The 60,027-nt window shown below is 40.3% G+C and overlaps 1 protein-coding gene across 1 annotated transcript; it reads right to left on the bottom strand.

Moving 5' to 3' along the window:
* Nucleotides 1-17,226: 17,226 nt before the first annotated feature.
* LOC311614830 (nuclear RNA export factor 2-like) lies at nucleotides 17,227-45,435 on the bottom strand (the record flags this gene model as incomplete). Its single annotated transcript, XM_084869955.1, has 21 exons — nucleotides 17,227-17,304; nucleotides 17,679-17,739; nucleotides 21,013-21,195; nucleotides 21,726-21,798; nucleotides 22,339-22,381; nucleotides 22,476-22,591; nucleotides 22,695-22,750; nucleotides 22,873-22,980; nucleotides 23,060-23,115; nucleotides 23,192-23,263; nucleotides 23,744-23,780; nucleotides 25,605-25,714; nucleotides 25,888-25,995; nucleotides 26,114-26,202; nucleotides 26,348-26,417; nucleotides 26,533-26,613; nucleotides 26,728-26,832; nucleotides 26,942-27,025; nucleotides 27,353-27,503; nucleotides 27,726-27,909; nucleotides 45,399-45,435. The coding sequence occupies 21 exons, from the start codon at nucleotides 45,433-45,435 to the stop codon at nucleotides 17,227-17,229; spliced, it is 1,902 nt and encodes a 633-aa protein (XP_084726081.1).
* Nucleotides 45,436-60,027: the final 14,592 nt, after the last annotated feature.

A 60,027-nucleotide genomic window follows, 5' to 3' on the forward strand; every position in this document is an offset into this window, starting at 1 on the left:
AAACAATTCAGTTCCTCCTTGTATGTCTTTAGTGCCTTTCGAGCTCCTGTGCCCAGGCTGGAGCTCAGAGAGAATGTGTTCTAGTAAGTTGGTGTGTGGGCCTTTTAAGAGGAACTGTCTGGAACTCCAGCAGCCTAAGTCCCCCTTCTAAATCCACACTGGTTTTTATAGCCAGAAGTTTTGGACACTTCTCTTCCTGGCACTGAAACCCTTAGTTGAAGGGCCTGGTATGTGATAGGGACCCCTTTATCCTCAGTGCGGTATCCACAACCAAGATATCACTCCTGATTTTTATCCACCACACATGGGTGTGGGACCAACTCTTTCATAACTCCTCCCCTCTTACCAGTCTTTATGTGACTTCTTATTTAACTTTATAGCTGTAATACTTCCATTCAGCTTGATTTCAGGTAGTTCTGAAAGATGGTTGTACTGTAGTTCAGTTGAAATTTTAATGTTGCCTTTATTTTTATTTAAGGGACATTTGATAGAAAAGAAACAGTCTCACTATGAATACTCTTTACTAAATTCCCAAAATTAATGTGGTTGAATATAAAGCATTCTTGTTCTCCCATTGAGACAATCCATTTTCATAGACTGGGAACAGGCACGGTTTGTCATGAATACAGGGTTTTAGTTTTAAGTGAAGAGGTTAATGAAAAGACAACAGACTTTCTGCTTGAAAACATGAACTTACTAGTATACATTAAACATTAAACTGAGAATTCCAATTTGACCTTCTAGTACAGTGATGCCAGATTTGCTCACTATGCACTAAGATGAGCAGAACTATGTAGTTTCTTTTCTCTGTATAACTGGTCTGCTTGCCCTCATTGGCTCTGATTACACCAAGCTTTGCCTAACTCAGTACTTTGTTTCCTTGAGAAGAAATAGTCTTTCAGGTTGGCCTTGTCCTCCATTCGTTCATTCTCCATCATGAGATTTTAATTATGTGGATGATTTTGGGATGGAATGGGGAGGCAAGGGGCAGTGTTGGCTTACTGGACCCTGTGACACTAGGTTGATCCCTGCACTGGTGACTGAGGTGTGACCAAACTTGCCTTGGACCCAGCCCTTTCATCAATGCAGTGTTTTCATAGATAGTCATAGTCAGTTCATTGTATCCTTAATATATATACATATACATATGTAATGCATGTACATATAAATGGAAAATAACGATGAAGAAAATAGATATTATTAGTAGCAAAAATCCTGCCTAACAGTATTTTTATGAAGCATATCAGAAAAACTATAGAAAGTGTCAGACACATAATAGGTCTTTAAGAAATGTTAGAAATATTAGTTCAGAGTACTCTCTTCCATAAATGAAAGGATTTTTATGTACCATATTTTCCGGCGTATAAGACGACCCCCAATTTTACAGTTAAAACATAGGTTTAGGCCTATATTTGCTGTATAAGATTACCCCCTACTTCCGAGGCAACACCCGTTCTTTTTTTAATAGACCGCCTCTCTAACTCAGCCAATCCAAGCAGGCTTTTTATGCATGCAAATTATACATGTTCTGTACCCGAAGCTACACTGTGTTCTAGTAAAAAGCCTGCTCAGATTGGTCAGATCAGAGAGGCGGTCTATTAAAAAAAGAACTGGTGTTGCCTCGGAAGTGGGGGGTAGTCTTATACAGCGAATATAGGCCTAAACCTATGTTTTAACTGTAAAATTAGGGGGTCATCTTATATGCCGGAAAATACGGTAACATAAATAGCACAAATGTAATAAAGAGCATATGATAATATATATACAAGACATGAAATGTCTTCACATTTATGAGCTTTTGTGCTATATTTTGTTTTAGTATGTGTCTCCTGATGTAGTTGGGTAGAGGAAAGGATATTTGTGCTATTTATTTTTTATTTAAAAATTTTTAATACATATTTTATTGATTTCAGAGAAGAAAGAAGAGGGAGAGAGAGATAGAAACATCAATGATGTGAGAAAATCATTGATTGGCTGCCTCTTACAGGCCTCTACTGGGGATCAAGCCCACAACCTAGGCATGTGCCCCTGGCCAGAATCGAACCTGGGACCCCTCAATCCTCAGGCCAACACTCCAACCACTGAGCCAAACCAGCCAGGGCTGTGCTATTTATTTTTATTATTTGATGAGTTATCTTGTCTCATTTTTACTCTTCAGTTTAACACCAGAGAAACAGAGGAACATATGCACTTACACATACTCACTCCACACATGTAGAAAGGAATTGTATTGATAGTTGTCTTTCCCCAGTGAGTATGTTCTGAAGGTAGTTGGAAATGAGAATCTGGGAATGATCAGAGATAAGAGTGGGTGGACAAATGGACTCAGTCTAGCAGTACCCCTTATAATGGGGTTGAATAAATCAATGGTTGTGAGACTCAGCTTTGGGAATCATTATCAACAAATGAAACTGTATATACACTTTCAATCTTTATATACAGATGCATATATGTAATAGATAAAATTTTCATATACATTTAGAACTATTCATATATGTTAATATATTTAATTAATATATATATCAATATATACAATTTTCAAATATATTTAAGACTTCATTTTTTTCCTTTTTATTGAATTTATTGGGGTGACACTGGTTAACAAAATTATATAGGCTTTAGGTGCACATTCTACATTATCTATACACTTTATTGTGTGTTCACTACCCCAAGTCAAGTATCTGTCAGGACTATTCATTTCATATTACCTGTCACTACAAAAATTGATAGCTTTCTTTTGCAGTAAAATAACATACTGAGATAATCATCACCTGATGGTCAGATCCAGAACTACATCTCTCAACATTTCTTGGAGGTTATGCAAGGATTCAGGGAGGGTGGGTCCCTTGGTCTGACCGACTAGACAAGGCTTGCTGGAAATTTGAATGGGATAGGCAGGCCTTCCTGCAGAATCAGATGCTTTCTGATTCTCTCAGCTTCTGGCAGGAAGTTCCACATCTGTCTCATGAAGAGAAAGCTGTTAGCATGAGGGTGTGTGTCTCCATTTTTAGTCATATCCTTTTAGACATATTTGTTTTATACAAATATTTACACATATCCATAGGAATGGTATCAATAATAACTGAAATTATATTGTACACATATCATGTAACCAGTTTTTTTTGTTTGTTTTTTAAATACATTTTTATTGATTTCAGAGAGGAAGGGAGAGGGAGAAAGAGAAACATCAATGATGAGAGAGAATCATTGATTGGCTGTCTCTTGCATCCCTTATTAGGGATCAAGCCTGCAACCCGGTCATGTGCCCTGACCAGGAATTGAACAGTGACTTCCATAGGTTGATGCTCAACCACAACAACACCAGCTGGGCATAACCATTGTGGTGTATTTTTTCTTTACAATTAACTGGGAATTCATTTCTAGGTCAGTAGATTGATATGAAATCAGTTTCTGGGATTGGATCATAAGGTTGTTCTTTTTTTGTCCTGTTTTCACAAATTTATTTCATTTACTCCCTAAATTATAAAACTAATTTTGTTTACAAACAAAATTAGAAATGAGACAATAAAGATATGTATATGTGGAACTGAAATGATCCTGTATTCACCTTCTTTCTCTCTAGTGAGATAATCTCTGTTAATGGTGTGGAGCACATTCTGCAGATGGTTTTCTCAGATATTTATGTATAAAATACATGTACACTTTTTTGTATGTGTTAAAATGAAATGACAGGAAACTTTATTAAGCGATTTACCTTTTTAAGCTAAGGATAAAATTACCTGCAATTTATTTGTATGTTTATTGTTGGGACATCTTTCATAAGTTTAATTGCATTCCTATAGTTTCTATGAGGTTTTTTTATTTTCATTTATTTACATTTCTCTTGGTTCAAGAGAGTTTCTGAGATATATGTGAATAATTCCCTCTCAAAATTTTTCATACATCTTGGAATCTTTAAGTCTCATTGATTTTTATAATGAAATCAGTACAGTTCATTGTCAAAGTTTTGAAAATTGTTTATGCTGAGTTAAGGAATGAATCATGATTCTATTTTATATACTTTTTAATAATCTCCATTCAAAGTAGAATTTGTTCATTTTGCCAAATGAATATTTTTCTTTGGAAAATAAAATTAAAATTGGAGGTTGGTGCCATCTGGTGACCGAATCCAGAATTGCAGCTTGGTACCACCTCCAGCAAGATGTTTAGGAAGGAGTGCAACAGGGAAAGAAAGAGGGCTTCCCTTGGAAAGCCAAAGGAAACCTTCTGGGCCTCATCTAGCAAAAGAAGTATTAAGTGGTGATGCAGACAGAACCCATGGATATAAATCCTGTGACAGGAAGTTTCATTTTGGCCCTTCTCTCAAAACAAAGGCATGTGTGTAGTTATAAATACAAATGGTGTGCAACCTTTTTATTTTACAACTAGAGGCCCAAAGCACAAAATTCATGCAAGAGTAGGCCTTCACATCCCCAGCTGCCTCAGAGGGCCCTTGCAGCCCAGCTTCATCCAGAGTCCAGATGGTCGTTTCACTGTTTTGCCTTTCAGTCAATTTGCATATTATGCTTTTATTATTATCAATATAGTTATCATCTTTTAATATACAGAGTTATATTTTACATTATTAGTTTTGTAAACAGAAATATAACTAGGTTTATCTTATGTTGTCATAATTCTATCTTAGTTATTATGCAATTAAAAATTAGTGTAGCTGTGGCCCTGTTTCTGTTGGTTGGGCATCATCTGGTGCACCAGGAGGCTGCCAGGGTTCTTCTCCTGGTCAAAGGCATTTTCCTGAGTTGTGGGCTAGATCCCAGGTTGGGGACATGTAGAAGGCAGCAGATCGATGTTTCTCTCTCACATTGGTATTTTATCTTTCTCTTCATATCCCTTCCTTTCTAAAAATGAATAAGCTATTCTTAAAAAAAAAAAAATCAGTGTACATGTTCCCCCAAGCCCCTGGAAAAACTATGAGATATACATTTATAAGAGAAATTATTTTGTATATCTCCTCTTCAATTTCTATTTCCCACCTCAACATAACCACTGAATATATTTGTTAATATTCTCTAGGTAGGTTAATATTCTCCATAGCTCCTGTGTAGGTTTGTTTATATTTTAAATATTAATATATGTATTGAATATATTCTTATTAAAATATATATTCTTCAAAATTATATAATGTTGTATATAATGTTCTGTATCTTGTTTATATAGTTACTAGAGGCCTGGTGCATGAAATTCATGCACTGGGGGGAGGGTGTCCCTCAGTCCGGCCTACAACGTCTCCAATCTGTGACCCCTCAGGGGATGTCTTACTGCTAATTTAGGGATCGGGCCTAAACCAGCAGTTGGACATCCCTCTCACAATCTGGGACCACTGGCTCCTAACCACTTGCCTGCCTGATTGCCCCTAACTGCCTCTTACTGCCATCCTGATCACCCCCTAACTGCTTGCTCAACCACACCAGCATGATTGTGCCCATAACTGCTTGCTCCCCTGTGCCAGTCTGATCGTGCCCCTAACTGCTTGCTCCCCTGCTGGCCTGATCATCCCTAACCATCTCTGCCTTTACCCCTGCCACTGTGGCTTTGTCCAGAAGGAAGTCAGAGGAGAAACCAAGGTGGCAGCATAGGTGAACACCTGAACTTGCTGCTTCGCACAACCACTTCAAAACTACAACTAAAAGACAAAACGGATATCATCTACAACCACAGGAAGGCTGGCTGAGTGGAAATTCTGCAACTAGAAGAAAAGAGAAAAGCACATTGATACTCAGAGGAGATGCAAAAGTAAAGTGCAGAGGTATAGAGGTGTGCACATGGAAAGGGCTGGCAACTGAGGATGTGGTTGTCTTTTTCAATCTGTAGGGAGATACAAGCTCTCAAATGCTCTGAAATTTCAGTTCCTGGTGAGACTCTTGGAAGAAACTGGACTACAGTGGTGCCTCACACAACGAACTTAATTCGTTCCAGGAGCAAGCTTGTTATGCAAAAAGTTCGTTATGTGAAACGTGTTTTCCCATAACAATACATGTTAAAAAAAATAATTCGTTCTGTAGCATAAAATATGCTAAGATGACATAAAAAAAAATATGCTAAGATGACATATTTTTATTTAGATACATCTAAAAACATAATTTTTTTTAAAAAAAACACACATTTTTTTAATTTTAAGACAGACTAAGTAGAGTCTACTGAATCTTGCACATCTTCATCCATTTTCTGCTTTTTGGCCGATGGTTTCATGAAAAACCTGTCCAAAGTTCGCTGTGCGAGGCGTTCATTATGCGAGACACCACTGTATCTGGATCCAGGGAAGAACTCAAGGGTGGCTTTCTAGCAGAGATGCTTGCAGCAATTACTGAGGGACACTGAGACCCAGGGACACTGAAGCCAAGACGGTCTGCTTAGCCTGGAGACTCCACTCCATCCAAGCTGAGCACAGAGGCTTTTGCAATTTTGCAAGTCTTGTCTCATAAGGCTGTCTCCAGCACAGAAGTTCTCCCAGCATGGACACAGCTGATCCTCACAGCCAATTGGCCTGGACGTCAATTCCTCCCAGTGATACCAACAGCAATCAAGACTTAACAACAAGGCTATACATACAGTCCATAAAGGGGTGCTCCAAGAGTGTCCACCTCAGGTAATTAGGGAGGCTGAGCCACTGAGCCATATAGGACACATAGCACACAAAGCTACTCTACAAACTCAGGAAAGCAGCAAAAATGTGGAGACAAAGAAACAGACCACAAACAAAAGAAATGGAGGAAAGCAAATGACTGGTTATAGAGTTCAAAACAATGGTTATAAGGTTTTTCAAGAATTTCTTAGAAAAGGCTGACAAATTTAGTGAGTCCCTTGAGAATATGAAAAAGGAACAACTAGAAATTAAACATACACTGACTTAAATAAAAAATATTATACAGAGACCTAACAGCAGACTAGAGAAATACAAGAATCAAGTCAAAGATTTGAAATACAAAGAAGCAAAAAACACTCAACCAAAAAAGAAAAAAGAAAAAAGAATCCAAAAATTTAAAGATAGTGTAAGGAGCCTCTGGGACAAGTTCAAACATACCAACATCAGATTTATGGGGGTGCCAGAAGAAGAGAGAGAGCAAGATACTGAAAACCTATTTGAAGAAATAATGACTGCAAACTTCCTCCACCTCGTGAAAGAAATAGACTTACAAGTCCAGGAAGCACACAGAACCCCAAACAAAAGGAATCCAAAGAGGACCACACCAAGCCACATCATAATTAAAATGACAAGGGCAAAAGACAAAGAGAGAATATTAAAACCAGCAAGAGAAAAACAGTTACCTACAAGGGAGTACCTATACAACTGTCAGTTGATTTCTCAACAGAAACTATACAGGCCAGAAGGGAGTGGCAAGAAATATTCAAAGTGATGAACAGCAAGAACCTACAACCAAGATTACTCTATCCAGCAAAGCTATCATTTAGAATTGATGGTCAGAAAAGAGCTTCACAGATAAGAAAAAGCTAAAGGAGTTAATCACCACCAAACCAGTATTATATGAAATGCTGAAGGGTATTCTTTAAGAAGAGGAAGAAGAAGAAAAAGCTAAAGATAAAAATTATGAACAGCAAATACATATTAACCAACAAGTGAATCTAAAAATCAAGTGAAAAAAAATATGATGAACAGAATAAACTGGTGAATATAATAAAATAGGGGCATAGAAAGGGAGTGCGCTGACAATTCTCAGTGGGAAAGGGGTGTGGGGAGTGCAGGAAGAGACTGGACAAAAATTATATGCCTATGGGTAAGGGCAGAGGGTGGGGTGGGAACTGGGTGGAGGGAAGCTATGGGGGGGTGGGGCAAGAGGAACAACTATAATAATCTGAACAATAAATATTTATTAAACATAAAAAATAAAAAACAGAAGGAAGTTGGATGTCTGGAAGATGCCCAGTTCATCTGCTTTAATTAGCATATTACCCTTTTATTAGTATAGATATATCTCAAAACTTTTATTACATTTCTTTAATTTTAGGTGTGGTTGAACAATCCTATATAATAAAAGCTTAATATGCAAAGTGTCCAGTTGACAGGTTAGCCATTCAACCAATCAAAGTGCAATATGCTAATGATATGCTAAGGCCACTCAACTGCTCACTATGACATGCACTGACCACCAGGGGGCAAGCAGTCAACTGGTTGGACAGTTGCTATGATGTGCACTGACCACCAGGGGGCAGACGCTCTGATTTGTAGGTTAGCTTGCTGCTGGGGTCTATGAAATCAGGACTGAGAGAGATGGGCCAGACATGCGCTGGACCCTCCTGCAATCTCTCCCTTTCTGGCCAACCTCCAATATGGCTCCCCATCCCTGATTGTGCACTGGTGGGGTCTCTCAGACTGGCCTGTGCTCTCTCGTAATCCTGGACCCCTTGGGGGATATCGGAGAGCTGGTTTCGGCCCAATCCCAAAAGCCAGGCTGAGGGATCCCACTGGTGCACAAATTTGTGCAGTGGGCCTCTAGTTTTACATATGTTTCATTGCTATTCATTTTCCTTCTTTTAATTACCTTTGAATCACTGTGTATATGTGTACATGACTCTTTCCATTAGTCAAATTTACTTACATGGAAATTAATGGCATAATAATTATGTGTAAATTATGTTGTAAATGTGTTATGTGTAGTGCAGAACCCTCCCTCTACACTGATCCTGTATCTACTTTATTTCTTCCTGCACAGACACTTTATGGGTGCTCTACTGGGAAGAGAGTAGTCTGGCATCTATACTGGACTTACCACTACTGAGCTGTGATGGTTCCTTCTGTCTTCAGGGAGATGATATACACTGGGAACACACTGTCTACTTCTGAGATCCAGGCCACTGCTTGAGGAACATTACATGTATGTGCATTGTGGTCCTTTTGCTCTAACCTTAATCAGTTTTGTCCACTGGCTTTCTCAGCATAGAATTGTAGCCATTTAAAAAGGTAGCTCATAATATGAATTACATATATTAAAATAAGAAAGAAGTAAAAATAGTCATTTCAGAATAGGGGTAATCATTATTTTATTGAAAATAATGTTCCATAACTAGTATTTGAAAATAACAGTTTTTGTTATTTGACTTAATTAGTATGTTAGGATAATAATCATCTGGCCTGGACTCCCACCCCAAGCAGTGGATATTCCCCTTAAATACATTATCCTCCTTTCCCCCTCAGATGTAACTAATTATCAGAATGAGGTGTTTATACATGGTGGAGCAAAGGTATGTTTACAATTGTTAATGTGGAAAATAATGAACTAATTAATAAATAATAATATAAGAATAAACTCTGTGTTTCATGTACTCACAACTATATACCTACTTTTGTCCCACTCTGTACTCACCATAAATTGCTTTATACTTTTACTGTAAATGAAATTGCCCTTTAAGTGTTATATACATTTCATGCTATATATATATGTGTGTGTGTGTGTGTGTGTGTGTGTGTGTGTGTGTATGCATCATTGTTTATTTGTGCTTCACAGATACTGTTTTTGTCTTAATATTTAGGAAATACACTTTGTAAAACTCTATCCTAGATAATGATTCTTCTGATGGATATAGGCAAAGTAAATCTAAAACCTTTTGGAAAGGATTACCATTATAGATGCTATTAAGAACATTTGTGAGGAGTTCAAGATGGCTGCCAATAGGAAGGCAGACTGCAAGATCATGCGTGAGTGAGAGAACAAAAGAAGAGTGTGTGGTCACAAGGTGAATTTTATTTGTGAGTTGAGGGACAGCTATACTCCAAGGTACTGCAGGAGATTGCCAGATGGTGTTCCCCTGACCAGGCAGCCTCCACTGCTGCTGAAATCCCTCCCAGAGCATCCAGCTCTGATACAAAGACCACGCCATCTTGAAGGAGAGAGTGTATCTTATAGGAAGCCTAAAAATCCCAGGAATCTACAATAACATCACCCAGTGAACCCTGCGAACCCAGGAACATCAGACCCCAAGCAAAGCAAATAGGCAGACTCAGAGGAACTCTGCACCTTCTCACGGAAAGGTCAGATTTCGCCTAAGATAAGGTGAGGTTTGTTGTCCAGGAAGGAAAAAGAAATGCGCACAACAGAAACTAGAGGATCTGGGGAAGTCTGCACCCCCCCCCCCCAAAAAAAAAATCCGCGTTTGTTAGGGCTAGTGTGATCAGCGAATGTGGAAGGGATGCTAAACGAAGGGAACTCTAAAAAGCATTACATAGATAAACTGGACACAAAAGGACAGCCTAAAAATTCTAACAGTGTGCCTTCTGCTTAGACCCAAGGGGAAAAAAATACTGCATAGACTTGCAAGCAGCACCGGAGTTCACACACTTACTCTGGCTCTTTTTTCTTTCTTTCTTTCTTTCTTTCTTTCTTTCTTTCTTTCTTTCTTTCTTTCTTTCTTTCTTTCTTTCTTTCTTTCTTTCTTTTCTTTCCTTTCTTTCTTTCCTTTCTTACTTTCTTCCTTCCTTCCTTCCTTTCTTTCTTTCTTTCTTTCTTTCTTTCTTTCTTTCTTTCTTTCTTTCTTTCTTTCTTTCTTCTTTCTTTCCTTTCTTTCCTTTCCTTTCTTTCCTTTCCTTTCTTTCCTCCTTTCTTTCTTTCTTTCTTTCTTTCTTTCTTTCTTTCTTTCTTTCTTTCTTTCTTTCTTTCTTTCTTTCTTTCTTTCTTTCTTTCTTTTCCCTCTTTAAATCCTTGCTTTTGATTACTCAGCCCAATACATAGGATCACCCGATTGGGGACACTCTAAGAGACTGCAGGGAAAAGTTTTTTGTTTTGTTTTGTTTTGTGGAACCTGGGGATCAGAGTGGGGAATAATGATCAGAAAACCAACTCTGGGGCAGCCCATTCCCCCAAACTGGTATTAAGTGCCACAAGGAAAACAAAATCTAAACACTAGCTAGAGAGAATTTATAGAGCCGGAGGTCAATCCAGAAACACTGCCACCCAGGGGTTGAATCACAAATTGACTCTTGTGTAAACACAAATAAAAGAATAAAAGAAACAAAGAAGTACTGTCTGCTTGAAAATCAGGACTGTGGCTTGCAACACAAAGGAGCAGTGGAATGCAGGGAACTTCAATACTGTCCTGACTAGGAAACAGGCGTGCCACACAGAACAGTAGAGGAAGTGAATGACCTTCACAACAGGACTTTTTTTTTTTTTTTCATCATTTACTTAAGAAACTATTTTTTTTTCTTTTTTCCTCACTTGATTTTACCTTAGTAATTATTACATTTTTATTTATTTCTTATTATTTTTTTAGTGTTGTGAGGATTCCATTACTTTATTTTTTAAATAAATCTTTATTGTCAGATTATTACAATTGTTTCTTCTTTTCCCCCCATAGCTCCTTTCACTCACTCTCCCCCACCCTCTGCCCTTACCTCCCCCCCCCCCCGCACCATTGTCCTCATCCATAGGTGTATGATTTTAATCCAGTCTCTTCCTGCACACCCCACACCCCTTTCCCTCTGATAATTATCAATCCACTCCCTTTCTTTGCCCCTGATTATATTATATTCACAAGTTTATTCTGTTCCTCAGATTTTTAATTCACTTGATTTTTAGATTCACTTGTTGATATATATGTATTTGTTGATCATAATTTTTAACTTTTTTCTTCTTTTTCCTCTTCTTAAATAATACCTGTCAGCATTTCATATAATACTGGTTTGGTGGTGATGAACTCCTTTAGCTTTTTTTTATCTGTGAAGCTCTTTATCTTACCTTCAATTCTGGATGATAAATTTGCTAGGTAGAATAATCTTGGTTGTAGGTTCTTGCTATTCATCACTTTGAATATTTCTTGCCACTCCCTTCTGGCCTGCATAGTTTCTGTTGAGAAATCAGCTGATAGTCATATGGGTGCTCCCTTATAGGTAACCAAATGCTTTTCTCTTGCTGCTTGTAAGATTCTCTTTGTCTTTTGCCCTTGGCATTTTAATTATGATGTGTCTTGGTGTGATCCTCTTTGGATTCCTTTTGTTTGGGGTTCTGTGTGCTTCCTGGACTTGTAAGTCTATTTCTTTCACGAGGTGGGGGAAGTTTTCAGTCATTATTTCTTTTTATTTCTTTATTTATTTGTTTTTTAAATTTTATTGATTATGGTATCACATAATTGTCTTCATCCCCCCATTCCCATCCAAAACCCCTCCCCACATACACTCCCACCCCCTATTGTCCATGGCCACTGGCTAGGCCCATAAGTCATTACTTCTTCAAAGAGGTTTTCAGTATCTTGTTCTCTCTCTTCTCTGGCACCCCCATAATTCTGATGTTGGTTCGCTTGAAGTTGTCCCAGAGGCTCCTTACACTATCTTCAACTTTCTGGATTCTCTTTTCTTCTTGCTTCTCCAGAGGAGTGTCCTTTGGTTCTTCGTATGCTAAGTCTTTGACTTGATTCTTGTATTCCTCCAGTCTGCTATTGGGTCTCTATATAATATTTTTTATTTCAGTCAGTTTATGTTTAATTTATTGTTGGGTCTCATTAAATTTATTGGCCTTTTCTAAGAAATTCTTGAAAAACCTTATAACCATGGTTTTGAACTCTTTATCCAGTCTTTTGTTCGCCTCCATCTCTTTCCTTGTCTCGGCATTTTCGCTGCTTCCCAGAGTTGGCAGGATTGCTTTGTGTGTTTGGTGTCCCATATGGCCCAGTGGGTCAGCCTCCCCAGTTACCTGAGGTAGACACTCTTGGTGCTCCCCTTTGTGGACTGCGTGTACAGCCTTGTTGTAGTTCAGTCTTGATTGTTGTTGGTATCACTGGGAGGAATTGATCTCCAGGCCCATTGGATGTGAGTATCAGCTGTGTCTACTCTGGGATCCTTCTGTATTGGAGACAGCCTTATGAGTCAAGACTTGCAAAATTGCAAAAGGCTCTGTGCTCAGCTTGGGTGGGGTGGAGTCTTAGGGCTGAGCAGATAGTCTTGGCTTCCTGTCAGCCCTGCCCTTGTGCATGCCTGAGTTTCCACCTGACCTCTGCCTTCCATGGCTCCCCTGAGTTTTCGGCTGACCATCTAGATTCCCCATGCAAGTGCGTGGGTGCCCCAGGGGCTTGCCCGGAATTGGGTTGGGTCTCTGTAGTCTGAAGCTTCTGACTCCTTCCGCTATGGAGAGGCCGTGGCAACCTCCACAGTCAAACCTCTCAGTACGCACTCACTAGCATGCGTGACTGTAGACCTTGCCCGCTGTGGCTCCTGGCTCCCTCAGTCTCCCAGTCTCTGAGTCTCTGGGTGCCTTTCTCTACAGTCCAGACTCCACCCGTATGAGCCTGGGTCCACGGGGTTTTGGCCAGGGTTGGGGTTCAGTGCAGTCGGAAAGGGTTCAGTGCAATCGGAGACTTCCTTTCCCCTTCTGCCAGCCAGGCATTCAGCTGCCCTTCCTCTCTATGCACGAGCGTCTCCCTACATCAGCATTTTGCGGCTCCTAATCTGATCCATGAGCCTCTCTGCCTAGGTGCCCATCAGCAGATGACTGGATCAAAAACTATGGTACATCTACACAATGGAATACTATGCTGCCATAAAAAAGAAGGAATTCTCATCATTTGCAGCAACCTGGATGGAATTGGAGAACATCATGCTGAGTGAAATAAGCCAGTCAATGAAAGGAAACACCACATGACCTCACTCATTTATGGATAATAAAAAACATTATAAACTGATGAACAAAAAGATAGATACAGAGACAGTAAAGCAACAAGCAGACTGTCAAATTACAGTGGGGAGAATAGGGAGATATGGGGGAGATAACAGATCAACTGAAGGACTTGTATGCATGCATATAAGCAAAAACAATGGACGAAAAACTCTGGTGGGGAGGGCATGTATGGGCATGGGGGGGCAATGGAAAGATATGTACACATATAATACATTAATAAAAAAATAAACATCAACAAAACAACAAGAAAGCCCACTATATGAGTGAACATATTTGCAAATGTTATCAACGATAAGGGTTTAATCTCCAACATTTACAGGGAACACATACAACTTAACAAAAGGAAGATTAATGATCCAATAAAAAATGGGCACCAGACCTAAATGGAATCTTTTCAAAAGATGACAGAAGGAAGGCTAAGATATATATGAAAACATGCTCAAAATCACTAATTATCCAAGAGATGCAAATCAAAACGACAATGTGGTACCATCTTACACCTGTCAGAATGGCCATCATCAACAAATCAACTAATGCTGGCAAGGATGCGTAGAAAAAAGAACTCTCATGCACTGCTGGAAGGAATGTATACTGGTGCAGCCACTATGGAGAATAGTATGGAATGTTCTCAAAAAACTAGAAATGGAACTCCCATTTGACCCAGTAATCCCACTCCTAGGAATATATCCTGAGAAACTAGAAACACTAATCAGAATGGGTATATGCACCCCTATGTTTATAGTAGCACAATTTACAATAGCTAAGATTTGGAAACAGCCTAGATGCCTGTCAGCAGATGACTGGATCAGAAAACAATGGAATACTATGCTGCCATATAAAAGGAATTCTTACCATTTGCAACAACCTGGATGGAACTGGAGAGCATTATGCTAAGTTAAATAAGCCAGTCATTGAAAGAAAAATATCACATGATGTCACTCATTTATGGATAATAAAGAACATTATATTCTGATGAACAAAAAGATAGAATTACAATGGCAGCAAACCATCAAACAGACTGTCAAATTACAGCGGGAAGGTTAAGGAGAGATGGGGAAGATAAGAGGTCAACCGAAGGACTTGTATGCATGCATATAAGCATAACCAATGAATGCAATACACTGTTGGGTGAGGGCATGTATGGGAATGGGGGGGGGGCAATTGAAAGATATGTACACAAGTAATACCTTCATTAAAAATGGAAAAATAAAAGATAATAAAATAAAAAGAATAAAAGATACACACAGACTGAGAGGTCAAGAACAACACAGGTATGTCTGTTTCACCACTCTTATTCAACATAGTGCTGGAAGTCCTATCCATAGCAGTCAGATAAGAAAAAATAAATAAATAAAAGGCATCCAAATTGGAACAGAGGAAGGAAAACTGTCATTATTCGCAGATTACATGATATTGTACACAAAAAAACCTGAAGACTCCACCATAAAACTATTAGATATAATAAATGAATTCAGCACAGTAGTAGGATACAAAATTAATACCCAGAAATCAGTGGCATTTTATTTTATTTTATTTTTCGTTTTTCATGAACAGTGGCATTTTTATATACTACAATAATAATGAACTCTGAGAAAAACTAAGAAAACAGTCTCATTTACCATTGCAACAAAAACAAAAAAAGTACCTAGAAATAAACTTAACCAAGGAGATAAAATACCTGTACTCAAAAAACTAAAGGGCATTGAAAAAAGAAATAGAGAAAGATACAAAGAAGTGGAAGCATATACAATGTCCATGTATTGAAATAATTAACATAATTAATATGTCCAAACTACCCAAAGCAATTTGTAGGTCAACACAATTCCTATTAAAATATCAATGGCAATTTCACAGATCTAGAATAAATATTTCAAAAATGTTTGTGATTCAGTCTAGGAAGGTTATATATTTCTCAGAACTTACCCATTTCTTCTAGGTTATTGAATTTGGTGGCATATGGTCTTTCATAGTATTCTTCTGCGATCCTTTGTATTTCTCTGGGACCTGTGGTAACTTCTCTTTTATTCCTGGTTTTATTTGAATCTTTTCCCTTTTTTTCTTATTGAGTCTAACAAGCGGTTTGTCAATTTTATTATTCTTTTCAAATAACCAGCTCTCTGTTGCCTTATTTTGAATAGTATTTTTGTTCTGTATTTCACTTAATTCTGCTCTAATTTTTATTATTTTTCTTCTGCTGACTTAGAGCTGATTTTGTTTTTCTTTTTTCTAGTTCTTTAAGAATTAATGTTAGGTTGTTTACTTGGGATTTTTTTGTACTTTGAGATATGCCAGTAATAATATAAGCTTTCCTCTTATTACTGTTTTTGTTGTATCCCAACATTTTTGACATGTCTTATTGTCATTCTCATTTATCTATATATATCTCTTGATCTATTCTTTATTCTTTGACCCAGTTCTTTTTAGTAGCATGTTGTTTAGTTTCACATATTTGTGTTTCTTTCCACTTCCTTTTTTGCAGTTGATTTATACTTTCAAAGTAATGTTCTTAGATAATATACTTGGTATAATTTCAATCTTCTTAAGTTTCTTAAGAAGAGGTAGTGGAGAAATAGGAACCATAATTCACTGCTGGTGGGAATATAAACTGGTACAGCCACTATGGAAAACAGTATGGACGTTCCTCAAAAAATTAAGAATAGAGTTACCATGTGATCTAGCAACCTCTCTTCTGTGTATTTACTGGAAATATTTGAAAACATTTATTTGCAAAGATATATGCACCCCTATGCTCATTGCAGCATTATTCATGGTGGCCAAGACATGAGAAAAAAAAAACAACAGTGTCCTTTGATAGATGACTGGATAAAGAAGATGTAGTACATATATATATATATATATATATATATATATATATATATATATATATATATATAATGAAATACTACTCAGCCATAAGAACAGATAATGCTGCCATTTGCAACAATAAGAATGGATCCCAAAAATATCATGCTAAGCAAAATAAGTCAGACAGATAAAAATCCCACAGGACTGACCATAATCTGAGATTCCAGGTTATTGTTATTTGTTTGGAAATGAAAACAAAGAGCTAAACCCCTTCAAGCATATGAACACGGAGAACCCAGTGTCAGCTATCTGAGAAATGAAGTGGGAAGACAGGCTGACTCTCCCTCACTCTCAGTTTGCTGAAGTGAGATCCCATCCACAGTGTTCCTTCAAAAAGAGGGGGTGCTTTACAGTGGATAGATGAAAAAATAAACATAAGAATGGTGAGAGGTGTGAAAAGGCACATTTACCAATCATCTGTGTGCAAATTGTAAACTTGTTCACAGTATGGTCTTTGAAAACATTCAGATGATTTAGAAGAAGTAAAATATATGAGTCCCCTCTTCCTTCCTTCCACAGCCCCTTGTGCAAGGTCCCAAACCTACTTCTGTGGACCTCCAGATAGAACATCTCACTGATTCACACTGTCTCCAAAGGCCAACCTCTGGAAGCATTATGTGTCCATTCTCATTAGTATCTATTGGCAAACTGCCTTTGTAGTCAAGCCTGATGTGACTGCCAGAGAGAATGGGGGAGCTGGGGATGGAGAGGGAAGGGCCTTTCAGTCCTGAACTCGTTGCTCATGGTTGGCACAGGAAGAGAGATCCAAGACACATGACATACAATGTGTAACATCACTCTTTATTATGAAAAAGAAAAAGAAAAAACACAACCACAGCGATCATGAATGGGGAGAATAAACAGAACAAATGGCAGTTCAAGTGGTTGGGTAACTTTGGCTTCTTGGTCAGCCAGGCCTCCAGCTCCAGTCCTGGGTGTGGCCTTACGCAGTAGAAAAGAGGAATAATGTGGATGAAGACAAAGTTGACACCAAGAGCTCTTTTTAAGGGATTTGTTCGAAGGCCTCCTCTGGGATCTTGCCCTGGGTCTGGAGAGGAGGAGTCAGGGTGTCAGCTCCCTGAGTTTTAGTCCAGGGCACCAGCTTCCATCTTCTTGGCCTCCCCCAAGGCCCAGAAACATCTGTCTTTAACCCACTTGATACCCACACCTCACCTTGAGCGTAGCGAAGACCTGAGCAGCTTTGATGTAGTTCCACTCATTGTCCTGAAGGCACCTGGAGTGGGAGAAGACCAAGTGATCTCCATCAGTACCACACACAGTACAGACACGCTGACCATGCAGTGCCACCACTAAGCCTATGCCACTAAATCTGTGCTGGGATACATGTACCAGAATGAGCACTATGTTAATGAGGAAGAAAGACCTAGTGAAAACCAGACGTCTGTCACTAGCATTCATTCCCACTAGAATTAAAAACAGAGATGTTCAAAAGATCAAGGGAGCTTAATATACAGTATATTGATAAAGAAAGATGTTCAAGAAAATAACAACCCCTAGCCAGCTTTGCTCAGTGGATAGAGTGTCAGTCTGTGTGCTAAAGGGTCCCAGATTCAATTCTGATCAAAGGCTGAGGCTCGATCCTCAGTGGGGGGCATGAAGGAGGCAGCCAATCAGTGATTCTCTCTCCTCATTGATGTTTCCATCTCTCCCTCTGCCTTCCTCTCTGAAATTAATAAAAATATTTTTAAAATAAAATAAATAAAAATTTAGAAAATACATTTTCAATGGTTTTATGGCATTCACCATTTTAAAGTGTACAATGCAGTACTTTTTAGTATATAACAAGAATGTGCAACCATCACAAGTATCTAATTCCAAAATATTTTCATTACCTAAAAAAAGAAACTCCTTAAGCATAAGAGATCACTTCCTATTCCACCCCTTTCCCTAGACCAGGGATGGGGAAACATCCAAGCAGAGGGCTGTATAAGGCCTGAGAAATCATTTGGTCTGGCCCTGCCAAGGCATTAGGAGTTAGTTAATTAAATGTTTGACCAAATATAGTAGGCTAATATTTAAGTTGATAATTTTGTATGGCCCATGAATGATGTTATAAATATCCAAATGGCCCTTGTCAGAAAAAAAAGATTCCCTGCCCCTGCCCTAGACCCTGGCAATCACAAATCTATTTTCACTATCTATGGATTTGACTGTATTGGACATTTCTTGTAAATGAAATCACACAGCCGAAACCGATTTGGCTCAGTGGATAGAGTGTCGGCCTGCGGACTAAAAGGTCCCGGGTTCAATTCCGATCAAGGGCATGTACCTTGGTTGCAGGCACATCCCCAGTAGGGGGTGTGCAAGAGGCAGCTGATCGATGATTCTCTCTCATCGATGTTTCTAACTCTGTATCCCTCTCTCTTCCTCTCTGTAAAAAAATCAATAAAAATATATTTTAAAAAAATGAAGTCACACATATGTGACCTTTTGTGACTGGCTTCTTTCACTTAGTGTAATGTCTTCTACGTTTGTCTATTGCATGACGTATATAAAAACGGTGTTCTTTTTATGACTGAATAATATTCTACTATATGGATATACCAGATTTCTTCATTCATTCATGAGCTAAAAGACATTTGGGTTGTTTCCACTATTTGGTTGTTAGGAGGAATGCTGCTATAAACCTTTCTGTAAAATCTTTTGCATGAATGCATGTTTTCATTGTTCTTATTATTTACTTAGGAGTGAGATTACCGATTCATATGGTGACTCCATGTTTAGCATTTTGAGGAACTTCCAAAAAGTTTTCCACAGTGAATGTTGCACTCTATATTTGTACCAATAATATATGAAAATTCTATTATCTTCACTTCCTTATTTACACTTATGTTCCATTTCACTCAAAAGCCATCTTTTAAAAAATATATACATATATTATTGATTATTTACAGAGGGGAAGAGAGAAGGATAGAGAGTTAGAAACATCAATGAGAGAAAAACATCAATCAGTTGCCTTGTGCACACCCCCCATTGGGGATATGCCTGCAACCAAGGTACATGCCCTTGACTGGAATCGAACCTGGGACCTTTCAGTCTACAGTCCGATGTTCTATCCACTGAGCAAAACTGGTTAGGGCTCAAAAGCCATCTTAATGTGTATGAAGTGATATCTCCTCCTTGTTTGACTTGAATTTCCCTAATGACTAATGATGATGAGCATATTTTCATGCTTGTTGATCATTTGTATGCCATCTTTAGAGAAATTTTGATTTAAATCATTTCCCCATTTTCAAATTGGGTTGTCTATTTAGTGTTTTCAGATATTCTGAGAAGTATATCTTATCAGATATGAGATTTGCAAATATTTTCTCCCGTTATGTGGGTTGTAGTTTCACTTTCTTGATAGTGTCCTTTGAATGCACAACAAATTTTAATTTTGATGAAGTGCAATTTGTTTGTTTCTTTGGTTGCTTGTGCTTTAGGTATCATATATAAGAAACCATTGCCTAACTCAAGGTTATACATGAAGTTATACACCTATATTTTATCCTAAGAGTTTTCATATCTATAGACCTTATATTAGGTCTTTAATCCATTTTGAGTAATATTTGTACATGGTGTTTGGTAAGGGTAAAAAAAAAATTTTTTTTTTCTTGTAGATATATACAGGTGTCCCAGTTCAATTTGTTGAAAGGACTATTTTTTCTCAAAAAAAAAATTGGCATCTAATTGAAAATCAATTGATTATAAATGTCACAGTTTATTTCTGAACTCTCAGTTCTATTACATTGACTACATGTATAACCAAATGTTAGTAGCAGTGTTGTCTTGATTATAACAACCTTATAGTAAGCTTTAAAATTCTGGAGATTAAGAATTATGACTCTTCCAATGTTATTCTTCTCTTTTACTATTGTTGTTAGTATTCTGAGTACACTGCATTTCCATGTGAATTTTATGATAACTGTATCAATTTCTTGAAAAGATCCAGTTAAAATTTTGATAGGAATGGTGTTAGATCTGACCAGTTTGAATAGTATTACCATGTTAACAACACTGTCTTACAGATCATAAACATGGCATGTAGTTTCATTTTTTTGGTCTTATTTAATTCATTCAAAAATATTATGAAGATTTTAAAGTATAAGTTTTTCACTACTTAAGTTTTATTTTTTATTTTATTAAAAATGAAATTATTTTCTTAATTTCATTCTAAGATAGTTCATTGTAGAAATAGAAACACAAATGATTTTTGTATATTGACCTTGTGCTGTGGAACTGTGCTAAACCTGTTTGTTTATTCTAATAGTTTCTTGGTGGGTTCCTTAGGATTTTCCACATACAAGATCATGTCATCTGAGCATTACACTATTTTTAAAACTCTTTATATATCACCATAAAATTAGGATACTTTCGTCATGGACCTACTATTTTTGGAAGCAAAATATCAAATGCTTCTTTTTCCAAATTGCCTATGTGTTTCCATTATTCATCCCCATACTGCCCTAAGTACCTCTTACCTTTGAGAACACCCAATACTCACTTTTGAGACCACTGCGGTTTCATGCCAGACTGGATGGAGAAAACCTGCACCATTTCCTTCTGCTCCTGGGAGAAGGTGGGCACAGTGCTGCAGGAGGGTGTGGGCACTGGGATGGAGATTGCCCTCTGAGCCTCATTCAGGTTGGCATTCCTCACAAATAGCTCATCATTCACAATGAACATCCTAGAAAAAAATGATACCTCAGACAACTGATGGATGGACAATCCCACACTCTCAACAATTATCCTGCTTCCACTGCCCCTCAGCGACCAGATTGCTCCCGTACCCACCTGTATCTGCTCCCCAGATTCCTCTTCCCTTCCCACCTCCCACCCCTTGGAGAGATTGCCTACCAGCTTCACTAGGTTTGTACCCCTAGCCCCATTGCATTTACTCAGTGAAACAGCCCAAGGGAGAGGACAGTTTAATCCCATTTTCAGAGGAAGACATAGGTCACAGAGAGGGTCACGGGATTTCACTCAGGTACAAATCGAGTGAGTGTTGGTGCCATGAAGAGAACCTGAAAGAAACCTGAAACACTTTCAGTGTTCTAACTCCAGAGCCCACACTCTTAACCCCTCTGAAGGACTATCCCTTATATCAACCTGCTGGCTTCCCACAACACTGAGAAAACCCTGAGAATATGCAACGTCACATTGCCACAGCCATGAGCCCAGGTTGGGCTGTATGTCCCCCCAGAGCATAACACTCACCTGGAATCGCTGGCAGGGGTAGTGATGAAAGTCCGGGTGAAGGCACGCACAGAGCCCTGAGACCTTCCTTCCACTTCAACAACAACAAACAACAATGCCCCCTTGGAGTCACACAGGCTTCACACACTCACTCAGCTTTCCCAAGTCAGGGTGGGACTGCATACTCATTCCCAAGGAGACAACTATTCTCTGGGAGTCACTGTGCGGGGAATTGGGAGGGCAACATTAGGAGAAACCTGATTCTACTGAGAGGGAACCTACGATGTGCTTGGTCCTGGGACAACCACTTCACTAGTTCATTTGATTCAATTTTGGAAGCCACCCAAGAGGTGTATTTTGTTATCCCCGTTTTGCAAATGAGGAAAATGAGAGGTTAGATAATGGACCTATTTTGCACAGTCAAACCCCACATTTGTGTACTCATCACCCAGTTGTGCAGGGTTGATAGGCATGGATGCAGGTCAGACCAGGCTGGTTTGGGGGAAGTCTGGAGGCAGGAGAACATGGAGGGAATAGTGAAGGAATCAAGGAAGCTGTGAGAGTTCTGAGAGGTAGCCCAGCCTGGAGGAGGGAGCAGTGGGGGACCTGGGGAGGGGTCTCTACATACACTCACCTTCCTTGAACACCCCATTGACACAGAAGCAGAGCATCCTTTCCTAAAAAGTAAGGACATAGGTGCTCAGTCTCCACCGACACCTCCCACCACCTGCATCTTTCTGGGCCTGCCCCAGGGAGGAAGAGGGTGCTCACCGACTGCAACCACACGTCCACCAGGAAGGAGTTGAGGTCATGCTGAGTTTTGGGAAACACACAGAGAGAGCTCACAATGTCACGTTTGGTATGTTTCAGCAGCTGAAAACGCTGGTCTATGGGGGAAGAACAGCAGAAGTCAGGGTTGCCACTCCCTGGGGCCTATGACTGACCCTCATACCACCTTTCCCTGCCCAATCTTCCGCATCCCACACGCACTGGGGTCCTGTAGGTTCTTCATATTCCTGTTAACCTTGAAGTACTCAAACAAGCTGCTTCTAGGAGAAAAAACAAAACAGGATGTGGAGGTACAGACAGTGGGGGAGTTTCCATGACCTGGCAGATTTCTGCTAGGGGGACACACTCCCCAAATGAGAGTCTGAGCTGTGATACTCACGTGGCTGGGTTGTCTTGGATGAAGGGGATGGTCAAAGAGAAGCAGGCCTCATCGTGATAAACACCGAGGAGACTCTGTCTGTCTCCAGAGTCATAGATCAAGTAATATCTGTGAGGGGACAATGAAGTCAGTGTACCTCTATGGACTGGATCTCAAAAGGGACTTTAAAACTTTCAGGAGTACTTACTGCTGCAGGAATTGCAGGACTTGAGTCTTCAGATCATCTAATCCTTTACAGCTTTCCTGGAATCAAAGACATTTGAGACCATTTGGCTGGTAAAACCTCCCTTACAACAGCCCAAATGTTGTTCTTCCTCACCTTTATTAAGGGCTTTACCACGTAGGGTCTGTCAATGTCAGTAGTAATTGTTGGGGGCAAATCCTGGCCATCCTGGATCAGAGAAGAGAAGTTAGCAACGAGGACCAGGAAGGAGGTCTTGGATGATTAGTGGAAAGGATGTGCCAAGGAGATGGTGAAGGTCAGCGGTCTGTAGAAATAGTTCCCTGGAAATTCCATGGGCAAAATTCCAGTGCACATCTGCATGATGAGGTCTTAGAAGTTTCTACTATTTTATGTAATTTGTGAGTGTGAGCGTGAGTGTGTGTGTGTGCACATGTGATGGTGTGTGTCTGTTTCTCTTTCTGTCCTCCCTCAGAAGATTTCTTCATCTTTCCCTGTCTCTCCTTCCCTCTGTGTGTGTGTGGGTACATTTTTTGCAGAGATAATTTCATGTATTTTTTTAGAGATCCATGTCCCCCACAATGGAGAAGGCTCTGATGTAAACGTGTAATCCAGGCAAGACATAAAGGGCTTGAGGGCAGGTGTGGAGGTTGTCAATGAAAGTAAGAGGTGATGAGTGTAGACACTTACCAAGCATAACAACTCGGGAAAATACTTTCTGACGGCGCTGTCCAAATGCAAAAAGAAAGAAGTGGTTGATAGTTTGGGTTGCATGCTTCCATTTACTTAAAACACTGATGGCATGAACAGAGACAGGTGTTTTGCCCACCCAGAATTCCCTTTGCCCTCCTCAGCCTCACATTTCAAGGCTTCTGGGTCCACTTCTCTGCTGAGCACTGACCATCTGCCATATGGAATCTCTGGAATACAGTCTCCTTACCTCTCTCCACACCTACACATTTATATTACCTCCCTTCCTTCCTGCATCCCTCACCTTTTCCTCCCTCTCCTTCTCTATCCTCCTGGTTAACTCCTGCCTAGAGGGCCCTGCATCCTTCCTCGGTGCCACAGACCACGGCATTTTGATCCCAAACTCCAGAGCTCCTTCTTCCTCCCTGCCTCCCTTTCCTTCTTCCAGGCCACCACTGATGGCTCCAGAGAGAAGGGGGAATGGGGTGGGGGCCCAGGGCTCTGCCACCTCAGTGAGGATCCAGCATCCTGCCATGAACAAGACATGCCTCAGGGATGGCCCAGTATGCTGGGGCAGGGAGGTAGTGAAGGAGAGATTAGGAGACAGGGAGTGAAAGGGAGAAGGATGAAGGCAGAAAGAGAGTGAAAACAGTAGCAGAGATTGGGAAGACATCAAAATGTAGAGTCAAAGAAAAAAGAAAAGAAAAAGAAAAGTAAAAGGAGGGAAAAGAACATCTGCCCTGGCAATGGGGGTTGGGTCAGAGAAGAAGAAAAGAGAAAAGGGACATGGCTCCCCTGCAGCAGCCCTTTCCTTCGTCTGCCCCTGGCTGGCCCTAGGTCTCCAAGCAGGAATGGAAAGCATGAGTCTGTTAGCCTGTTAGGGTGTTTGTTGACCCTTTGTCACCTGTGGGAGCTCAATGTGAACTGGGCATGGGAAACACACCACCCACAGGATCAGGAGACCTTCGCAGAAGGAGTAAAGGTCCAGGCCGCAGCTCAGCTTAACCTTGGGGATCTGTGGCCCACTCATATAAAAACCACCTTCTCTCTTCATGGCCCCTGTACATCTTTGTCTGTCTTAGTTGGTTTCTTTTCTGAGGAATTCTACTCATGTAACGCTACCCAGGACTCCTCTGAAGGACCATGCAGGTGTCATGTCTATAGGGAAGACCAATGGCCCTGAGAGGACTGTCCTTCTATCTTCTCAAACCCCTCTGTTATTTGCCTTCCACTGCTGCCTCAAAAGGTCCTCTGCTCACTGCTAGTGGCTCACTTATGTACCCTTTACTAGGGAACTCTGGATTCTACCAAAGATGGCCCATCCATGGTATCACACTGAAGAAATCAATGCGGCCTGGGACCTTGGCATGGAGTGGGAAAGTCCTCAAGTTGACCTGGAACTTGAGGGAGACCCTTTACATGCAAGGGAAAGAAGGTTCCTCCCAGAATAGGTTAGGGATACTCTGTATCATATCAGAAACAGGAAAAACTATCTCAGCATGAGTCTGGGGTGGAGGGAGTTTATCAGACCAGATTAGCAGTCTCTGCCTCGAGGCTCAATACTCCTAGTCCTAGGTTGTGGTGGAGCCCTGCATCCTAGAGCTCATTTTGGTGGCAATCCCTGAGAAAACTAGATGCAACATCAGGAACCAGACCCCAGACCATGAGAACAGGTGAGCATGTCAGAGGAAGGGGAGGAGACCTCTTAGCAGAGGTGAGGAACATAGAGAAGAGAAGGTGGGACCTCTAGTCCTCCCAGAGGACCAGGGCTGCCACCATCTGTGGCAGGGCACTGTCAGGGGTAGTTCATGCTCTCAGGAGTCAAAAGACCCCAGGAATGACGAGAGGGGCTCACACTGACCTGATATAGGTAAACTGGCTTTGGAAGTTGTCACAAAAAGGGTTTCCTTCCAGCCACAGCTCTTCAAGTTTCAGACCTTTGATCTTGCCCAACTCCCAGACAGATTTCAGCTGAGAAACATGGGGAAGAAACTGAAGAGTGGTTCAAGGGAAAAGGGACATCCAAGCCCCTGAACCCACAGCCCACTCCCTTCCCCACATGTACCTTCGCTTACCTCCTGTCATCACTCTGATGAACACTACCACCCACTCTCAACCCAACTTTGATCAGTCCCTCTTCTCACCTCATTTCTGGAAAGGTTCAAGATCTTGACTGTGGGTGCCATCTGTACAATATCAGACAGGCCATCCAATTGGTACAGTTTGTTGTTGCGCAAGTTCAGAGACAACAGCTTTGGGGAAGAAGAGTCAGAGTGATCCTTACTATCTAGGACCTGAGAGACAAATATGCCTTCTGTCCCATCTGTCCCACCCCCTACTGTAACACCAGCACTGGGTCTAAGGCCTCACCTCAGGGAAATCCTTTTCAATGATCTGCAGGGTGGCAGCCATGCAGTTTCTTCTGTTCAGGATTATATCAATATCAAGGTGTACAAATCCTTAAAGAGTGTGAGAGTGGGGAATCACAAGGCTAATAAGGGTCCAAGAGAAGCACCAACATCTCCTTCATTACATCCTTAAGCCTCCCTCCCAGGCAGAAATCTCTGTCCTCATCTGCCTTAAAATTATTGCTGTCAGCAGTACCTGGGTCATAGAGGAGACTCTCGAGGTCAAGAACTTTCTGAGAAAAATCATATCTATTTCTCATGGCCAGCTGCAGAAGGAGATGGAGAGAGAGCTCTGAGGCTGTGGTCTGAACAAGGAAATTGGGGCTGGAGGAGGAATAGGGGGTCTGAAGTGGGCACACATATGCCTTGAGTCTGCATTACCTCTAGCTGTTCCATTATTTCTGGCGCCAGCTTAAACCGCACAGAGTAGGGTACATCAGAAGTATTGACAAAGATAACTATCTGCAGGAAGAAGAGGCGGAGTTTAGCACTAGGAACTCTAGCCCTACAGAAGGTGACCAGCTCTGCATGTCCTCTTGCCCAAGACTAAGTACAGATAATGACCTCGACACACACCTTTCGGTTTTCCTCATCACAAATCTGGTAGCTGGCATCCTTCAATGCATAGGCAGTGCGAGCATCCTGGACAAAGAACTGGGCCTTGTTTTTCACATAGTGAAACTACAGGGATTGAAACAATAGCAATAGTATTACAGGCCACGGACCCCAGGTGAGCCAGGTCTCTCCCAATTTCCTATGCCCTTCATGTGGCTTCACTGTCCTCTCTTACCTCCACTGGAGTGAAGGGGACACTGCAATGGCTCTGGATGGAATCCATTAGCCATGTCTTGTCATACTTTCTTCCACAAGGAATCTAAGGGTCAAAAGAAGGCACAAAGACAGGAGAAACAGCGTGGAACTCAGCCTGGAGAACAGACCCAACACAGTGTTCTTTCCCAACCTTCTACTCAGGTTTATTTATTTATTTTTTTCTTTTCTCCTACTCAGCTTTAAAGGGCTTCTAAAGAAGGGACCCTGGGCATGATTTCTTATCTTTGTTCTAAATGTGGATTTCCTAAAACCTGTTTTTCTTCATTCAAAATCTCTCCTCCAAGTAATCTATGTAAGGTGTTTAATGTGACCTTCCTTTTATAAGGTTCCAGGATATCCCATTTAGCGCAGAACTTGTCATGACACTCACTGTGATCTTGAACCATCTCCCTGTGATTTCATCTTGTGTATTCTCCATTTCTCTTTCCAGAGATTCTCTACTTCTCCACACAGTAATATCAGTACAGCCTTTATTATGCAATTTCTTTCCTCTTTTGTTGCATTGGACGGCATAGGGAGTACTGAAGGGAATGAGGGGAAACGTAGAAAGAAAAAGGGTGACCATGAATGCTAAGAAAGTCTTCTATACATCCTTCAGGACTACAATTAGGATTGCTCAACCATGATTTCACTTCTAACAGTCTTCAGTTTTCCAGTGAGAGAAGAAAAACAAAATTGCCGGCAATGAGAGTTGCACAGCCCCATGGGCTGCTACATGCAAACCAGGTTTCCCAGTCACTTACTGTCTGACTGGGTACCTCTGGCCTCCCCTCATCTCCATGTTTCCATCATCCTTCAGGAGGTGTGGAGGCTGAAGCTCATATCCACCATGTTGATAATGATGGGTCCTTTTGCCAAAATTACGTCGTCTCGAAGAATTCCAATCTTTCTCTCTTCCTTGAGGTGAGCTATCACTATCATTGTCTTCTGAAACAAAGAACAAAAATACAAATTTAGAGACATGTCTGTACCAAATTACCATGTTCCACATCTTAGGATAACACCATGGCATGCAACAAAGTGATACCTGTCCTAAGAGATCAATCGCACAAACCCCAGAAAGGAAAATCCTCTGCCTGCCCAGATAGGAGAGCCTTACTGAAAAATGGTGCTACCAGGGGAGAAATAGTTCAGGATGCGGAAAGAGGAGCAAAAGAAGGAAGAGGAGGAGAGGAAAGAGGAAGAGGAAGAAGTAACTGTGTGAACCTTTTAAATATGATGCAAAATCCTTATAATAAAAGGTTAACAAGCAAATTGACCAAACAGTGGAACGACTGGTCGCTATGATGCGCATTGACCACCAGGAGACAGACGTTCAATGCAGGAGCTGCACCCTCATGGTCAATGCGCTCCCACAGGGGGAGCACTGCTCAGTCAGAAGTCAGGCTCACGGCTGGTGAGTACAGTGGTGGTGGCGGGAGCCTCTCCCACCTTCGCAGCAGCACGAAGGATGTCCAACTGATGGCTTAGGCCTGCTCCCCCTGGGCTCCCAGACTGCAAGAGGGCACAAATCGGGCTGAGGGACACCTCCTTCCCCAAGTGCACAAATTTTGTGCACCAGGCCTCTAGTTTATAAAGAATAGAGGTGTGTCCATGGATTAGACTAGATGTCAGCCTTACATTAGGAAGGCATAAGAATCTTGCCTCTCTCAAAGTTCTCTGACAACCACTCCAATACATAGGGAGCACCTTCTCTCATGCTTCCCAAACCCAGTCAGCCACTACACTGATTCCAATAACACTCAGCAATCTGTCTTCCTTTGCCATTGTAGTACAAGCTTTAATGTCAGATGGAGCAGAGGTACCAGCCTCCTAAACTGTCCTCCTCTCTCTCACCTTGCCCTCAACAAAACTCTACTTGAAATGTCCAGTGAGCTTTCTTTTTGTCCAGTCTGAAATGCCTTTGAGTTCAGGAGACAGCTTTTCCAATCTCAGCTCTTCTGTAACAAGGGTTTCAACTATCATTTCCAAATTTCCAGGGATTCCTCTTTTCTCTTTCTGCTATGGATTTCTAATTTGATCCCGCTATGGTCAGAGAACATACTCTGTGTCATTTCAGTTATTTTTGAACTTGTAGAGGTTTGTTTGATGGCATAGAAGATGGACTGTCTTGGTGAATGTTAAAGAGATACTGTTAAAATATTGTACTCTGGGGCTGTTGTATAGAGTGTTCTATTTGTCACATAGATCCTGTTAGTTTATTGACTTATTCAGATCTCCTATATGCTGATTTTCTTTCTAGTAATTCTACCACTTGCTGAGAGGGAGTTTTGAAGGCCCCAACTAATTTGTGGACTTGACTGTTTCTCCTTTTGGCTCCATCAGTTTTTGCTTTGTTTACTTTTTGGCTCTGCTGTTTGGTGCATACACACTTAGGTACATTTATTCTTCCTGGTGAATTGGTCCTTATATCATTGTGTGATGTGTCTCTTTGATAAGTCTCTTGTAAATTTTACACTTTTTTGGAGAATGTAGCCACATATATGCACATAAAATATCTTGGTTATATTGCACTCTGTAGTCACTCCTAGGAGTTGTGTTGCTGTCCATCGATCACCACACAAATACTCCCATCAACATATGTTATTCACTTTGTGGAAGAATTTGGAAATTTTTTGGCAACTACAGAAATTAGGTAGTTTCAATTGTCTCTCTCATATGTGGATTCACTAAAGGTACTTTATTTTTACCACATTCAACCAAAATCGTGTACCAGCAGACAACAACACTGGTGGTTTGGGGAGACAAGAAGATTATGGGAATTAGACTGTTAGAAACCAGATATCTTTGGGTCTCATATTTAATGTTGTCTAGGTTTGTGAGTTGTACATTTTTTACATTAATTACTCCATATTCCTCAGGGCCTCTTATGAGTAAAAGTCCACTCGCTGCTGATCATTCCACAATGTACTGATGACAATGAGGCCTTAGGTAACTCCATTGCTGTCACTGTATGGCCCACTGTTAGGACAATCCTGTAACTCACAGCCTTTTAGACCTTCCATGGGTTGCACTCGCAGTGAAATTGCAATATTGTGATCTGTTATATCCTTGATTTTTAAAAATATGTTATTTAATGGATATTTTGAGAGAGAGAGAGAGAGAAAGAGAGAGAGAGAGAGATGGATTGATGTGTGGAAAATATCGGTTGGTTGCCTTCCACATGCACCACAACCTGGGATCCAACCTGCAACAAAGTTATGTACCCTGACTGGTAATTGAACCCACAATCTTTTAATGTGACAGATGATGCTCTAACCAAATGAGCCACATGGGTAGGAAACACATTCTATTTTTTTATTGTTGACACATTGTGATTCTTATTTGCAGTTCTCCATTGGTTACTGATGTTCCTTCTATTCTTTGTTTGTGGTATTTTTTTTAAGTATGAGATGGTGTTGAATCATGTGAAATATTAACAGCTGACATTACAATTTTCTTCCATATACCTGTTTTTCTTTCATTTTTCAGAGGACTTGTAACAATAATAACACATATTCTTCCCTTGCTAATGTTTATGCTTACCAGATGTTCCTAGGAATGATTCCCATTCAAACCCTGACCAAGCTGACCTCAAATCCTTTGCCCAGAACCAATAACGTGTAACTCTGTGATAGGGCCAAAGTAAGCCCTGGGATGAGATTCACTCAAAGGCTCTTAGGCAGTGATGGGTACGGTGTCTGGTACCAACTGGGACCAAGATGCCTAAAACTCCAGCCATATGTTGAAGAGACCCATCATTGCACACTGTTCCTCTCTTCTGTCTCTCTTTTCTCAGACTCGATGGGAACTATTTCTAACAGGTGCACGGTGGTATCTCACTTGCATTTCCCTAATAGCTAGTGAATTTTAATATCTTCTCATGTATCTGTTGGCCATTCGAATGTCTTCTTGAGAGAGATGTCTGTTCAGGTCCTCTGCCCATTTTTTAATAGGTTTGTTTAGTGTTGAGCTGTATGAATTATTCATATATTTTGGATATCAACTCCTTGTCAGAGGTATTATTTGCAGATATCATTGACCATTTGTTTGGTTGCTTTTTGTTTTGTTTTCATTTCTTTTGTTGTGGAGAAGCATTTTAGTTGGATATAGTCCCATTTATTTGTTTTGGCTTTTACTTCCCTTCCCTTGAGGTCAACTTCAACACTGAAATTTTAAGGTAGTTCTCAGACTTGTTTAAACAATTCAGCCACATGAGAAATTGAAATAATCTCTAGTACCAGTCTACATCCACAACAATTAAAGCAGAATAGGGGTCAGATATACCCACACACATTTTAAAACTCTCCAAATAACTGTAGTGTGAAATTGGGGTTGAAAATCACTGTGTTAAAATATCAGCTTTTGGTTTATGCTTGCCATACATTCCTAGGAATGGTTGCCACTTCATTTTTCTAACTTTCAGCTCAGTGTTGTTTTGGGGAGCTAATGATTGCATTAGCTTAGATCAGAGACTGACGAACTATGGCCCATAGGCCAAACCTGGCATGTGGCCTGATTTTGGGGGCCTGTAAGATAAGAATGTGTTTTACATATTTGAATGTTTGCAAAATGAAAATAATAATGTTTTTAAGAAGTTAAAATTATTTGAAATTCAGATGTCAGCATCCATACATAAAGTTTTATTGCAACACAGCCATACTGTTTCTATTGCAGCTTTCACTTCACAAAAGCAGAATTGCATAGCTACAACAGAGACCAAAGGGCCACAGAGCCTCAAATATTTATTATCTGACCCTTTCCAGAAGAAGTTTGATCAGCAATGGCTTAGAGCCAGTGTCCTTAGATCAAGTGCACAGTAAGTCTGGTAAATGGGTGGAGGTCCCTTTGGCAAAGCTCAGGAAGATTTTCTGTAGATATTTGAAATTTCACTGTAGGGTCTTTCTTAAATAGTCTATTCATTCATGGCTTTCTGAGCCAGGTGTGGGAATTGAGTAAAGATCATCATGCGCTATCAATATGGCTCAAATCCCCAGATCCAGAGTTAATATATATTATATTTTATTTTAATGAAATTTATTGGGGTGACATTAGTTAATATGATCATATTGGTTTTAGGTGTGGGTTTCTATGTTACAAGATCTGTATATTGCACTGTGTGCTTCCCACCCAAAGTCCAGTCATTTTCCATCACCATATATTTGGCCTCCTTCAACTCCCACAGCAGCCCTTCCCTCTGGCAACCACAATACTGCTATTTGTGTTAATGAGTTTCAGTTTTATATCCCACATGAGTGAAAACATATGGTTTTAGATTTTTCTGACTGACTTATTTCATTTATCATAATATTCTCAAGTTCTATCCATGTTGTTGCAAATAGCAGTATTTCATCTTTTCTTATGGCTGGGTAGTATTCCATTGTGTATATGTACCACCTCTTATTTATCTAATCCTCTATCACTGGACACTTCGGTTATTTCCATGTTTTGGCCACCATGAATAGTGCTGCAATGAACATAGCAGTGCATACAAGTTTTTTCAGGAATATACACAGGAGAGAGATTGCTGGGTCATATGGTACCTCTATTATTAATTTTTTGAGGAACCAGAAGACTGGTTTCCAGAGTGGCTATACCAGTCTACATTCCCACCAGCAGTGAATGAGGGTTCCCTTTTTTTTCCCACAACCTCTCCAACACTTATTATTACTAGTCTTGTGGATAATAGCTATTTTAACATGTGTGAGGTGCTATCTCATTTTGGTTTTTATTTGCATTTCCCTAATTGCTCGTGAGGTTGAACATCTTTTCATATATCTATTGGCTTTTGAGGAGAGGTGTATTTTTAGGCCTTCTGCCCACTTTTGGATTGGATTGTTTGATTGGTGTGGAGTTTTACAAGTTTTTAAAATATTTTGGAACTTAAACCTTTGTCAGAGCTACTGTTTGCAAATACCCTGTTTCCCCGAAAATAAGACAGTGTCTTATATTAATTTTTTCCCCCAAAGTTGCACTAGGTCTTATTTTCAGGGGATGTCTTATCTTTCCATGCACTAGGTCTTATTTTCGGAGGATGTCTTATTTTCGGGGAAACACGGTATCATCTGATTGGCTGCCTCTGTTTTGTTGTCAGTTTCTTTTGCTGTGCAGAAGCTTTTTAGTTTGATATAATCCCATTCATTTATTTTTGCCTTTATTTCCCTTGCCTTTGGGGTCAAGTTCATAAAATGTTCTCTACAACCAAAGTCCATAAGTTTGGCACCTATATTTTCTTCCATGTAACTTATTGTTTTGTGTCTTATGTTTAGGTCTTTGATCCGTTTTGAATTAACTTTTGTACCTGGGGACAAACTATAATCCAGTTTCATTCATTTGCATATGGCTTTCCAGTTTTCCCAGCACCATTTAATGAAGAGACTCTTTACTCCAGTGTACATTTCTGGCTCCTTTGTCAAAAATTATCTATCCATATACATGCGGATTTATAGCTGGACTCACTATTCTGTTCCATTGATCTGTGTATCTGTTTTTCTGCCAATACCATGCTGTTTTGATTATTGTAGCTCTGTAATAAAATTTTAAGTCAGGTAGCATGATACTTCTAGCTTTGTTCTTTTTTCTAACTACTTATTTGACTATTTGCAGTCTTTTGTGGTTCCATACAAATCTGGTGATGCTTTTTTGTTCTATTTCATATATATATATATATATATATATATATATATATATATATATATATATTTATTTATTTATATTGATTTGTACAGAGAGGAAGGGAGAGAGATAGAGAGTTAGAAACATCGATGAGAGTCATCGATCAGCTGTCTCTTGCCCACCCCCTACTGGGGATATGCCTGCAATCAAGGTACATGCCCTTGACCAGAATCGAACCCAGGACCCTTCAGTCCCCAAGCCAACGCTCTATCCATTGAGCCAAAACGGTTTCGGCTGTTCTATTTCTTTAAAAAATGACATTTGTGATTTTGATGTCGATTGCATTAAATCTGTATATTGCATTTTAACTATGATGATTCTTCCAATCCATGAACTCAAGATATTGTGTAGTTTTCAATCTCTTTTAATAATGCTTTGTAGTTTTTAGTACAAAGGTCTTTCATGTTCTTTGTTAATTTTATTCCTAGGTACTTTATTCTTTTGGTTGCAATTGCCAAAGGAATTGGTTGTGTGTTTTTTTATTTGTTTGTTTTTTCATTTCATTTTCTGAAGTTCTGTTGTTAGTATACAGGAAGGCAATGGATTTTTGTCCCTTAATTTTGTATCCTGCAATTTTAATGTATGTTTTTTTTGTTAATAAGTGTTTTTGGGTGGAGTCCTTAGAGCTTTCTATATACAAATTATGTCACCTGCAAAAAATATGAGTTTTACTTCTCCTTTCTCTGTTTGGATGCCTTTTATTTCTTTCTCTCTTCTTATTGCTCTGGCTAGGACTTCCAGTACTATATTGAATAAAGTGGTGAAACTGGGTGTCTTTTTGTTTCTGATTTTAGAGAAAAGTGTGCAGTTTTTCACCATTGAATATGATATTAGCTGAGGGTTTATCATACATGGCCTTTGTTATGTTGAGGTACTTCCCTTTTATTCCTAATTTATTGAGTGTTTTCATCATAAATGGATGTTGTGTCTTATTAAATGCTTTTTCTACATCTATTGATAAGATCATATTATTTTATCCTTTCTTTTGTGAATGCTGTGTATTAGATGATTGATTTATGAACCATCCTTGTGTATCTAGAATGAATCCCACTTGATTGTGATGTGTTATTTTATATATGTACTGTTTTATTCCATTTACTAGTATTTTGTTTAGGATTTTTTTCATCTGTATACATCAGAGTTATTGGTCTGTAGTTTTTTTGTTTTGTTTTGTTTTGTTTTTGTGTTGTTGTATGTGTGTGTGTTATCTTTTCCAGGTCTTGGTATCAGGGTTATATTTTGGCCTCAGAAAATTTCTTAAAAAGTATTGCTTCTTCTTCAAATTTTTGGAAGAGTTTGAAAAGGATAGGTTTTAAACCTTCTTTGAACATTTGGCAGAATTCACTGGTGAAGCCACCTGGGCCTAACTTTTTTTGAGAGAGGATTTTGATGGTTGTTTCAATATCCTCACTGCTGATCAGTCTATTTAGATTTTCCAGTTCTCCATGATTTAGTCTAGGAAGGTTATATATTTCTAGGAACTTATTCATTTCTTCTAGTTTATTGAATTTGGTGGAATTTAGCCTTTAATAGTATTCTAGTATGATTCTTTGTATCTCTGTGATGCCTGTGGTGACTTTCAATTCTGATTTTGTTTATATAGGCCTTTCTTCTTCTTTCTTTAGTGAGTCTAGTCAGGGGTTTGTCAATTTTAGTAATATTTTCAAACTCACATAAACTGAGAACAAAATTAGAGCCAGAAGGGGAAAATATTCTAGATTATAATAAGAGTTATCCTGTTATTTGCAGATTTTTAATATTTCCTACAACTTTTGTGATATTATACTAAGTTAATATCATTTTGGTAATATTATTTACTTAAAATCCTTTAGTTCTTGAAATATCAATGTTTATTGCATGTAATATTACTATATGTAAGATGATTTTTCTTGAATAATTGGTATTTACTCCATGTAACATTATCATATTTAAAATAATTTTTCTTGAGGTATTAATTTTTATTGCATGTAACATTATTATATTTAAGATCATTTTTCTTTAAATATGAAGTTTTACTGCATGTAACATTATTATATTTAAAATTGTTTTTCTTGAAAAAAATTGATAAAAACAACAACAGATAGAAGCATAAAGAAAAAGAGCCAATGGAGGCACAGAGTTACCAGAAAACAAAAGATAAAATAGCTTTAAAAAATCCTCTTACATCAATAAGTACCCTAAATGTAAATTGTATAAATTCACCAGTAAAGAGGCACAGAGTAGCAGAGTGGATAAAAAACAAAACCCACCTCTGATTTAACAGAGAGGATCCAAGATGGCTGCACAGGTAAACACCTAACCGCAGCCACACACAACAATTTCAATAAAATATAACTAAAATATAAAATGGACATTACCCAGAACTATAGAAAAGTCGACTGACTGGAAATTCTACAACAAGAAGGAAAGAGAAAACCAGAAGGAAGAGCAGAGGAGCTGTAAAAGCCTAAGGTACGGAGACACGCTGTGTGCATGGAGAGGACAGAGCACGCTGTGTGCACGGAGAGGACAGAGCCGGAGAGGAGGGGGAGGCTGAGTACCTGGCTGGCGTTCTCTAGCAGGAAGGAGATAAAAGCTCTGGATTGTGCTGAACCCCACACCTGACAGCACTGAACCCCAGTTATAGGCCAGACCCTGGGAACCCAGGCTCATACAGAGGAAGCCTGGGTTCTGAGGCAGAATCTCGGGGGAGTGGTGAAAGGCAGAGCCCCAAGAGGCGCGCACATTGCGCGCAGAGGACGGACTGTTGACTCTGCTGCTAGATTGCCCTAGCGGGAAGGAGACAAAAGCTCCAGCCTGTGCTGAGCTCCAGTTCCGACTGCTCTGAACCCCAGTTCTAGGCCAGGCCCCGGGGACCCAGGCTCATACAGAGGGAGACTGGGCTGTAAAGCGGAAACCCGGGGAAATGGCGAAAGGAGGTCTCGGAGGCGCGCACATTGCGCGCAGAGAATGGACAGTTGGTTGTGCCACTGGATTGCCCAGGTGGGAAGGAGACAAAAGCTCCAGACTTCTCTGAACCCCACTTCTAATCCCACTTCCAACTGAACTGAACCCCAGTTCCAGCCTCATTGGGGGAGAGACTAGACTGTTTGGTAGCAGGTGAAGCTCGAGGGCACCTCACTCTGAGAGGTGCTTGCAGCGAGCACCGAAGGACCCTGAGAAACACTGAGACTCAGGAGCCGCATAGGGCGTGGCTGACGGAAGCCAAGGCTGTAGGCTCCACCCTGAAACTCCACCCCATCCAAGCAGAACACAGAGACTTTTAAGGCTACCAACTCAGGGAAGCTGAAAAAATGCCGAGACAAGGAAATAGATCACAAACAAAAGAAATGGAGGACAAAAAGTGACTGGATATAGAGTTCAAAACCACACTTATAAGGTTTTTCAAGAATTTCCTAGAAAAGATCGATAAGACCTATGAGGATATGAAAAGGGATCAACTAGAAATAATAAGGAATCAACAAGAAATAATAAGGGATCAACAAGAAATAAAGAATACATTGTCTGAAATAAAAAATATTATACAGAGTCCTAAAAACAGAATGGAAGATGGCAAGAATCAAGTTAAAGATTTGGAACATAAAGAGCCAGAAGACACTCCTCCGCAGAAGCAAGAAGGCAAGAGAATCCAGAAAGTTGAAGATAATGTAAGAAACCTCTGGGACAATTTCAAATGAACCAACATCAGAATTAGGGGGGTCCCAGAAGAAGAGAGAGAGCAAGATACTGAAAGAATACTGGAAGAAATAGTGACAGAAAACTCCCCCCACCTGGTGAAAGAATTAGACTTACAAGTCCAGGAAGGGCACAGAACCCCAAACAAAAGAAATCCAAAGAGGACCACACCAAGACACATCATAATTAAAATCCCAAGAGCAAAAGACAAAGAGAGAATATTAAAAGCAGCAAGAGAAAAGCAGGTAGTTACCTATAAAGGAGCACCCATACGATTGTCAGCTGATTTCTCAACAGAAACCATGCAGGCCAGATGGGAATGGCAAGAAATATTCAAAGTGATGAAGAGCAAGAACCTACAGCCAAAAATACTCTACCCAGCAAAGCTATCACTCAGAATCAAAGGCCAGATAAAGAGCTTCACAAATAGCTGAAACCGGTTTGGCTCAGTGGATAGAGCATCGGCCTGCGGACTAAAAGGTCCCAGCTTCTATTCCAGTCAAGGGCATGTACCTTGGTTGCAGGCACATCCCCAGTAGGGGGTGTGCAAGAGGCAGCTGATCAATGATTCTCTCTCATCGATGTTTCTAACTCTCTATCCCTCTCTCTTCCTCTCTGTAAAAAATCAATAAAATATATTTAAACAAAAAAGAGCTTCACAAATAAAAAAAAGCTAGAGGAGTTCATCACAGCCAAACCATAATTATATGAATTGCTGAAAGGGGTTCTTTAGGAAAAGGAAGAAGATATAGATAAAAATTATGATCAACAAATATGTAACTATCAACAAGTGAAACTAAAAAACCTGATGAACAATATTATCTGGTGAATATAATAGAATCAGAGGTATGGAAGGGGAGTGGACTGAAGATTCTCAGTGAAAAGGAGAGTGGGGGGTGCGGGAAGAGTCTGAACAAAAACTGTGCACCTATGGATGGGGACAATAGGGAGTGGGAACAGGGCAGAGGGTGGGGTGGGAACCTGGTGGAGGGGAGCAATGGAGGGGGAAAAAATAAGGAACATTTGTAATAAACTGAATAATAAAGATTTATTTAAAAAAAAGATGAGATTGAAAGATATATAAAGACAAGTGATAATGATAACACAACATATTAAAACCTCTGGGATGCAGTGGAAGCTGTAATAAGAGGAAAGTTTATATAACTACAGGCCTATCTCAAGAAACAAGAGAAATTCCAAGTAAATAACTTAACATCATACCTTAAAAGACTAGAGAAAGAAGAATAAAGCAACCCTAAGTTAGCAGAATAAATTAAATAATAAAAATCAGAGCAGAATTAAATGAAATAGAGGACAAAAAGACTGTAGAAAAATTAATAAAACAAAAAGCTGTTTCTTTGAAAAGATTAATAAAATTGACAAACCTCTGGCTAAAATCACTAAGGAAAAAAATGGGAAAGATCCATATAAACAAAATCAGAAATAGAGAGGAGATAGCACCACAGACATCACAGATATACAAAGGATCATATTAGAATATTATGAAAGCCTTTATGCCACCAAATTCAATAATCTAGAAGAAATGGATAAGTTCCTAGAAATATACAACCTTCCTACACTAAATCTTGAGGAACTGTAAAATCTAAATAGCCGAAACCAGTTTGGCTCACTGGATAGAGCGTTGGCCCATGGACTGAAGGGTCCCAGGTTCAATTCCGATCAAGGGCATGTACCTTGGCTGAGGGTGCATCTCCATTAGGGGGTGTGCAGGAGGCAGCTGATCAATGTTTCTCTCTCATCAATGTTTCTAACTATCTATCCCTCTCTCTTCCTCTCTGTGAAAAATCAATAAAATATATATTTTAAAAAATCTAAATAGACCCATGAGCAATGAGGAAATTAAAAACATCATCAAAAACCTCCCAAAAAAACAAAAGTCCAGGACCAGATGACTTCACCAGTGAATTCTACTAAATGTTCAAGGAAGAATTAAAGCCTATTCTACGCAAAGTCTTCCAAACATTGAAGAAGATGCAATTCTTCCTTATGAGGAAGAATTCATTCTATGAGGCTATTATAGCCCTAATACCAAAGCCTGGCAAAGATAATACACAAAAAGAAAACTACAGACCGATATCCATGATGAATACAGATGCAAAAACCCTAACCAAAATATTAGCTAATTGAATACAATAGTACATCCAAAAAACAATACATTACAATCAAGTGTGATTCATTCCAGGGGCACAAGGATGGTTCAACATTCACAAATAAATCAACATAATACACCATATTAACAAAAGAAAGGATAAAAATCATAAGATCTTATCAATAAATGAAGGAAATTCATTTGATAAGATACAACATGCATTTATGATTAAAATTCTCAATAAAATAGAAATAGAAGGAAAGTACCTCAACTTAATAAAGGCCATCTTATCTAATAAAAGAGTACTATGCAAATTGACCATCACTCCAACACACAAGATAGCTGCCCCATGTGGACACAAGATGGCTGTCACAAAATTGCCAGCAGGGGAGGGAATTCGGGAGGGACCAGGCCTACAAGGGAGGGGAGTTGGGGGTGATCAAGCCTGCAGGGGAAAGCAATTAGGGGTGACCAGGCCTTCAGAGGAGGGCAGTTAGGGACAAACAGACTGGCAGGAGAGCAGTTAGGCATCAATCAGGCTGGCAGGAGAGTGGTTAGGGGGTGATCAACCTGGCAGACAGAAGCAGTTAGGGGCAATCAGGAAGGTTGGCAGGTGAGCAATTGGGAGCCAGTAGTCCTGGATTGTAAGAGGGATGTCACAGATTGGAGAAGATGCAGGCTGGGCTGAGGAACACACACCCTTGTGCACGTTATTCACCAGGCCTTTAGTATATGATAAACCCTCAGCCAATATCATACTCAGTGGTGAAAAACTGAAATCTTTTACCCTAAAATCAGGAATAAGACAAGGATGTCTACTCTCACCACTCTTATTCAACACTAGGGGCCTGGTGCACAAATTCATGCAGCAGTGGTGTTCCTCGGCCTGGCCTGTGGGATCAGGCCGAAATGGGCTTTCTGACATCCCCTGGGGGGTCCTGGATTATGATAGGGCTCAGGCCAAACTTAGGGACCCCACCAGTGCATGATCAGGACCAGGGAGGGATGCAGGAGGTTGACCAGCTGGGGAGGGACCAGGGGAGGGCTCCAGGGCATGTCTGACCCATCTCACTCAGCCCCAGTTGGCTGGACCCAGCAGCAAGCTAACCAACTGGTCAGAGTGTCTTCACCCTGGTGGTCAGTGCATGTCATAGAAACTGATTGACCAGTCTACTGTCTGCCCCCTGGTGGTCAGTGTACATCATAGCGAGTGGTTGAGCAGCCTTAGCATATCATTAGCATACTATGTTTTGATTGGTTAAATGGTTGACTGGACAACCACACACTCAGCATATTAGGCTTTTATTACATAGGATAGTGCTGGAAGTACTAGCCAGAGCAAAAAGACAAGAAAAAGAAGTAAAAGGCATCCAGATAGGGAAGGGAGAAGTCAAACTGTCACTTTTTGTGGAAGACATGATGCTATCTGTATATAGAAAACTCTAAAGACTCTACCAAAATACTACTGGAAACAATAAACAAATACAGTCAAGTTCCAGGATACAAAATCAATGTACAAAAATCCATTGCCTTCCTGTATACCAACAACAAAACTTCTAAAAAAAAGAAATTGAGAAAACAATTCATGGGGAAAACCAAGATGGTGGCATAGGTGAGCAACTAATCTGCCGCCTCATGCAACAATTTCAAAACTACAACTAAAAGACAAAACGTCTATCACCCAAAACCACAGGAAAGCTGGCTGAAAGAGAAAGGAGCACAAGCGCTGAAAAGCTGAAAAGCCTAGGTATGGAGGCATGCGAATCGGGCTGGTGGCAGGAGACTGGGTGTGCGCAGTTTTTTTTCAACCAAAAGGGAAACAAGCTCATGATCACTTTGAAACCCAGTTTCTGGGGTCACGTGAGGGACCCAGATGACTACGGGGAGAAACTGGTCTGTTGGCCATTGGGTCCGAAGGTGAGGGTGACTTTTTACAGAGATGAGTGCAGCAATCATTATTTACTGCACTGGAGTGCTGGGACTTGGAAACGCTGAAAGGCAGAGACGGCTGACGGAAGCCATCGCTGTTTGCCACGCCCCAGCCCAGTGACGTCCTGAGATCTTGCCCTGTCTTGAGGCCTGCACATTCTACAAACCCGCCCAGGCTCCACACAGCTGCTTTTGCATAAGCAGCGAAAATGCCGAGAAAAGGAAGGAGATCTCAAACAAAAGAAATGGAGGAGAACAAAAGACTGGATATAGAGTTCAAAACCACAGTTATAAGGTTTTTCAAGAATTTCCTATAAAAGGCCGATAAATTTAATGAGACCCTTGAGGATATGAAAAAGAAATTAAACTAACTAGAAATTAAACATACACTGACTGAAATAAAAAATATTAAACAGAGATCCAACAGCAGACTAGAAGAACGCAAGAATCAAGTCAAAGATTTGGAATACAAAGTGGCAAAGGACACTTCCAGAGAAGCAAGAAGAGAAGAGAATCCAGAAAGTTGAAGATAGTGTAAGAAGCCTCTGGGACAACTTCAAGCATACCAACATCAGAATTATGGGAGTGCCAGAAGAAGAGAGAGCAAAACACTGAAAACCTATTTGAAGAAATAATGACAGAAAACTACCCTCACCTGGTGAAACAAATAGACTTACAAGTCCAGGAAGCACACAGAACCCCAAACAAAAGGAATGCAAAGAGGACCACAACAAGACACATCATAATTAAAATCCCAAGAGCAAAAGACAAAGGGAGAATCTTACAAGCAGCAAGAGAAAAACAGTTAATTACCTACAAGGGAGCACCCATACGATTATCAGCTGATTTCTCAACAGAAACTATTCAGGCCAGACGGGAATGGCAAGAAATATTCAAAGTGATAAATAGCAAAACCTACAACCAAGATTAGTCTACCCAGCAAAATTATCATTCAGAATTGAAGGGCAGATAAAAAGCTTCACAGATCAGAAAAACCTAAAGGAGTACATCACCACCAAACCAATATTATATGAAATGCTAAAAGGTGTTCTTTAAAAAGAGCAAAAAGAAGAAAAAAAGTAAAGATAAAAATTATGAACAACACATACATATCTATCACCAAGTGAATCTAAAAGTCAAATGAATTAAAAATCTGAGGAACAGAATAAACTGGTGAATATAATAGAATCAGGGCATAGAATGGGAGGGGATAATTCTCAGGAGAAAAGGGGTGTCTGTGTGGGGGGTACGGGAAGAGACTGGACAAAAATCATATACCTATGGATGAGGATGAGGACGGGGGGGGGGCGTGGAGGTAAGGGCAGAGGGTGGAGTGGGGACCAGGTGGAAGGGAGCTGGGGGTGGGGGAGGAGAAACAATTGTAATAATCTGAACAATAAAGATTTATTTTAAAAAAGAGAAAAAATTCATTTTGCAATTGTAATCAAAAGAATAAAATACCTAGGAATAAAGTTAACAAAGAATGAGAAAGACCTGTATGAAAATTACAAAACATTATTAAAAGACACAATGAAATGGGAAAATATCCCATGTTCATTGATTGGAAGAATCAACACAGCTAAAATGGCCTTTTTACCCAAATCAGTATACAGATTTAATGCAATCCCCATCAAAATCCCAATGTCATTTTTTAAAAAGAAATAGGTGAAATCATGAAATTTGTATGGAAGCACAAAAGACTCAGAATATCCAATGCACTGAAAAATAAAAAAATAAAAACAAGGCTGGAGGTATCATGCTACAGATCTATGATATACTACAGATCTACGATAATCAAAACAATATGGTATTGTCAGAGAAACAGATACCCAGATCAATGAAATAGAATAGAAAACCCAGCTATAAAACCACATGTGTGTGGACAATTTTTGACAAAGGATCCAGAAATGCACATTGGAGTAAATATAGTTTCTTCAATAAATGGTGCTGAGAAAACTGGAAAGTCACATGTAAATGAATGAAACTGGATTACAGTTTGTCCCCTTGTACAAAAGTTAATTCAAAATGGGTCAAAGACTTAAACATAAGACCCAAAACTATACGAGACATAGAAAAAATAACAGGTACCAAACTTATGGACCTGGGTGATAGGGAACATTTTATGGACTTGAACCCAAAGGCAAGGGAGCTAAATGCAAAAATAAATTAATAGGACTATATCTAACTGAAGAGCTTCTGCACAGCAAAATAAACAGACAACAAAACAAACAGGCAGCCAATCAGATGTAAAATGTTATTTGCAAACAGTAGCTCTGACAAAGATTTAATTTAAAAATATATAAAGAACTCATAAAATTCAACACCAAACAAATAAACAATCCAATCAAAAAGTGGGCAGAGGACCTGAAAATAGACCTCTCCCAAGAAGACATATAAACAGCCAATAGATATATGAAAAGATGTTCAACCTCACTGGCAATCAGGGAAATGCAAATTAAAGCTACAATGAGATACCACCTTACACCAGTTAAAGTGGCCAATGTCAATAAAATAAGCAATAACAAGCTTTGGAGAAGTGGTGGGAAAGGGGGAACACTCATTCACTGCTGGTGGAAATACAGAGTGGTACAACCACTATGGAAATCAGTATGGTGATTCCTCAAAAAATTAAAAATAGAGCTACTATACAACTCAATAATCCCACTGCTAGCTATATATCCAAAACAATTCAAAATCATTTATATGCAAATATATATGCACCCCTATGCTCATTCCAGTGGCCAAGAGTTGGAAAGAGCCAATGTGCCCTATGATAGAGGACTGGATAAAGAAGATGTGGTGTATATACACAATGGAGTACCATACAGCCATAATAAATGCTGAAATAGCATCATTTATAACAACATGAATGGGCCTTGAGAATATTATGTGAAGTGAAATAAGTCAAACAGAGAAAGCTAAAAACTATATGATTTAACTCATATGTGGAATATAAAACTGAAACTAATGAACAAAACAGCAGTGTGGTGGTTGCCAGAGGGAAGGGGGTGGGGGAAGAAAGGGGTCCTAATATGAGGTGACAGGAGAAGATTTGACTTTAGGTAGTGGGCACATGATCCTATGTACAAATTTTGTAAATTAGTGGTCCACACATTAAACCTTTATGCTCATGTTGACTGATGTCACTGCAGTATAATTTAAAATAATTTTCAAAAGAGGAAATTAATTAGAAGAAATATTTTAATATCACTATTTGCCCTTTCTCTATAATAGAAGTGTCAGAGATGAAAGAAAATTAGTAAAATATATATTAAAATAATATATAAATTGATAAACAATAACAACCTGATATAACAACAACAAAGACATGATATAAAAACAACAAAAATATTATATAAAAGCAACATTGATAAAAACTATGATTGATAAATTGATTAAACTTATTCTAACATCTCCCTGTATACCACATTAAGAGTAAATACACTTTCAGAGAGATTGACTAATTTCCCTTGTGATGAAGTATTTACAACTTTATCGTCACAGGCTCTTCGAATTCAAGAGAAAGCAACTTATACTTACCATTTCTGCAAACAGGTTCAGGTAGGAATATTCCTACTCTGTCTAAAGTTTGTCCTTGTGATTTGTTAATAGTCATCGCAAATGCTGGCATCATGGGAAACTGTCTTTGAATTAACTTAAATGGGAGGCCAGTGTCAGTCAGGGACAAACCAATTCTTCGAATCAGAACAACCTCTCCTTCCACAGATCCTGTTAATACTTCAGATCTTTATATGTATCACACATGCGCGAGTCGATGTTTATTTTTAAATTGCCAATATGCATCATATGTATTGGCCCATTGGTCAGTCAGTCAGACAGTCGGACGGATGGATGATCGATCATTTAGCCTTTTATATATAGAGAGTTAAATTATCTTTATACTGATCAAATGCAACTTTTGAGAATGTTCAGATATTTCAAGACCCAAAGATTTGTTGGTCAATAAGCCACCTTCAAAGGTTTCTATAGCTCAAAAATACATGACTACTCTTCCACCTTTGCTGCCTATTATGGTAAAAACACTCACCTTGACCTGGGACATTAAGTGCTTCTACTTGCCCCATGACTCCAGAATTTCACCATACCCACTGAAATAAGGGATCCATGTCAATGGCAGTAACTCCTATATCATCAGAGGCCTACACAATTCAGCCACTTCAGAACACTTCAAAATGAAGGTATTTCCCCTTTTCAATATGCTCCCCAATGCTATGGGGAAAGGAGTATCCTCTGAGTCTTTAACAGCAGCTACTTGGTCCATCCAAAATTGAGTTCAATTACATTTCAATTCAAGTGTCCACAGGTGATAGCTCCTGCAATTGTTTTACCACTGCCTGCCATGGAATACCAATATTTCATCCTCTAATATCAATTGGATCCTACGTCAAAAAACCTATCCCAGATCCCCATTTCTTTTAAGTCCCTTTGCTTGCAACCAATTTTGTTGTGGATTACTCTGTTAATCAAGCTTCCCATTTGCTTATGATAGGGCTTATTCTAACTATTTCATAAAAATAACATATCCTCAATTAAATATATTACATAGTATACAAAAACTCTTTGAGGGCCAGATAAGAAGGTCTGGATGCTGCATAGCCAGGGGAGGCCCACTCATACACTATGGGCCTGTAATAGCTGAAACACCACTGCTGCCTTTCTGCTACTTGGCATGCATGGCACTGCATTTTAGAAACCCTGCTATGGCTGCCCATAAATACCAGTGACCTTTCCCATCATACATAGCTAAGCCTGGATGTGACTCCCATATTATTCAGTTTGATGTCCACATCTCACTATGGTGCACAAAGGTGTTTCTGGTTGGGATACACAAAGATCTGGTTTGGACCCTAGATGCAAGGGGCTTTAGTACAAACATGCATGCATGCACGCGTGCAAGTGCACACACACACACACACACACACACACACACACACAGTCTCTAGTCTTGTTTTAAGCTTTCCAATCTCTATAACATTTGAAATCATATGAGTCTTTACCAGTGTTGGACTACTTGCCAAGTTACCCAATGCAGAGTACTGTTCACAGAATCAATTTTTTTTTCTATTGCTAATGGTATCCTATCTAATAAAGAGGGAATATGCTAATTGACCATCACTCCATCACAAAGTTGGCTGAATCCACAGCTGAGGCCAAGTTCCCATAAGGAGCTTTAAAGAGCAATCAGCCGAAATCGGTTTGGCTCAGTGGTAGATCGTTGGCCTGTGGACTGAAAGGTCCCAGGTTCGATTCCGGTCAAGGGCATGTACCTTGATTGTGGGCACATCCCCAGTAGGGCATGTACAAGAGGCAGCCAATCGATGATTCTGTCTCATCGATGTTTCTAACTCTCTATCCCTCTCTCTTCCTCTCTGTAAAAAAAGCAAATATATATATATATATATATATATATATATATATATATATATATATATATATATATATAAGCAATCAGCAGGGACCTGAGGCTCTGCCCTTCCCCACCCCCATGGGGCTTACAGGGGACCTCAGGCTGTGCCCCCCTGCCTTGGCATCAGGCTAGGGGACCTCAGGCCACACCTCTGCCCCAGTGCCAGGCCAGGGGACCTGAGGCCATGTGGCATGCCCCCTACCCTGTGAGGTTTGATGGGAGACCTCAAGGTGCACTTCCTGTCCTGGCGCTGGGCTAGGGGGCCTCAGGCTGCTCTCTCCACCCCAGCATCAGGCTGGGGGACCTCAGGCCATGCCCCCCACCAGGTGGGTCTTGACAGGGGATTTCAGGCCATGCCCCTCGTCCAGCAGAGCTTGACAGGGGACCTCAGGCTGCACCCTCCACCGGCAGGGCTTGACAGAGGACCTCAAGGTGCACTTCTTGTCCTGGCACTAGGGTGGGTGGGTAACTGAGGCTGCTCCCCTCACCCCAGTGACAGGCCAGGGGACCTCAGGCCACACCCCCTATTTGGTGGGGTTTGACAGGGGACCTCAGGCCACAAACCCCACCCCAGCACCAGGCCAGGGGACCTGAGGCTGTGTCCCCCTGCCTGGCTGGGTTTGACATGGGACCTCAGGCCATGCCCTTCACCCAACGGGGCTTGATGGGTGACCTCAGGATGCACCCCCAGTTCTGGGTCGGGGGAACTCAGGAACCACCCCGTCCAGCAGGGCTTGATGGGGGACCTGATGCTGCTCACCCCTGCCAGTGGGGCTTGATTGGGGACCTGAGGCTGCACTCCCTCGCAGTGCTAGGCTGGGGGACCTAAGGCTGCACCTTCTCCTGATGGAACTTGATGGGGGACCTCAGGCCATGTCCCCCATCTGGTGTGTCTTGACAGAGGACCTCAAGGCATGCCCCCCTGCCCCGGTCTGTGCTGGGGGACATCAGGTCACCCCCCTCCAGTCTTGGCGCCGGATCAGGGGACCTGAGGCTAGGCCCCCTTCCTGGCAGATCTTGACAAGGGTGGGAATGGCTGGGTCTTCATCTAGCCCAATGGGGGTGGGGGGAGTGGCTGGGTCTGGGTCTCACATGATTTTGAGATGCATGGGGGTGGTTGGGGACTTGACTCTGGGTCCCATGGTGAGCACCAGACTCTTACAGGAGGAAGGTTTTCATATACATTTTACTAATTTTCTTTCATCTCTGGCATTTCTATTATAGAGAAAGGGCAAATAGCAATATTAAATTATTTCCACTAATTAATTCCCTTTTAATGTGCATGAATTTTGTGCACCTGGTCACTAGTATTCAAAATGAAAGTGTCATTTTCTATTCGTTGCAATTATTTTGTATATACTAATCTTACATCCAATAAATTTGTTAATCATTATTTTATAATTTTTGTATATTTTGAGTTTTATATAAAGATAATTATACTTTTATTTATTTTCACTTATATACATTTATTAATTCGTGTATATATGTATTTATTTCAGCTTAATCCAGTGCCTAGGAAACAGCAAGAGCTTGAACAAAAGTGATTATTTATGAGTCACCTTTGCTGCTCCTGAGTTAAAATGGAATGTTTTTTTAATGTCTTATTACTATGTATGGTGTTCTTTGTACTATTTTTTAAATACCTGGTATCAGTTTAAAGAAGTATTTTTATATTCCCAGTTAGCTTGGTTATTGATGTTCTTGTTTAATCTTCATTGGTTGTTGAATTTTATTATATGTATTTTTGCTCCAGAATCTTTGTGATAATCAACCTTTTCTTATTTTATTTCATTTATTTTTAAAAAACATATTTTATTGAGTTTTTTACAGAGAGGAAGGGAGAGGGATAGAGAGTTAGAAACATCAATGAGAAAGAAACATCAATCAGCTGCCTCCTGCACGCCCCCTATTGGGGATGTGCCCACAACCAAAGTACATGTCCTTGACCAGAATTGAACCTGGGACCCTTCAATCCGCAGGCTGATGCTCTAACCATGAGCCAAACTGATTAGGGCTTACTTTATTTCTTATTTAAAATATTAATTCATCTTATTAATGTGTAGTATTCCATTATGAATCTCTTAACAGACATTGCAAGTTCGGGATGAACACAAATTTGTCATGCTGTATTATCTATTTTAGCCATTGCTCCATTTACTTTGCAATTATCTTATTTCTATTTATTTTGCTTTTCTGTTACTAAGATTAACCAGTAATTTTTCCTTCTCATTAAATGTTTCTCAAAAATCCACTTATTATTCATATTTTAATTTCTGCAATATAAAAAGGTAATGTTTCTCCTAGAATTTATCCATTTAATATGAATTTTCAAATTATCAGAATATCTTTTTCACAATACTGTCTTATCTTTTAAATTTTTACTGTAAGTGCAAGCAAGATGCCTTTTCCATTCAGAAGTGGCTTATCTGTGCCTTTTAATTATATATATATATAGATAGATAGATAGATAGATAGATAGATAGATATAATTATTTTGTATATATTAATTTCAGAGAGAAGAGAGAGACAGCCCATCAATGATGAGAGAGATAATCAATGATCGGCTGCCTCCTGTATGCCCCCCTACTGGGGATTGAACCTGAAACCTAGGCATGTGCCCTTGACCAGAATCGAACTTGGGACCCTTCAGTTTGCAGGCCAATGCTCTATCCACTGAGCCAAACTGGCTAGGGCCCTTATAATTTTCTTGACCCATCTTGCCAGAGATTAATTTTCTTATATTTTAAAAGCACTAGCATTGAGCACTTTTATTTAACTTTTTCATATCTGTGATTAATTTCGGCCATATTTTTGTTACTTTCTTTTCACAATATAGGATGGCATGAAATTATTTTAAAGTATATGACAAGTGAACATTCATTCATCTACCATTGGGTTTTCTTTTATAACATTTGTCCTTGAATACATGGATATCCAAATATGCAATACACTTATTTACTTGGAAAAGACATGTGGCTTACAGACCTGGGAATTTGAACCAAGTCCATAAATCATATCTATTCAATTTCATTATTAGAATATTGGATGATTTAGGGAGATAGAATTATAGCACTGAAGTAAAGGAATGCTAATATATAAAAACCCAGGGTCCATAATGACCGAAGCCTTGACTGAACACCAGATCTTCCGGATCTCTGCTTCCTTCTGGACAAAGCCATGGTGGTAGGGGCCAAGGCAGAGGCAGTTAAGGGCGATCAGGTCAGCAGAGGAGGGAAGTTGGGGGCGAGATCAGGCCAGCAGGGGAGGGCAGTTAGGGGCAATCAGGCAGGCAGGCAGAGACAGTTAGGGGTGATCAGGCAGGCAGGCAGGTGAGTGGTTAGGAGTCAGTGGTCCCAGATTACTAGAGGGATGTCCGACTACTGGTTTAGGCCAGATCCCAAGGGGTTCCCGATTAGAGAGGGTGCAGGCTGGACTGAAGGACTCCCCCCATGCACAAATTTCATGCACCAGGCTACTAGTCTATATACATAAAGCCCTAATATGCAAATAGACTGAAAAGCAGAGCACCTTAACAGTCGCTATGACATGCACTGACCACCAGGGGGTGCGTGCAGAACATGGCAGGCATTGGCAGCAGGTGGCAGAGCACAGAACATGGTGGGCATCAGCATCAGCTGTGGCAGGATGGTGGAGCAGGTGAATAGGGGTGCCAGACCAAGGTGGGGCATCAGTCAGTCATCGGGGCAGGCCTCTGGTGATTATTGAAAATTCTTTGCTCTTGCATGCTGCAGTCCCCACCAGGTGCTCACACCTGCTGCTGGCACCAACCCTGCTCACACCTGCTGCCAATGCCCAGCACCAGTCCCGATCATTTGGCACTGTCAGCAGGTGCAAGCAGCGGCTGCAGACCCTGATTTCTCTTGAGGGCTTCTCCAACTCCCCCTGCTCCTGAAAGGCGATTATGGCAGCAGCCACCACTCACACCCACTGATGGTACCAGCCCCACTTGTACCCATGGCTGGCGCTGGCCTTAATCACTCTGCGTTGTCAGCGTGTGTATGTGGGGCCAGCACCATCAGTGCGTGTGAGTGGCAGTGGCAGGAGTAGGGCTGCCAGCAGACAGTGGACTGGGGGCCGTGGTGAGAGGGGCCAGGTGGAGGTGTGGAGAATGGGCCATGACCAACCCCTGTACCCACCATAGCCTTGCAGTCCACAGTTCCTTTCAAAGTGCATGAATTTGTGCACTAGGCCACTAGTTTCTATTATAAACATCCTAGAAGCCTGGTGCATGAATTGGTGCATTGGTGGGGTCCAGCTGACCTGCCCCTGATGGGTGCTATTGGAGCTTGTCTGGCTGGGGCCGGGAGCTTATCAGAGGTGGGGCTGGCCAGGACAAGGGGCCACAGGTGTTCGACTCCTTCTGTCATTCAGTCTATTTGCATATTACCCTTTTATTATATAGGATAGATTTAAGAAGATAGTGTAAATATAGAAAAAAGTAGCAGTGGAAAAAGAATGGACTTGGAAAAAAAAATTATATATATATATATATATATATATATATATATATATATATATATATGGAATGTGGTCTGTCACTTACTGCCTATGTGATTTTAGGGAGTACTTAATGTCCCTAAGCTTCAATTCCACCATTTGGTATTAGTGCTGCTATTTGCCAAGTGTTTCCATTTCTCCCCATTTGTAGGCACCTGGTAGAACTTCACTTCTTGTTTGGTCCCATCTGTATGGGTGGGGATGCTTATGTAACTAGTTCTGCCTAAGGGATGGGACTAACATGTGTTATTTTGGGACAAGAACATATGGTTGTTGCTTTGAGATCCCCCTACACAAGGCCCTCTTCTCCTCAGGCACAGTCTCTGACAATTTTCTAGGTAGTGGCTTCTCTGTCATTTTGGTTCTCCAAGTTATTCCAATAACAATTACTAAGACCCCCAATATCTACCATCCTGTGATGAACATGCACCTGCCATGCTCATGTAGTATGAGTGAAGACTAAGCCACTGACAGTTGGGGGTTATCTTTTACCATAGCATGGCCTAGCCTTTTGTGTCTCATATACCTCACCTGTAAATTAAAATAATACCTTCTTAACATTTTTTCTAAGAATTAAATAACTTATACGACAAGGTTATCACAGTGATTGACATACAATAGGAATTGAAAAATGGCAGCTATAGTAATTAAATAATGGTAAAAGGCTGATTTTGAAAAAGTGAAGAATCTACACTAATAAAAGAGAAAGATGCAAAATTGACCATGCCTCTGCAACACCCACCAGCCTATCAGGAGCAAGTATGCAAATTAACCTGACAAAGATGGTGGTGGCCTCGCCCCCAGCCACTCCGAACCTGTGAGAGTCCAAGAAGTCGGGGGAGATGGAGAAGTCGGGCATCAGTACCTGAGGCTGGCTGCGGCCAGGGAGACCAAGAAGCACTCTGCCCTGTGATCCCAGGCTGCAGCCAGCTGGAGAAGTTGCCACACTGTATCCCAGGGAAGATGGAGAAACTGCCTGCCTGCGGTCCAGGTGCCAGCACCTGTGGCTGGCTATGGCCTGGTAGACAGAGAAGCTGCCCACCCCATGGTCCCTGATGCCAGTGCTTGCAGCTGTGGCCCAGGCGAAGCCACCTGCCCACTATCCCCTACAGCTGCAGCCAGCCTGGGCAAAGCCAGCCCAGGTCCCTGGTGCTTATGGCTGACCAGAGGGAGGGAAGCCCAGATCCTGGGTGCCTGTGGCCAGCTGGAGGAGGGAATTCTGGGTCCCAGGTGTGAGGCAGAGGCAGAGGTGGTTAGGGGCAATCAAGCCAGCAGGGGAGCAGTTAGGGGCAATCAGGCTGGCAGGCAGAAGCAGTTAGGGGCAATCAGGCAGGCCAGCGAACAGTTAGGAGCCAGCACTTCTGGATTGTGAGAGGGATGTCCAACTGCCAATTATCCCCCAAGGGGTCCCAGATTGGAGAAGATGCAGGCTGGGCTGAGGGACACCTTCCCCCCGCCCCCATGCACGAATTTCGTGCACCAGGCCACTAGGGTTACTATAAAACAAGAGATTCTTCATCTGTTCATCTTTACAGGAAAATAACAAAAAATTTATTTAATAAAATAAATATTTTATATTTAATAAAATATTTTATTTTATTAAAAATAAAATAAATAATCAAGGCTCATGCCTTGATTTTGGACTTCACACACTCCAGAACTGTGAGAAATAAATCTGTTGTCTATATATCACCAAGTCCTTAGTGTTCTGTTATAGCAGCCTGAAGGAACCAAGACCCTGTCACTCTCTTTGAGGCTCAAGTTACATGTTAGATTATTATCTTAAAAGTACTATAATAACGAAAATCCTTTTACCTTCATTTTTGTATGTCCCATATGGAAGAAAAAATTTTTGTTGTTGCCGTCTCTCAGACATAGTGTCTTGTAGAAAAAACTTGGAAGTGCTAATATGAGAGAAAAATGAAGTTGATATATTATAATAAAAACAGCACAAGTGATAACACTCCTTAACCATTTATCAAGTAATACAGAGTATCCCAAAATTTATACACACTTTAACAATTGATATTTCATTTTTGAAAATGAAATGTATTTTTAGTAAACACTACCTTTATAATTATCCAAAGTGTGTGAATACATATTTGGACAATCTGTATTTAAATCACCCATGGATGTAAACACAACCTTTTATTTGCTGAATTGTACTCTGTACCATCTACAAAATTTTTATAAATTATATCCCTTATAATTTTTCCATATGAAGAACAGCAGAGAGTTTTCAAGGAGTCTAAGAAGCAATAGTTAGAAAATCAAAAGCTAATAGTGTTTAGTTGGACTAATTTAAACAATTTAGGGATCACAAGCACAAAGAGATTATGGTATCCCACCTCACATTCATTTTACTTATTTCTTTTTAAAAATATTTGTGTTTATTTCAGAGAGGAAGGTCGAGGGAGAGAGAGATAAAAACACCAATGATGAGAGAGAATCATTGATAGGCTGCCTCCAGCAGGCCCTTAGCCATGTACCCTTGACCTGAATCGAACCGGGGACCCTTCTATTCACAGACCAATGCTCTGTACACTGAGCCAAATTGGCTAGGGCTGTTTTTTTATTTCTTATCCTCACCTGAGGATATTTCCTATTTTAAAAAAAAATAAATGTATTTTAGAAAGAGAGGAATAGAGAGAAAGAAACATAGATTGGTTGCCTCCCATATGCATCCTGATTGGGGATCCAGCCTGCAGCTTAAGTATGTGCCCTGACCTGGAATCGAACCTTTTGGTGTATAAACCCACACTCAAACTGAACAACCCAGCCAGGGCCTTTATGCATTTTAAGAAAACTACTAGGCAGCAAAGTAAATATAAGAAATAAATTGTGAATCATCGCATGATAATACTTTCATATTTTTATTGAAAAAAAAACAAAACAAAATTCTGCCGAAACCGGTTTGGCTCAATGGATAGAGCGTCGGCTTGGGGACTGAAAGGTCCCGGGTTCGATTCCAGTCAAGGGCATGTACCTTGGTTGCGGGCATATCCCCAGTAGGGGGTGTGCAAGAGGCAGCTGATCTATGTCTATTTCTCATCGATGTTTCTAACTCTCTATCTCTCTCCCTTCCTCTCTGTACAAAATCAATAAAATATATTAAAAAAAAAAAAGAAAAAGAAAAAAAATTACTCTTTAAAAATATTTATCTTCCTTTCTCTATATAGAGACAAATAAGGGACAGAAATGAAAATCAGATTTGGAAACGGCTATACAAATTAGCATCTGAGAGGTCTCTGGTGTCCTTAATAACACATAGTCAGAGGGAGACAGAGAAACGATCACACTGTCATCCAGACAGTGAATATGGCAGGATGGTAAGCAAGAGCAGGGATTTTTTTTAATCAGAAGTTTTCTAGAAGCTCACTACAGACTGATTCATATGCCTTTCAGCATAACGATTATTGCTTGTCTCATTTTTTATTCTTATAAGTATATTTCCAGTAGGACATGATCTCACTCATCTAGGGGAAATGGTGAAGAACATAGACTGATAAACAAGAACAGACCCAGAGATAAGGAGCCATGGGTCAGACTGTTGGACCTCAAAGGGAGGGTGGGGATAAAAGGGAGAGATCAACCAAGAGATTTATGTGCATACATATGAGCCTAACCAGTGGTCAAGGACAATAGGGGCATGAGGAGAGGATTGGGATGGGGGATTGAGGACAAATATGTGATACCTTAATCAATAAAAAAAAAATAATTAAAAAAAGAAGTTTTCTTTGAACCAGAGATTATCTCATTTAAGTTTCACAAAAAACCTTATAAGGCAGGTACCTTTTTGCAGATGAGAAACGGAGTACTGAGTACAAAGAGGTAAATCATTTGCCTGAAGTTGCACATCTGGTAAGTTGCAGAGTAAAGGAGACTAAAACTCAGGTCTGGCTGATCATATATATATATATATATATATATATATATATATATATATATATATATATATATATATATATTTCAGAGAGGAAGGGAGAGCGATAAAGAGACAGAAACATCAATGATGAAAGAGAATTATTGATTGGCTGCCCCTTGCACGCCCCCTACTGGGGATCAAGCCCTCAACCAGGCCTGTGCCCTTCACGGGAATAGAAGCTGGGACCCTTCGGTCCGTAGGCTGGCGCTCTAGTCCCTGAGTCAAACCAGTTTGCGCAGGGTCTAGCTAACTCTTAATCACCAAGAATATGTTTCTTCCGTATAAATATGGAAGGTGAAATGGCCACCTTCCACTTCTAAAAACCCTCTTTCCTCAGTTTTATATGCACTCTTAGGCAGAGTATCCCCCAATATGTTTTTTCCTTTAGTGGGGAGCTACTTTCTGTTACGTAAATGCTTCCCTTCAGTCTGGGGAGAAGAGGGAAGGGGTGTTGGACAACCACTGAGAAAAAGCAAGAAAGAAGCAACATGCTGGTTTACTGCCCTCCCCTCAAGAAATTTGGCAAATTGACACATAGGCCATGGCAGTAGTTAATGATAACCCATGACGCAGCTAGAACATCGTGGGCTTTTTTTTTTTCAATTTTTTAAAAATATATTACAGAGAGAAAGGGAGAGAGATAGAGAGCTAGAAACGTCGATGAGAGAGAAACATCGACCAGCTGCCTCCTGCACACCCCCCACCGGGGATGTGCCCGCAAACAAGGTAGATGCCCCTGACAGGAATGGAACCCGGGACCTTTCAGTCCGCAGACCGACGCTCTACCGCTGAGCCAAACCGGTTTCGGCGGCATTTTATTTTTTAAACTTAACTTTATTTTTCCATCATCATTTATGCTCTTTATGCCCTCTTCCACCTTCACCTATCACCCCCGCTCCCACAATCACCACATGGTTGTCCTAGAGTTCGCTCCCCCCCCCCTTTTTTTTCAATCCTTCCGCCCCCCACCTCCAACACCACTATCCCCTCCCTCACAACTACCAACACCAGAACTGTCTGCCTGAAGAGCAGGGCTTTGATGTGGCAACAGGAAGGGAAATGGGCTGGGGTCTTACCCTTTTTCCTGAGCCTGGGCACCGAGAGAAGTCCAAAAACCTCTGCCGCGCCCTCTCCCGCCGCCAGTTCTCTGAGAAACCTTCCCGGACAGACTCAGGACCCTCCTACCCGGTGGGTGGCGCCCTCCTATGAAGTGGCGCCCCTCCTACGGAGTGCAGCCCCCAGCTCACTGTGGCATGATAGGCGGTATCTGAACCAGCCTGCTCCAAATTCCCCTTCAGCGAGAGCGGGGGAATCAACCACAATTCTAAAAGTTTTCTGAACCTACAAGTCTAACTCTTTAGAAAGCTAAACCGATCTACTGTTCAAGAGAGTTTCCACACACTTAAAGCGCAGACCCTCGGAACTGGACCATAGCTTGGGATTGTGGGGAGGAACATCACAAGACAGTAGGATCCATGTAGACCCATAGCTTTGGGACCTACCTGACTTTCATTGTCTTGCGTGTCAGGGAGAAAATGGCGGAACGATCCAAGGTTCGGCAACTCTTAATCTCCATGTGGCTGAGAGACCTCGGTGTCGCGTGATCATACCCTAGAACGTGACCATAGGATATACGTGGCCAACAGCCTTCAGTAGCAGTAGTGCTTACATGACTGCACAGTCTTTGCCTGCCTGTGATATCAGGCACCACATGAATAGTAGAAGCCATGTGGCTCCTGACTCATCAGTCTGCAGAGTGGTAGTCCACAATTTTCATGTGGTAGAGATAGCTGAGGCTGACATTTGATCATAAAGGAATATACGACTATAGCATCCATATGATCCTAAGTAACTGTTCACCTATTTGATTTCAAGGGCTGAACCTCCCACATGACACTAACTACTGTGTTTCCCCGAAAATAAGACCTAGCGCATGGAAAGATAAGACATCCCCTGAAAATAAGACCGAGTGCAACTTTGGGAGAAAAAAATTAATGTAAGACACTGTCTTATTTTCAGGGAAACAGGGTAGTAAGGGCACATAACAGGAAGAATGCACGTGACAGGCAAGGTTGAAGAATTCACCTCGCTCTAGTGACTTGCCGAGCTAGATCTACCTCATGACCCTAGTGGAAGCAGGTCTATGAGAAAACAAGTGAGCTCAGGTGCTGACAGGATCAGTGGTCTGGGTCTGCCACATAACTATAGTGTCCACATGATGGCAGCATCCACGTGACCATAGCCTTAGGAACCCACAGTGTTCGCGAGCTGGGTCAGCTTCATGACAGTAGGGTGCTCCTGACCTGCTCGTTTCACTAAACCGTTCTCTTCACGAGACCTGGAGATCTGAGGTTGCCCACATTCCTGGGCTCCCAGTGATGGTGGTGTCTCAGGGTGCCCTTCTTCAACACGGAAGCTGGGCTTCACCTGCCCTTTTTTATAATGTAGTAATGTACATTATTTGTATATATAAATGTACTTCTCTAATGTACTATTTTTTTCTAATTAAACACATGTAATTTTATACATAAATTAAGATATAGCAATGAAATAGGTCCTTCCTAAAACCATAACCTTTACTACATTGTAGGAACTACTTTAAAAGCCTAAACACGAGGTCGACTTAATTTCATGTGAGTCTAAAGGAAATTAAAGCAAACCCAGTAAGGGAATTTAAATGGTTAATTTAAAGAAAAAAATGTGTATAATGATTACGATGTAACAAACACTTTAAAATGTTAACTCGGGAATACAGACAATAATGTGGTGAAGGCCTGGGAATGTGGGGTGGAGGGGTTAATGGGGGCAAAAGAGGGAACTGTAAATACTTTCAACAATAAAGATAAATTTTTAAAAAGCTAACTCATTTAACAGTGGCAACTCTATGGGATAGGTATTCTTATTATTCCAGTGTTTACAGATGAATAAATTGAAGCACCAATGTGTTAATTCACTTGCCTAAAATGTCACAGTACTTATAAGCGGTAAGCCAAGATTTGTCCCCACACACTCTGGCTCCAGATTTTGTGTTCTGATCACCCACCAAATTATCCAAAGAAAATTAATATTAATTTATCCTTCCTTATTCAGACTAACTGGAAAGCTGTCCTTAGGTACTAAAAAAAAATGAGATCATGGAGTACCTCTGTAATGTCGTTTAAATAACTTCAAGTACTAACAGTAACGAACTAATCAAAGTTTGGAATAATTAAGGCCCTCAGATTTAATGTATAAATATAAATTTATTAATATGTGAAATATTTGTGTACATAAAAGTGGTAGCAAATGCTACATGCTATTTGAAAACATCTTCTTTTCAATAAACACTAAAAAGAGAAATATTAAACACTTTAAATATCATACCCAGCTCTTGCCTGAATTACAAAATTAGAAGTGAGAGGAATCTGAATGAGATATTACTATATACTTTATCTGCACCTTCCTGGAAAAGACAGAGGAGGGGCAAAGAGCCGGCACTGGTTTAGCTCAGTGGATAGAGCGTCGGCCTACGGACTGAAAGGTCCCGGGTTCGATTCCCGTCAAGGGCATGTACCTTGGTTGAGGGCACATCCCCAGTAGGGGGTGTGCAAAAGGCAGCTGATCGATGATTCTCTCTCATCGATGTTTCTGACTCTCTATCCCTCTCTCTTCCTCTCTGTGAAAAATCAATAAAAAAAAAAAGAAGGGGCAAAGAGAATATACAATATAGTTTTCCTTGATTGCATTTTATGAATACTTTTTTTTTATTTGTGTGGAAAACTGAAGCTCCATCTGTATATCCCAAATAAATTTGATATGGTCTTTCTGGTTTGCTGAATTAGGCAAAGTAGTGCTATTTTGATCAGTGGGATTATTTTGCTAGGTCCCTGGATTGTGGCATGGCTACATAAATAACCAGTAGAAAATACAATAGACAAATTTTACCCGATGGTTAAATTTGAATATACTAGTAAGGACATCAGACTGTGTATTTGTGTTTCTAAGCCTATTGAAGTAAGTTGTGATTTTTTGGAGTGACAGTATTTGCACAAATTGATGTTCCTGTTCCTTGGATAATTTTGAAAATTTATTTATGGGACACATGTAAATGCAGGTATGAAAATGGAGCAACATATGTATAATAGAGCCTATTATGAAACTTCAGGTTGGATTTATGAAACATCTATATATGGTCACAGCATAAAATCTGAAATCAAGACCTGATATATGTCCCAACCTATAGATGGACAGGTCCACAGTCTAGGATACATAGAATTAAGCCTACCCCATCTATGCTCAACTGAGACTTACATATATTGATAGTGAATGAAGTCGACTTCTCTCCCCAAAAGGCAAACTGTGGAGTTCTAATAGCCTTTCTTCTGAAGAGTCAGCTTTTCTTTTGTCAGATCTGATTGTGATACCATTCATTCTTTCTCTGAGTTTATTACCAGGAGTTTTTTTTAGGATTGGGGAAAGGGGCCTAAGCTTATAGATAAACATCTATATGTAAACAGCTTATACGTGCTAGGCAGCTTAGAGACTGCATTTATCAGGTGCTGTGTTTATTTCGGTGAGGCAGGTCAGTAAGCAATTCTTTAATGTTATTTGGCATGATATACTGGGAACAACTTTTGTTTTCTGGAGGATGTTTTGTAGGTCAGTGCTAGTGGCTTTCAGAGGAGTGGATTTGCCTTACACATGGAAATGGAAAAGAGGAATTAATAACAGACAGTTATGATACTGTTAAATTAAGCATAAAAACCCAAATGCTATTGTTCAAACACAAATATGTGCAACTGAACTATATGTCCAATGTAAATGTAC

Source organism: Pipistrellus hanaki, assembly GCF_964339955.1.
Source record: "Pipistrellus hanaki genome assembly, chromosome: X".
Taxonomy (NCBI): Eukaryota; Metazoa; Chordata; class Mammalia; order Chiroptera; family Vespertilionidae; genus Pipistrellus; species Pipistrellus hanaki.